Raw genomic sequence first — 72,089 nt, 5'->3', positions numbered from 1 at the left:
GGTTTAGGCAAAAAGGCTTTGCAGTATTGTGAGGTGATAAAAGCAGCTATGAATACATTCAAAAAATAATTTATTTTCCGACTGCAAGGACTGTACAACCTAAGACTGTAGCTGTGCATGTTGCAGTGATCCTTACATGTGTAACCTTACAGATGACTAACAAAATGTTCTAGTAACAGCAATTCAGATATTACATTGCAGTATTTAGTATAAGATGATAAAAGCTACACAGAGAAAGAATGGATGCATTAATCTAGAAGTGAGTGTACAGTTATGCTAATAAAATGGAAAACATCAGTTGTTCTTCTATGACTATAAGTGCCAGTAACAGAAAATCATCTTTTATTTATTTATTTTTGTTAACTGGGAAAGTCCGACTTAGAACTAAACCAATTTTCAGTGGAAGCCTGGGGTGAAATGTTCCAGACACGTCTTTTTAACATGAAATGACAAGAGCCATAGCTGCAAAACTGATACTGATTTTTTAAAGTTTAAGTGTTCATTTATTTAGGATAGGAAAAGGTAGACTCATACTACCTTGGCCAGGATTTGTAGAGAGGTACTGTGAAGCAGAGCAAGGCTTATGTTATTTAGCATAAATACTCAGGTAGGCAAGTCACATGACTATCCTGTAACACCTCAAACACAGTGGGAAAACATGGAGGAAGGCGGCTACATATGTGGATCCACAACATTACTCAAAATGTAAAAGCATAGAATGTGCTCAAGCATTTTGAAATCCCAAACCACCAAAAAAAAAAAAAAAGTTTGCAAAAGGAAACAAAATCTTTTCTCCTGAGTTGATGAAACCAAAATCACACCAATCCATGTAGATAACATTTGTTTAAAAAGTTGTAGTGTTATAGAAACTTTTTTTCAAGGTAGGGTGTTGGGTTAGCGGCAGGGTAAGTCTTATGGTTATCATTCATTGGTAAGGTGGTGCAGGGGTGGCTTATAGTGACATAAAACTTCCTGTGTGCCTAATGCACCAAAAGACTATGAATCACACCCTTCTTTCAGAGGAGCACATTTGCATGTCATTACCAGCTCCTTGCACTAAGAACCTTCATTTGCATGTGATTATACTGTCATTTGCAGATACCATTTACCAAGCTGTTTTCTCAGTATTATGTAGGAACAGCCGGTACAATGAATTTAGCTCACCTATGAGAGGTCATTTCTCACTCAGCAGCAAGCTGCATACTATATAAGCTGACTGCAAGTCCCAGCAATGATGTCATCAGCGGTGAACTGTTGTTAAATGAAAATCTAAAGCCATCAGAATGATATAGACTTTTGAAAGCAACTTGGCTATAAATGACAATACTTTTGACTTTTTAAAACCAAAATTAAAAATGTCAAACATCTTCCCAAATATGAATGTGCATGCAACATCCAGAGTGCAAGCTTATTTTTTTCCAAACAGTATTGTAAACTGCAACCTCTGACAGAATAATAAACCATGGATGAATCATCTGTGCAGTGCATTGAAGTGCAGGAAAGGTCAGCTGTTAAACAAATTGCATTCTCTGTAGTGATACAAAAGAGATCAATATTTCAATTTTCAAAAGGCATTTAAAGTAAAAAATTTGCATTTCATTGATAAACTGTTCTGCATTACAATCACATAAAGTCACAGGTGTACTGAAATGGGTTGTCTTACAGGCTTGTGTGAGGAGCAGGTTGATAATATGTTGAAGAGCAGCTCTTTTCAGTGCAGATATGCCTGTATCTTCTATTGTTAAAATATACATTTATTCCACTGAATAATTATTTAGAGCTTGTGGGATTAAGCTGGTCTCGGGGTATGGTAATACAACAGATATGGACTTTCAGTGTTGAAGCATTATGTACAGTTCCAAGTTTTTTCAAAGCATCTTTTGTAGTTATGGGCCCAACATCTCCTGCACAGGAAAGCATTTTCAGCCAAAGACATGGGGCCAAGTGCTTCAAGATGATGTGAAATATAATCAAAACCATGGATTGTGTTAAACAAACCCACAAACTAATTCATGTTGTTTTCAGTTTTATTTTTAGTGAATGAGCAGTAAGGCCATCTACTTGTCTTGCCATGATGGGATTCATTTTTTTGCCTCATGAATAAAATGAATTTTTCATTTGATTAAAGTTAACATGAAGTTGGTGGAACTTCCTTGAAGATAGAAAATCTCATGTGTCAGATCACCTCACTACTCACATATGGCTTCCTTGGCGTATTTATCTCTCAGATGTATTTGATTTGATGCACAATACGAATCCATTCTTTACAGGATCAGTGAGCACAAATAATATGAACAGAGCAAAAGCATTGCTGATTCAAAAAGAAAAAGAAAATGCTTATTGCATGAACCATGCTTATTCATAGGACGGAATGGCCATGTTTTGTGATAGGATTCAAGAAATAAAATAAGGAAATATTATTTTTGTCTTAAAGCATTGTTAAACAATTATTAGCTCATTTAAACAAATGTCATGCATGATTTTGTGATAACTTTCAAGATGCCAGATGAATAAATAAAAGGTGAAAACTCAGAAGGGGATCCGTCTAAACTCTCAGTGGAAAATATGAAGCCACCTCTACTTATCAGGGAAGAATGTTTGCTGTTTTACTTATCTTGTAGTCCCAGTCCACAGGTAAAAAAATAAATAAGTACATAAATAAATAAATAAATAGAATGGTGCTAGAGGATTTATCTCTATCACCTGCCCTGCTGTCAGTGTCATTTCATTGTTAAGTGCCACATACATGTGTGAAACTGGATTTTCTGCCTTGACTGTACTTAAAAATATGAACAGAGACAGACTGGATTTTGAAGATAACCTTCTGACATAGTGATAACATTTACAGCATAATCTTAATAATCTGATATGCTTGTCAAACTGAAGGAGACTCAGATTTCACAATAAATAACAATAAGGTGTCAAAAACTATATTGTAATTACCCACAAATTTACTTGCCTGAAGGCTGTGGCACTGAAATAGCAGTGTGTGTTTTTTTCCACAGTACCTGAAAAGTTCTGCATGTAGCTGCAATGAGTTCATATTTATACAATACTTTACTGTTATTTTAAGTATTTTCAAGTAAGTGGCTGTTTTGATGTTTAAGTTCTTATTAAACTGGAAATTAGGGTGTGCCAATAAATACTATGTATATATTATTTATCTTTTCTTGCATAGCAGTTTTTTATCCTCAGCTGGTATATGAGATAAACAATACTCACTGTCATTCTTGGGAGTAACATAAGACTGTTTGCTGACACTGTAAAAGTATTTGCAATGATCTTAGCTTCTGTCTTCAGACATTGAACTGCTTGCCAGCTTTGTTGGCCTATAGGGATAAAAGCCTGACTACCAGCCAGCGGAAAGGGAATGTGATGATGTGCTGGTGGGAACAGAACACTTCTGCATCTATTGTTGAGACCAGGGCATGCAGCAGTGTGCAGGCTGGACAAATAGGCAGGTCCATGTGAATAGATGCCATAGGGGTCAGGACAGGAATGTACCTACCACCACACCTCATGATCTGCCTAGCCTAAAGAAGGCAGCTGTCACATATTGAGAGGATAAGGCCAAAAACGAGCACACTTCCATGAGCAGCAATGGTAGCTTTCCGGTCTCTCATCTCTTACAGACTCACTTAATCATCTAAGCCATGGGCTAGTGACCTTAGCTGGTGGAGGCTTAATGCAATAAATGTACAATAATCAGTCAAATTTGACATTATTTAGGAGCTTATGAGAAGAACTGCACAGATGAGGAAGAACAACTAGAACCACCGCAACTTGCGAATGACAAGGAATTAAAAAATTGTGAACTGCTTTGAAATACTAAAATGTATGAACTATAAGTGTTAGGTGCCAATGTAATCTTGGCTTACTAATTAATCTCTAAATGGCTGTTGACTAGCAAGAGTTTTTACAAACAGGCCCTGGTAAAAAAAAAGGTAGAAAATCACTGATATGAGAGTTGGATGTATGCTATCATGCTATAAATGGATACAGCACATGAAACTGAAAGTTCACTTAGACTGAAAATCTTCGTGTTAAATTTGTTTGACTGAGACTCACTAATTTAAAACTCATGCAGTCAGTAGAAAAAGCCCTCTGGGCCATTCAGTTTAGACAACAACACCAAGGTCAGGCCGTCTGCAGTTAACTTCAATACGCATAAGAGAAAATAACTAGCATTGAAAATTCTGTCTCCCCTTTCTCTGCCCTAACTACATGTGAAAATCATCAAAGTGCACTTCCAGTCTGATGAATTCAATGAACTGTAATGTATCCAGTGAAACTGGTCCTTTTGTAAAGAGTGAAAAAAAGTAGGAAAGGAATTTAAGTCCTGACATGGGATTAAGTCCATCTCAAAATTTTCTAAAAATAGTTTATATGCATAGTAAGGAAGAAATGGGAGAAAAGAAAGAAACTCCAGCACAAACAGTTTCAAGAGAGTATTACACAAATGCATGGGAAGATGTAGTATAAAGGATGCTAGACGTGTATCCATAATGGTGTTGATTTGGAACAATGGACTTGACCAGTGCATTTGAGTAGCTTTCAGAATGTTCATAGGTTCATAGTTTTATAGGAGGTTACTAGGCTAATGGCTATAGAGCCCTTACAAGCCTAACCATATTTATTCTGAGCTGCCCTAATTGTCGATGGTCAGATGAGTGAAGTTCACAGAAGTAAGGGTCTGTGGTACTTAATACTGACGTCTTCTGTCTAGGAGGAACATGGGCGCTACCTCAGGAGTGAATTTGATGTCACCCAGCCATTGATCTAGGTTGCTTTTAAGGGGGTCAAGGAGGTGCTTTGTTTCACATGAATTAGAAGCTTGTTACAGAGAAGTGGCAGTCTCTGGGAGACGGATATACCTCTCCAGCATGACCTGTCCATGTCAGAGGCTAGTTTAAGATCCCTGGAGTGAGTGACCCTCTTGTAGTTTGATTTACGAATGCACAGCATTTCAATCATGGCTGGGTCAGAGGCTGCCCTGTAAAGTCACCCCTTAGCAACCTGTAGAAAACAGAATGCAGTGACAAGGATTTCGGTCTTTCCACATAAGACTTGCTTTGTGTATCCTGTAATTTCTTAATGAGAAACCTCTGTGGTCTCTCCAGTTGTTGCAGATGTCTGGTGAGGTGCGTGTAAATGGGAGCATTGTACCCAATTATTGGTCTGATGAGGGGTGAGTATAATGGAATTATAACATCCTCAGATCTAGATGCAATGCCTTTACTTATAAGATGTGCCATATAAATGGATTTCCTTACTGCTGTGGATATGTTGTGGTCAAAGTTCAGACTGCTGTCAACCTGAGTACCCAGATCACATACCAGTGGGTCTACACTTGGGGGTGCTGTCTATAATGTAATTAGCAAGGATGTCAACTTTCCCAAAGGGAATAATAATGCATTTTTTGCATTTAGCTTTAATCGGTGGCTTTGGCACCAACCATTTGTCTGCGTTAACCCTGTTTGCAGTATATTAACATCGTTGTGGGACTCAATGATTTCTCTCAATTTGCAATTGCCAGTGAACTTGGTCAGCCACAGGCCATTCAAGTTTTCCTGGACTTCTAAGAAATAAATTCCAAACAGTAAGGGGCCCAGCACAGAACCCTGTGGTATGCCACTGGTGACTGGTCTTTTGTTAGAGGTGAAGTCACCCATTTTGACAGTATGCATCCCATTGGTGAGACAGTTGGCTACCCATCTGGTAATGTAGGGGTTAATTCCCAATTGTGAGAATTCTGTATAATACCTGACTGGAGGATTGTGTCAAATGTCTTGGCTAGGTCAAGATAGGTGGTATGCACTGTCTTTCCTCCATCCAAGGTGTTGGTGATTTTCTCAAAGAAGTCAACCATGTTTAACAGGCATGTTCTACCTTTAATGAATCTAAACTGGGTTGGGTCCAAAGTTTGGAAATTACCTATGCCCTTGTTAATAAAGTCCATGATGCTTCTTTCCATGGCCTTGCAGATGAGGCTAGTCAAGCTTATGGGCCTATAATTCTCAGGGTTGGTTGGTGGTCCCCATTTGTGCAGAGGGACTACTGTTGCTATCCTCCATTCTGCCAGAACACAGCCAGTTTGCAGGCTGTGGTTAAATAGGGATCCAAGTGGGTCTGCTAGGTCATGTTTTAAGCCATATAAAATGCAATCTGGGATGTTGTCTGGTTTTGCTGATGCTGTGTTTTTGGCCTTGGAGACCACCAAGATGACCTGCTGTCTTGAGATAATAGTCTGAGGAAAGGTGGCAGGTATACTTTGGGGGATGACTGGAGGAGACGGGGGGTAAAGTTTGCTCCAAATCTGTCAGCTAGTAGGCTGTCTATTATCAACAGTTGAGTATGGGTGGTGCCATCCACAACAAGTTCAGCGCGTAGTTGGGTATTCCCTTCTAGATTTTGGACATATTTAAAGAATGCATTGTGATTATGCTTAGCTAAGGAGACTATTTTTACTTCATAATTAACTTTGGAGGACTTGACAAGATGTCTAATTTGTTTGTTTAAGCTAGCGAGATATTTCTTCCTCTGCTGAGGCAGTTCCTTCTTGTTCTTGGACATTGGTATCTTTCTCTTGTTGTATAACTGTTGTTATACTAGGAGTCCACCAGGGTGGCTTGCTTTTTTTTGGCAAGACCTGGTTTTAATCCAGTCAGGTACAGCCAATTCTATACAACTGCTTAAGTGGTTATACAGGGCATTGGTGTACTCCTCTGCATAGGAGTCCATGTTTTCTGCAATTGAGGGGGCTTTGAAACTTCTTATACCATCACTTAGGAGGAGGTAATTCGTCTTTGAAAAAATTCTTAAGCATTTTTGAGCTTGAAGGGGTATCTGACCTTATTGTCAGATCGAATGAGACTGATTTATGCCCTGATTTTATCAGGGAGGACATCACATGGGGGGGGGTGCAATGCTCTCCCATGTTAGTATGTACTGTGTCCAGGACATTTGAGATTTTTGTGGATGTGCTGGCTAGCTGTTCCAGAGCATTTGCACTGGCAAAGTCCAACAACCTCTGAGCCAGGATTCTTGTGGTCATGTATGTTTCTGAGTCAATGGTAGAATAATTAAACTCATCTATAAGTAAGATGGTGGGCTATATGGCAAGTGAATCCAGTTCGTCCAGGTGCATGATATGCTTTTCCTGTTTCACAGTGGAGGATCTATAGTTAGCTATGATGTGGTAGGGGGCTTTGCCTATGGTTAATTGGAGATAGAGTGACTTAAGAGAGTCATACTGTTTGACCAGTCTCAAGGTGTATTTATTCTTAACTAATTTACTCCAACGGAGCTCAGGACATTTGCACTTTAACTTCCAATGGGCGGAGCCTAAGCCTTTTGACAGAATCAAATTATGTCATTACATTTCAAATAAATGTTCGTATCTCTGGAACCATAGGGGTTATGAAAGAAGTATAAATGGCAAACCCTTCAGCATAAACTATTTCTATTATGATAGTATTCTTTAGGTTCTAGGTCTTAAACTGAATTTTATAAGTCACACTAAACACAGTAAGTATTACATTTGTAAAACATTGTAAACAACTTACAATATCTCAGCACTCAGGTTACACACATACTGCCAACAGCATTTTATTCATCTAGCTGAGAGCTTTCATATGAGACTAAGGAGTCCTGTCTGTGTTATTTGATTGTGGATATATTTAGAAAAATGTGAAAATGATATATATAAATATAATAAAAACAGCAGTCAATATCTCTTTATCTTCATTACACAGAGGTCAAGTATAAATGCAGATGAGTTTGCCATTGAGTGCAGAAAAATACCTTCTTAATGTAGAATAGCTGGTTTGGAGCCCAAGTGTAACAAGACCACACAAACTACCTACAACAGCCCTACAACTACCAGATACAATGTAATATACTGGAATTAACTGCTTAAAACAGCAGACAGCACAGTTTTTTTCAAAACTGCTAAAGTACAATCACAGTATATAAGAGAAGTGCAAAAAGTACTTAGAGCCCTTTTGTGTGCTTCCCAGCTCAGACAGACCAGGTAAATACCTACTGCCACTAGATGAATAATCCCAGTCCTCCTAATGTAAAGCACAGTAAAGGAGTGTCCAGAGTGAAATGCTACCACAAACAAACTTAAATATATGAATACAGCAGTGTACTTTAAACAACTTATACAAGTGTAATTATTCAATACTTCATTTTGTATAAATGAGCCAAGAGCCACTCAATTGTACAGAATTTATAAATGCATTAAAAACAAGATAAGCTGATTAATAAGCCCCCCAGCCAATAAAACTACATGTATAATTTTCAAGTGTTTCCCTAACCTAAACAAACCAGGTTACCTTCCAGTGCACTAGATGGAAAACCACTGACCTCTTGATGTAAAAACAAGTGCTTGCTAGAGTGTGAAAATACACTGCTTTATCTGACAGCTAGCTGGATAATGTATTTAGAGCAAGTAAATCTGTAGGACAGACAAGGAGATGCAAAATGCACATTTTCAATTTAAGTACAAGGAAAGGCAAATAATTCAAGATAGCAACAGCAGCATAGAAAGGGAGGAGCTTATAAAGCAAAATTTACAGTAAGGATGTCAGCTTAAAATCACCAGGTTTAAAAAGCAGATCAACAAAGGAGGGGTGAGTGAGGAGAGACTACCAGGGAATCGCCAGCAGCGCTTTTAGTTTATGTAGGCTTGAAATCTTTTCAGAAAAATATAAAGACACATACATTCTCTGTGTATTTAAGTATCACTCAAGAAACAATTTAACCAGAAAAAAAAAAAAAAAACCATGTGAGATGTGCAGCCTAGATAATTTAATTGTCTATCTCTCACATAGAACAAAAACACCAGGCCAAGCAGATTTTTTTAAAATAGAAAACAAAATGGAGTAGGCAAAACAGAAAGCAGTTCTATCACTGACAGACAAAATAATATGTTTACTTCCTCACCCAGCAGGGAAATACCAACTGTGCTTTCGTTTATGCAGACATGAAATCATTTCAAAGACCCAGAAATTCACTATGTACTTAAGTATCACTAAAGAAACACTTTAACTAATGTTATGTCAGTAACAGTTTGATAACCATTGCCATGTTAACATTCTGAGAATTTCTAACAGGTTTTTGGTTATATCCATTTGTGAGGATGGTTGTCATCCTCCTTAATCTCTACTGTCCATCTCAATAAAATATATAATTTTTTTTTTGGGGGGGGGGTTAAGAGGGCAGCAGTTTTTCTTACAGTTAGAACCAACAAAATGATTCATTACTTTCCCTTTAAAGAAAAAGAATGTAAATACCAAAATAGTTACTTTTTTATCATGGAGCTGTCCAAAACTCCAGTTCCAGCAGCAGTACATTAAAGGAATTAGTGATTACAGTGAATATTAGTTCTGCTGTAATTACATTACTTTGTATACTGATCCTATAGTAAGACAAGTTCCAAAGATCTAAATAGTCACCTCCATTGGGTACTGTCATTTGCGTGATTTGCAACATATTTCCTCACAATGGGAAAAGGCTAATAGCTATACGGTAGTGACTGTGAAATACCTCCATGAGCAGTACATTATCTTATTTTCCGTAAGCTTCAATAAGAGTGTTGTCCTTTGAAATTACAGACAAATTTGCTTATTTTAGCTGCTGATTTTAATATCTAAAAGCAACAAAATGCCCCCAACGCTGTGGTGAACTGCCTCAAAAATAGGAAAACAAGCAAAAACAAAGACAGTATGTTCACCAAAGATAGTGGCTCCAGATATAACAAATCCACGAGCTGTTAAAATCCAAAATCAAACTTCCTTTAATGAACTGATACCAAAATAAAAACAAGAAACAAAATAAAAAGTCCCTTAAAATCCACAGGATAAGCGCTTTCGACAAGTGTCTTCCTCAGATCATAATGCAGAAGATGGGACCAGCACTGATCTTTAAAATGAAGGCTTTTAATTTTCTAACCAATCCAAACACAGGTTGAAAAGCTATCAGCCAATCCATGTGGGTATTTCACCTCCTTATTTGCATACAAGAGCACAATCACTTCCGTTTCCCACCTTTTTTAAGACACAGCCCAATATGCAAATTAAGCTGTGTAATCAACCAATCAGATGTATATGCACTAGTGATTGGTGGAAGATCGTACTTTTTGTTTAATCACAACCCTTGTTTAGTAGCTTGCCTTTGCATGACATAACCTGATAGTAAGCCAGCGATCTTTAAAATAAGCTGTATATAAAAAACAGCTTAGAAACAGTCATTATATAACTAATCAACAAAATACGTGAAACCAAGCATTCCAGTGTGCATAACACAACCCTCTGCTGACAATTCATGAACTGTGCTTTGTTTATAAATCTCAAAAATTTATTTCATGAAATCTTAGAATTAGCTGTGTGGACGAACAGCCAACGACTCATCCATTAAACCTCTCTGTCAAATCATTTTACAACATTCAGACAGCTTTCACTATCATAGGAACTTATAAACCTATGTTCGCTAGTGCACACTAATATTTTATGCTTGCTTGTGGTGGTCTTCAGTATGTTTCTATAAGAATTGGGAGGCATCAGTAGTGGTTAACAACATTGGCCACGTAGACTTGAGTAAATGCATTCATGTTTACTTTAAGCAGCTTCCTTACACCCAGTAACTTTGAAAACCTTTGAAAAACTTTGAATGCTGAACAAAGCCCCTCTGGTATGGTAGCCAAGAGTCATTTGTTATCATAATTAAAAATGTCTTTAAATTTCAAAGTGTCCTTGTTTTCTGTTATTATTCATCAATAATAGTCTATCTGATGCATACTTTTCTTACAGCAAGGTGCGCAAGCTTGAACGCACAACTACGGGACTTCAATAAAAATCCTTTCAACATGAGTTTGAATAATTTAGGTACTGACTCCCTTAACATCAGTTGTTATATAAATCTAATAAATGTGCTTTAACACACAATTAGAGAACATCACGAAATGGTCATTTGTTTATGGATTTGATAAAGAAGGGTGGTTCCTCCTTTAATATCAATTGCTTCATGTGCATAGATGTAACACATTCACCAAGGATGTTCATAACTATTTTAACTTGGGTCTCTTAATTTTCAGAACTGGTTTCAGAGGGACCACGCTATTTAGACCTGGGAGTTGATCGGCCCTCAAGTTAATTATCCATTTAATCTCCTTTAATTCGGTTAAATTATCAATGTCACCTCTCCTTGGTCCAACAAAAACATTTTCAATAACTTTGTACATAAATGTGTGACCACTGTTTGAATCAACATGACAGGCTAATGCATTGTGCAAATCCTTGTTGATGATGTCCCTCTGATGTCTTTGTATTCTTTTTTTGAACAACTGGTTGTTTTTTCCTATATAAAATGACGCACAGTTCTTACAAGTTGCCAAGTAAACAACATTAGGTGTTTTACAAGTCGTCTTGACATTAAAAATGTATTCCTTACCAGTAAGGGGATGCACAAACCGATTGCTATTATCTATCAGTGAGCAAATATTACAATTGCCACACATATAGGTGCCTTTCCGTCCCTTTATTGGGTTTTGGTTCTGTGAATTGGTGCATAAAAGCCTTTATATATTCTTTCTATTCTTATAACAGAACTGCGGTCTTTCTCCAATGATGTCTTTTAGCTGCGGGTCCTGGATCAAAACAGGCCAAAATTGATTGATCACTCTTATAATCTGAGTATTATCAGAACTATAGGTCAAAGCAAATCTAGTGTTCGTGTTTGGCTGTTTGATTGTACTTTGTTGTAGACTAACCTGAGGATGCAAATCCTGCTCTTTATACCCTCTAGCTCTGAGGTTATCCTGTAGAAATTTTACTTCTCAGCTTCTTGCTGTTTCTCAGCTGAGAATCAAACTGAAGAACCTGTTGCTGTGAGGCAACAATGCTAGCCGCTGCACTACCGTGGCTATCCTCAAGTATGCTAGATAAACAAATTCAGTTCCTTCTAATACCATTAAATGTATAGCAGCTAAAAGATTTGCCAAATTGTTCCAGTCATTTCTATCACAACTTGGTTTGAGGGATACCTGATAGCACTTCTATGCACCAGACCCTGGCTATACTCGTTAGGATATGAGGACAGAAATTCTCCAAGGTTGAGTATGTTTTTTTTTCCTGTTCTCCTCAAATCTTACCTAAAAAATTAGCATACAGTGTTATGTCCATATCTTTTTGGATCACATTATGGTTATATTTTACATATCTGAGACTAGAGCTATGCATTTTAAGCCATATATAAATATCAGGAATTAAATTTTTGAGGAATAGTTTGATTTAATGAAATCTAAAATTATAGAATTTGTAGACATTAGATAACAGCATCTGTTTCACTATTTTTTCTAAATGGGGTATTTTTTATCCAGTCACTATTTTTTAGTCTTTGACTTCTATGTTTCACAACAGTCAGCAGCATCATTTGGAGAGGTTATTGGAGAAACCAACAATTATATATACTCTTTTAACTGTGTTTTTTTTTCATAAAATTTTCTTAGGAATACCCTAACTACTCAAATAATTGATCTGATTACTTTTGTGAAAAAACTTCTTTGCTTTATAGGCAACTTTTACTTATGATTACAGATCAGGATGGGATTTTTTTCTTCCCTTCTTTTAAAACAAAGGAAAAAAAGTCTGATTAATGTGATTAGTGGGAACTGATGTAGATGGTCAACTAATTATAAAAATCTCTTTTTAAAATATCCTAGCTTTCCAAGAATTTAACATCTTGACAACTGTTTTTTTTCATAACTTATTTTAGCATTGCTAACAAATAAAACTCTTGACTCCGACATACTGGTTACTGAATTCTATCTTAAATGCCATTCTGACAGCATATTTATACTTAATATGCTATCTCAGTTAATAGAAGTTCTGTGAATTATTCCTGATAATCATTTTTTCTCTTGCTAAGACTATCTTATTAGTAATAACTTACAAAAGCCCATCTCAGTGGGGTAAAGTGAGAAAACCCTGATTTCAACTCAGATTACCTCTATTTGAATAGTAGCTCAGGTGCTGAAAGAGATGGGCATGGGAGAATAGGAATTAATTGTTTACACTGGCTCCCCCATCCTGGTCAGGCCAACATGCTATCATGCAAGTGAATGCATCCATGCATGATACCGGTGTTCACTTGATTTAGGATTATAATTTTGTTGGTCCAAAACCAGTGACAAAGCCTCATAGGTATCTGTGAGTAAGAGTAAATGCATGTAGTGTGGGGAATAGGATATCCTTATGCTGATACAGGTGTGTAAATCAGCCACCAGGAGCAGGGTTATGGTGAGATACTCTGTCATTGGTGAGATGCTGGCAGTGGCACAGAAAACACTGTGGCTGCCTTTAAGATGGCCTCCAGCTTGCTTTCACTGAGGAATGCCTAGGATGGAGGGATGGAGTGAGTTCAGCTCACAAGGGGCTTGATGGTCATAAGGCAGATGGAAATGCCTAGGGAAAAAAAAAGGACAAAACTCCATGGATAGAAACAATTAATGGCAAACAACTCTTTTCAATACAGATTGGCAGATTTGTGGACAATTTAATAAAGTATCTTCCCTCTTTTATATACGCCTGCCAATCTGGCTTTGTTTCTAGCAAAGACATGTCTTTTATGCACAACTTAATTCAATCCATAATACTTCAGTCTCACATTGGAACAGATATAGCTTTAATATCAGCTGATTACAAGGTTTTAAACAAAACAGACCCTGTACAGGCAACATACACATTTTTCATCTCAGTTACTAAATTTAACCAGCACTTTATTTTCAGCTGTATTGATAAGGCTCCTGGGATCAGATGAGGATGTACATTGTCCCCATACTTTTTATTTTGGCCTTTCTTACAGAATTAGAAAGTAAGACTGATATAGCACTTACCAACAATACATATATAGTATCAAGACCTACACAAAGTTATCAGTGTAAAGATTGTGTTTACACAAATGACATCTTGTTGACAATTTGTGCTGAAAACTCTTTGTCATCTTTCATCTTGTGGCACCTGCAGTAGACAAATCACTGAACATATTTTAATAAAAACAAATGTTATGCTGTTATGTTAATTGTTAATACAGTTTGATTACTTTTGTATAAATATAAATTTGCCTGTGTCACAAGTGATAATTCAATAAAGATGTTTAAAAAAACAAACAAATAGACTATTCTAGTGAATACTGTTAGAGTTCCTTTAGAATTTTGTGGTGGGCTTGCAACTAAAGATGATCTCAGAAACAACAGACCCATTAGTCTGACTCTTATTTGCAAAGCCATGGAAAGAATTATCATATAAATTTTAAAGGACATAGGAGATACCCATATGCTGGATTTATCCCAGTTTGGCTTTGTCAGAGGAGGACCATGCTTACTGAACCTAGTGGACATCTTTTCAAAAGGTCACTAAAGCAATGGATGAAGAGAAAATGATGCATATTGTCTACCTATTTGATGCAATACTTGACTCAGGCACTGTCAGAAAGCTTACAGAACTAGGTGCAAACCACTTTATAACATCCGAGATAGCTAGCTGGCTCACTGATAAGACCCAGGAGGTTAGAATTAGTGAGGCCACCTCCACAAAGAGGCCAGCTCCCCAGGGCTATGTGCTAGGCCCACTCCTCTTTGGCATCTAATTCTCAGATGTCAAAGCCAATGTCAGAGGCCTCTGGCTAACAAAGTTTGCAGATGATTGTAAACTGGGAGCAATCATTGAATCCCCCAAGATGAGAACACCCTTCAGGAAGGTCTAATACAGACAAACATTTGATGCCAAACCCATGGCTTAAAAGCCAATACAAAGAAATGCATTATAATACCTCTTGAAAGCCTTCCACCCCGGGTAACACTGTCATCAAAAAATCACTGTTAAAACTTGATTCACTAGTCAGGGATCTGGGAACTCGTGTAGATAGCAGCCTAGCCTTCAATGAACATATGTCCAATGTAGTAAGAAAATCCTTCTTTGTTGCTCAACTTATAAACAAGAGCATGGCATCTAGGTCCAGAGAGGTCATCAAACCACTGTACACCATCCTCATCAGGCCCATCATAGAGTATAATGCCCCCTTTCAGTATACACCTGACCAGACACATACAGCATCTGGAACATTCACAAAGGTTCCTTACAAAAAGAATGCAGGAAGTAAACACAATGTCTTACACTGATTGTCTCAAAGCCCTGTCCCTTTGCTATCATACAGACTAAAAGACCTATTTTTTTCTTTTGCAACATAAATAGGACATGTTAGAGAGACAGATATGTTTCTCAGAGAATTCTCATTCTCTACTACAGACTCCCCGTCCACGAGAAGCAGACTTCTGCTCTATCCCTTTTCAAGCCAGCTTATCTCAATGGAAGGGTAATTGGAAACTGACCCCCAGTCTGGCTCTTGTATCTCTGATGGACAGAGGCAGTCAGTAAATTACTCCATTATATCAAATATAAAGCAAATTTGTGGGTCATATTTGGGTTGCATGGCTAGGCTTTTTAAATGCTTTAGTGGTCAGTAGCCTAGTATATACCTATGAACCTATATTCTACAGTACTGAAAGACAGTTAAGTAAAACTGATGAAAACATACTTTGTAGCATAAAAAAAAATGTTCATTAAATACATTACTTGGGATTCATTAACCATGTAGGTGCTGTGCTAAGCCTGCACATTGTAAGTGTGTTAGTGTGATGCATACCTATGCTGCTCTTCACGCCTACTCATTTGTAAGCACCTTTTTTGTGGCCAGCAATAGTGTTCACTGCTACGGAAAGTTGCTTGCAAGTACAAGCAAGAATGCAAACAAAACAGCAGAATGTAAACAGATTGGCAAAGCACAGATATGAAGATGCACTGCAGCCCAGAAATATTTAGCACAAGTGCAGTGAAAGAATACTGAAGAAGGAGAAGTGAAATAGGGGAATTGTACATAAATAGTAAGTTTTATATTGCATAATTAAATGGGAAATGGATAAAGTGTACTCATATACTGCAGACAAATGTACTGAAGTGTTGAAGAAGCATTTCTGACATAAATCCTGCAATACTGATGTAATGATAGTTAATATCAATGACAATACCGCAGTTATGCACATAAATAAAAATGGGCATGCTCACAAAGGCTGTGATAGGGACATCAAACTGCAGTGCAACAAAGGGGAGTGAAAATGTGATATACATATTAATTAAATGCTAAGTTGAGATAACAGTTAGCAAGGACATAAGATACATTATGGGATGAATGCATAATGTACGCAAGCTGGCCCCACTACTGTATTCTCCACCTCAGCATGTATGCACAAGTACAAATGGATCTTACAGCTGTAATATCATATACATCAGAAATGGACATATTTTTGCAAAGAAATGACAGTGGCACTCATAGGAAAGAGGTTTATCACCTACAAATGTGCAGTAAACAGGCAAGTGTTGTATAGTTATGTAAATGCTAAATGGTAATATAATAAAACACAGCATACATAAGTGACAAAATGATAACTCAGATCTGATGACATGTCATGAGTTCAAGTTTTCCCTTGTTGATTTGCAAACATCTCAGACATCATTATACTAGGCATGTTAACATGGAATTACAGGGAAAAGTAATGTAACAGAAATTCAACAGCAGCAACACACAGGAAAGTGTAGTAACAGAGGACCAATCACAGTTTCTGATGATCTGGCAGCATGCCATACAGAAAAGAAACTTTTACCAAATCTCTCATCTGCTATTAAGTTGTATAGTGTGATGAAAACAATTGCAGTAGTAAGGAAATGTCTGGATGAAGACATGCAATAAAGAGCAAAATTAATTTGGGAGTAGATGATACCAGTGAGCAATGAATGACATAATAATCATTTGCATCATGTTTATTTATTTATTTTATTATTTATTTGTCATTTGTTGACCAGGTTAGTCCAGCTGAGCCAGAGGCCTGTTTGCAGTGGAGACCTGGGGAAGAAAGCTCCAGTAGATAACAAAAATATATATACAGAAAACTGACAAGCATACACTCAAAGTACAAGAATATTACAAGGAGTATATCATGCATTAATAAGCAAGAACAAATAACATCAAAAGCAAAAGGTATTACATAGTTATATCATTGCAAATATTTACAGAAACAACTGTTGATATGAAACAAAAAAGATATATAAATAAATCACCTGAGTGATATACAGAAATTAGGTCTATGCATACCTCCTAACCATACTGAATTACTTGGTTTTTATTGAGTTTGGGGTCAAAATAATGGGGTGCCACAATTTCTGAGTAGCACCCCTTAATTTCTGATTTCCCGGCTTTTTATTTTACGTTTTTTTTTCCTCGGCTGTTTGGGCTGATGTCATCACGTGCGCGATGATGTCAGCTCCATGAAACAGCCTGCCAGCCTGTCGGAATTGAGCTCAAGGGCTCACATACATGCATTGCCAGCTGCTCCAGACAGGCAGGAATGAAAAATGGTGTGTGGTCGCAGAAACAGAATTGCAGAGGAATAATGGTCACAGACATAGAGATGTTATTATGCACTGAGACGTTCTGGGGACTGCAGCCATTGTAGCAGAGGTATTTTGGACAGGTTATTATGCAGCCATTGTATTTTATTATTGCGCTGAGATGTTCTTTCTGGAGACTGCTCTGGGAACTGCAGCCATTGTAGCAGAGGTATTTTGGAGAGGTTATTATGCAGCCTTTGTATTTTATTATTGCCGTGAGACATTCTTTCTGGAGACTGCAGCCATTATATTTTATGTTCTATTATGCCGTGCGTGTCAGCTGTTGTATTTTATTTTATGCAGCCATTGTATTTTATTATTGCACTGAGATGTTCTTTCTGGAGACTGCAGCCATTAGATGGCTTGAAAACTACCTTAAAAACATGTTATAGTTTACAAGATGTTTATAAGCAGTCCTTTACTTTTTTAAAGTAGCATACACCAGTTGTTGCCCCCATAGAGATTGGTACCTGGTGCAACTGAACGCTTTTCCACACCCTTCCTACAGGTCTTTTCATTTCATTACTACTACCACTGTAAAAAAATTAAAAAAAATAGTATGACAATATTGTGAGCATGGCAGTTGTTCTAAACTTAATACTGAGTCAAAATATTTCTGAAATGTCCTATGAAACACTGGATTTCTCTGCAGATGACGAGAACAGCTGTCACATAAAAAAACTTATGTTTGTTGTTACGTGTGTACTTCACACTGTGGCTTTGGTTATTGGTGATGAGAGAATGAAATGTCTGACACTGAAACACCTTCAAGAAGAAAATAAGATATGTTATTAGAAACTGTGTGGATCTAACTTGAGGAAGAATACAAAAGTTTTACACCTCAGGAGAAATGTCTTGTGCAAGACAACTGTATAGTCAAACAGCTATTGAACTGATTTTAATCAAATCACAATTTCTTAAGAAATTTAAGATTGAATGGTATGATTAACAGACATTTTTAATGATTTGTAAAATGCTTTTGAGCTTAAAGATGTTAGGATTCCCATGTTTAAAGATCCTAGGCAAACTGTTTATTTAACTTCATTTAATATCAAAAGAGTGTTCACATGCAAGAAATATTAATGCTTCAGAAGTGTTCATAGGTTCATAGGTTAGTACTAGGCTATCTAGCCATAACAATTCCCTGGCTGTTTCTTCTCACAATAGTTACTTCCCTAACATTTCTGTAATCAAATTCAGATGTCGTTATTTGCCTGGGGAGAAACATGGAAGGAATAATGGCACTGCAGACGTGATGACGGTCTTATTACACAAGTCTTACCTTCTCTGCATTGGTATTCTGCTCTGTCTCTCTTCTCTCAATGTACCACAGGTATCCAACAGCTCTGTGCCATAAGCAGGCATGAATGCTGAAATTGTACTTGAGACGGTGGATGGAGTTGCATCCTGGAGTCTGATAGCAGGTAGAATACCAGCACTTACACTTAAGTACCAGATGCAGTAATTTCTAAGGCAGGTGGCATCTCAGATTATAGCTTCTGTCCTGGAATGGCACTAGAATTGATCCATTAAATGTGGTAAACAGATTTGGCAGTCACAGCCTCAGCTTTCTGCTATCACCTTTATTGGTGGTTTTCATCTTCCTGATGAAACAGACCTCTAAACAAGTGCCTTACTTGTCTACAACCCATCTGCAATGTCTTTGATTTCTTTAAAACCCTATTCTCATGTATTACTGGGTAGAAACTATTTCAGCTAATTACAAGTACTGCCCTGGAGTATATGTTGCAGGCTTTCATTCCTAGGCAAATATGCACAGAACCTGTGACATTCTCCAGTTCTGTTGACCAAATTGTGCAAAATTATTTTGTTGTAAAGTTAGTTTGGAAAAGTGCAGATGTTGAGAAGTGAGAACTGAATTCACTAAATGATAGCCATTTAAGTTTCAGTCTTCCTATCTTTCAAGAAACTGCTGATTTGGCATAGTGGTATGTTGCTCTGCCTCTAGTGCACAGGGTCTTGGGTTCAAGACTTGGTAGTGAAATGCATGGTGGTAACACAACATTTTATTCTAGCAATGTTCCAAAATTATACAAGCAATGTTTAAAATGTGCTCTTGGTTTGTCCCCCCCCCCCAATAAATTGTGTTTTCTTCCAGATTTATTGTGCTGCAAAGTTGAGAGATACAGTTGAGTGTTGAGTGGAGTTTACAAGGAGCTGAAAGCTTCAGGGGAAGAGGAGTTTAGTGTTGCTTATGGTAAATCCACTTGCATTGTTAATAGCATAAAATGTTAAATACTTGCTTTTGATGCAGAAGGCTGTGGATTCTACTCCCACAAGTATGTAGATGCATTGCTGGTGCTGTACTGTGTTGTACTTTTAAAGGGGGTGGATGTAACAAGTCAAGGGTGTAGCTACAGATACAACAGAAGTGAGTAAATGTCATGCACAAGGGCATTTGTGCCTCAGTGAAAAGATCAACAAATATCATTAACCCAAATTCAGGAACAAAAAAAATCAGAATTATTATGTTCTGTGCCACATTATAAGACAACTATTTTTAAACATGTACAGTACATTTTCCAGCATTCAAGATAAAACACATATTTTTCCACTGCAGACAGTGGAGAAGCAAGAGTGGCCAGTTAACAGCACCTGGATTACAATGATGGTTTTGATGCTTCAGGATGAATGTAGGAGAGGGTCTGTCAGTACCTGGACTAAAAATTGGAATTCTTAAAACATGCAGTTCACCTAGTTTATTTTGTATGCATCTACAGCTATTGAGTTGGCCTGATAACACAAATCAGAGTAAGTCAAGCAAAAAACTGAAATTGAAAATAAGTTTGAGAAGCTGTGCAAGTTGCCCATGACTTACACTACTGTCATTCTATTTTTTATATATCTATATCTATATTTATATGTGTGTGTGTGTGTGTGTGTGTGTGTGTGTGTGTGTGTGTGTGTGTGTGTGTGTGTGTGTGTGTGTGTGTGTGTGTGTGCATGTGTGTGTAAGTAGACTTTTATGATGGAAATATTCTGAACTGGGCAGTTTTGTCATTATTGGTTCATGCATTTTGTTTCATTGCCTACTGGAAAAATGTCCAAACAATAAATTTAAAATGCGTTCTAAAGCTAAAAAGTGTGCTGTATTATACAAGGAATATAATTTAATAAAGTCAGGAAGGTGTATCAAAAAAGCACATGCATGTTTCTTGTTTTGTGTACAAGGGACCTATGAGTTGAAAACAGCCCAAAGGTAATCTTGATCCACCACTGGCCAGATACATTTTCTTTGGATATGGTGTGGGTTTCAATACTGTTTCAATGAATGTGAGTTTCAAGGGTAGAGAAGTTTTAATGCTAAGTCTATTTTCATTGTGAGATAGTATTGCTTTGTTTAGCAGATGTCTATTAGTGTTTGTGCATTGTGCTATAAAATGTAAAAATAAAGTCCAAATAATTATTGTAATAGTAAAGCAGTATGCACATTACTGTTTATGGTAAATGGGGCAAAATAGCCAGGTAATGGGGCATTGGAATGGCTGCAGGGGGAATCTGGTGCCATATTTTGGCTGTCTGTTCTTCAGTTTGCATTTGAATGTTGGCATCCCGCAATTCCATTGGAGTGAGCAGGGTTATGTAATTATGTATGTAAATTTTATATTAATCAGCGTACAAATTTGTACCTATTTTTCATGGGTATTGTCCAGATTTTTGATTTTTCCAGGTTGAGAGGTATGGGTCTATGCTAGTAAATTCTAGAATTACATCAGTCAGAGCTAGATGGGTAATAAATGCATGAATAGTGTTTCAGTTAGTTAGAGTAAAGTCTTGCAAGGCAGAGTAATGAGTGGTATACAGAGGTCGCGCCATTAGCAGGAACTAGAATAAAGAAGGCATTTTTTTAAATTCAGTTCTGAAATGGATTGAATAGTTGATGTTACAAATATTTGGTGGGAGTTTTTTTCAGGCTTGGGACACTGTGCTTTTATAAAGAAGTTTACTATTGTTTATGTTGATTTTATAAATATTAAGGAGGTGTTGATCTGAGCTGTACAGAGTTTGAGAGGGGGAGAAGAGGGATATGAGAGAGGAGAGATCAGGACATGCTGAGGGTTAGTTTAGTATGGTGTGAGTGAACTGGGTAATAAGAACAAGTTGGGGGAACTCAAGCCATTGCAGCTGTTTTACGGCAAGACTGTGATGGGATTTATATGGTTGATTACTGGCAAATCGGGCAATGTTGTTATAAGTTTGCTTGAGATTGGATATTATGGTAGATTGTAGAAATGTGAGTATAGGAGAGCCGTATAAAAGACAGGGTAGGAGGAAAGTCTGAGCAAGTGTGGGTTTGGAGTTAGTAGCAAGGATTTTTTTGTTTCTGTAGAGACGACCTATTTTTGATTTGTCTTTTTGATACAGTGTTGGACGTGGAGGTCAAATTTTAATTGGTCATCAATTATGATACCCAGAAATTTAGAGTGTGAATCTGCTTTAAGTGTTGTCATGTGATGAGATGGAATAGGTAGTTTTATAGTGAGAGAGAGATTTAGGGAGGAAAAGTAGGATTTTGTTTTTTTAGAGTTTAGGATGAGCTGGTTATAAGTTAGCCATTATTCGACTTTGTAAAAAGTGTTTTGAGCATACCTCTCAACCATACAGATTTTTGCAGAATGTCCAGATTTTTGCCTTATATTTTTGGTCTGTTTTTCAAAAAAATTGTGGATTTCTGGCAAATTACTGGAAAATATTTAAATATTAAAGTTAAAAAAAATGACAGATATTTGAGTTTCAGACTTCATATCAGTCAGAAAATCCATGCTAATATGAAATCTATTATTCCATTACCTTTCGAAGTTTGCAAGAGCAATATTTAAAAAGTCTCACTACTTTTTGGCCTTTGTCCTGCTTTTATTTATGACTTTGGCCAGATTTCTTGCTCTAAGAGATTGAGAGGTATGGTTTTGAGTGATTGAGTGAAGGTAAGAGAAGTCATCAGAGCAGGAGATAAGGGGAGATATGTCATTTTCAAACTCATACCAGGACAAATATCAGAGAGATGCATAACAATCATGGTCACTACAGAAATATGCATATCAGTCATCTGGAAGAACATCCTTGAAGGGCTTACAACACTTTCCTATCTTAAGGGGCGTGGATGCCCTAACTTGTGGGGCAAAGCCTGGAAAAGTTGGCCCTATGACTGTGCCATAAGTATTGTCTGTGTGTAAGCCACTGTTATCTGACAGACAGACGTTACCAGATTCAAACCATTGCCTATTACATGAGGCTCTATCCAGACCTTGGTATTGACAGCATGTGCCACATCACTTATTTATTTATTTGTCTTTGTTGACTGGGAAAAGTCTGACTGGGTAAAACCCATTTTCAGCAGAGGCCTGAGGGGAAAAGCTCAACGTACAAGTTACACATGATGCACATTTATAATTGCAGGTAAAACATCTGTGCATGAGCTTATTTACATAATTTTTAAATTGCAGGGTAAAACATCTGTGCATGAGCTTATTTACATCATTTTTAAATATTTCTTACATGAACATAGCACAAAAAAATACAATAATAATGAATGTACTTATAGCATGATGGCTGCAGAGAGAAGATCAAACGGGGGTGTTTTTGAGGTTAGTAATAATTTACAGACAGACAAGTAGTAATGTAGCTTAATAATTGATAATAAAGATATGAAAGGAGAAATTGTGGAAATGAGCAGGAAGATAAATGGACAGAGGTGGAATTGTAGTTAGTGGTGGGCGTGAGAGGAGGAGGAAGAGTTTAGGAAATTAGTGCAGTATGAGGAGCAGTGATAATGTACAAAAGATTGGGAAGCAAAGTGTCCATAAGAGTTGGAGAAAAGTAATGTGAGTAAGGCTAGCCAGGTGAATGGGAAGAACAGAGCCATCTTTTGCATGCGTGCTGCTTAATCAAAGTTTTGAAACTATTCAAGTTTTCTGTTATAACTGTGTGGGGATTTTATTCCAAAGTTTTGACACATAATGGGAATAGATAGAGTCTCCAGCAGTGCTGACTGTCTTACTGATACATAATAAAAGTGTATTATTAGAGCGAAGGTCTGTAGTGCTTGAATAGTACAGTACCATATTTTGTAATCCTAGGCATTTGTCTGGAGAGTGCAATAGGTTGTGGACAATGATCAGCTGTTACTATGTTAAATGGTTTGGGAGTTCAAGTCAGTTTAATTGTTTTAATTCAAAGCAAAGTTAGTCGGTTGCAAATTTAGCTATTCTGTAGAAGCAGGAGGCTAGCTTAGTTTTACATTTAGTGTCGATATTTGTAAAAATAGGGGAAGCATACAATAGAGAAGGGAAGAGGTATGTTGCTGCTAAGGTATGTGTTTGGCCCTATAGAGGGAGTCAAGTTTTTGTTGAGTTTTCTTACTGGAATGAAGTATGTGGTGATCATATTTGAGGTTGCCATCTATTATCAGTTTGAGTGGTTTAGTCTGACTTATGGTTTCCATTTTTGTATAATTACCTGAGATAATATGAAATGTGTATTTCTGGTTAAGATGTTGTTTTGGAGTAAATAGCATACACTTGTCTTTTTAAAAGCAACAAATTAGAATTTTTTAGCCATTTGTCCTGTTCCACTTCAATAAACACATCACACCGAATGACATTTGACGACCTTTATTAAACTTCCATAAACATGATTGTTAACCAAAAATGATTAATTTCAGCCAAAACATGACAAAAGTGTTAATAACATCCATGAAAAGAAAACATAAAATAACCATAAGGGCAGCGTGACCTCTCACCCTTGGAATAAGCAGCATCCCTCACTTGCTCATTTATCCTCACACTTACAAGGCAGCATTATACCATTCACCTTCAATTTATTCAATTACCTCCAACCAAATAAGCAGCTCTGCTTGCTTATATACTTATCAAGCAGTGCAACCATTCACTTTCCTTCCCAACTTATTGAATTGAAGATCCAACAGCAGAGGGGGAACAGAAGAGGGCAAGCCTGCCCGTCTTCTCAACCCAGCAGCCTAACCAGGCTGTTCCCCCCTCACTACGATGAAACTTCCAGCAATCGAACCACCAGTAAGGCAGTGGGCCAAACATCATTTGGTGTACCCATCCCCCTAACCAAGCTGGATCAAAATCATTACCTCCTAACCCTATACATAACTAGCAAAAAACAGCCAGTTACCTAACAGCTGAAAACAAACCATCGACCCCTCTCCTATGCTAAGGTAGCAAACCATAACCTCATAACCTATCATGACTACTGAGCATAAACTAATCCATACCACCCAACCAATGGAATCCTCGCAATGATTCCAAGAGTATTACCAGCCACTGGACCACCAATACTAAGCCCACTGCCACTGAAACCATGCCAAGGCATTGGCATACCACCATGCCACATGGCAATCCCATTTTACCGCCAAATAGAAAAATGTGTTTTGTTTTGTTTTTGCTGTCCAATGCATGTAGTAACCCTCTTAAATCTCTTTTTAAATTCCATTTAATAAAATGTAGCCATTGCACCAACTACCCTTTATAAACAATAAAACACTTAACCACCATCATGGCCTGTAGCAGTGCAACCCCAAATACACCACCAACAATAAACCAAGCCAGGCAAAACTAACCAAATACAATATACCAACAAACTAGAGAATACCTGATGCCACCAGCTCACACAAGGTCCGTGACACACTATTACCATCCAGAATGTAGTGAATAAACCCAACCCAGTCTCTCCTGAAACTGCAGTAACTCAAAGCAGAATCCTCACATCAAGCCCCCCCCCCCCATCTAGATCACAAGCCTAACTTATGCATTGCAACCCGGAAATTTCCTACCCCTGATGTCTGCAACACTATCTGATCCATTCCAAAGAAGACCCCCGTTACCCATAAAACAGTGTTTTCTTTAATCCCCCAAGTAATATCAACTCTGCATGTCCCCATCTGCACTCAGTGATCTGTAAAAGAAAAGACTGTAAGTGCTCCACACACACATAATCCAATTTCTTAATGACCATTAAGCACCAACAAGGGCATATATCATTCATCAACTGGCTAAAATGCAGACACTACCAGATGCAAAAACACCCCTGCAAATGAAGATGTCCTAGCAAAGAGTGCCATAAAAATAACCTCCCAACTCGCATAGTAACAGTACAACAGATACCCATGCGAAATAAACAAAACATTGCATAAAAGGTATTATTCAATAAATAAAATTATCACTCTTCTAGCAACAAAGAAGTTCTCAACAAAATTAACAATTAAACAAAGAAAATTAAAACCATCCACACTCCTGCTATACAGCCGATTACAAAAAGCAGAGATACAAATTCCCCTTACGGCTCACCCTATGTGCCCTTTGGACAAGGGCAACATTCACCCACGTCCGTCTTAACTAAGAGTAACCTGTACTGCACTCTGGATTGTGGAATCTCACTTACCTGAACATGGCTAGGTTATGAAAAACCTTAGAACCATTAGCCTTGAAACCACTCCAAGTACAGAATAAATTAAACTTGTTACCATGCTGTTTACTCCACCACAACCCAGCCTCCCCCTGCAGCATACCCTATGTAAAATTGTGCAATATCCATAACTATAAAACATTGATAGATAAATGACTTAAGGGCCCTAAAACCACTAACCTAGTAATTTCCTATGCATATGAGAGCTGTGTGTCCACCCCACCAGTGAGAACCCCCAGACCCCTCATAAAATTCCCCAACCCTGCTTAACCCAGCCCCAAGATACACCCTCTTCACTTGCCAACACATTACCCAAACTGCACCAAATACAACATACCTTAAAGAACCGTGAGTAAAACAAGATTCCCTGTGACCTCATTGGGTACACTTCAACTACCGGAACATCCAGCCCATCAGAATCACTTCCATCTAACAACTTCCAGCAGGTAAGCAACTGTTACTTACTTCGTGCTCCCCCACTTGAGCACCTTTGTCCACCATTCTATCAATAGAGACAGCAACCCATACCAGCACTTCCAACTCTGACCCACTTCTTTCAGATCACTGACTGTTGTCCACTCGGTTCTTCTCCACCCAAATTAAGCACCTTGCTGTCACGAAATTATACAGTTTCTAGGTATAGATCTCAAACCACCCAATTAAGGAGCTATTGGTCAGATGCTCAGCCCCAAAATAAGAAAATGATTCACATCTCCGCGTACATTTGGTCAGACAAGCTGCAACACAACTGCCTTTCAAACCCCCCACATTATCAAAATATTCACCTTTCAGTTTATGCCTACCAAATCTCGTATGCTTAGTTTTTGATGTATTTATCAACATATTATTCTCCTGTGCCCAAATGGTCAATTTAGTCAAGTTATTTTGCAGACATGCCTTATATGTAACACATGTAAATCAGTTTACCCAATTTCAGATCGTAAACAACTCAGATGAAAAAGTTAGGTCTGAAAGATACAATCTAAACAAGTAAGGGCCTAGGACAGAGCCCTGTGGGACACCCTGACTGTAACCAAGGATTTTGCCTGTCCAGTTGCTGTAGGATACTTGCCATGTCCTATTTGTCAGCCACAATAGTACATCAATACCTGGCTGTACTAATTTGCTGATCAATGTTACATGTCTGACCCTGTCAAATGCTGAAGTTATATCTATATAAATTACATCACAGCACAATTTTTCATTCATAGCTGTTATTAAATTGTTATAGAACCTCATTTTACAGGTGGTACTAGATCTGTTTTCAACATAATGCATGCTAATATATGGTTTCAAGTGCAGACATTCTACAAAAATCTGTACAGTTAGGAGTTATGCTGAGAAGCCACCCCCCCCCCCCGCAACAGCACCAACAACCAACAGTCACCCCCCCCCCCAATGGCAGCAACTGCACATGAACAGTAATGCAAGCCCTTCCAAGCCTGTGAACAACATCCATACCACTGTTTTTCTTTGTTAAAGAAAACTACACCAAGTATTGAACAGGACCCTCTGAACTACCATCAGAGAAACACACCACTAGGCCAACTCAGCCTCTCTGAATAAAATTAGGAGAACGGAGACACTACAGAATTAACTTACCATCGAATGATTCACAGAGGCTGATAATAGAGACACATTTGATGCACCACTCCTACCAACCCAAAGAGCTGCTAGCGTACCAGAGTTTGTTTCAACCATACCATTCTGCAGATTGAAACACTCCCTCCAACTAGTAGTTAAAGTTAGCACTGCACCCCACCCCGCAGACAGAGAGAAGTGCACCTCACCTGAATGGAAGAAAAGATCCCGCTCCCTCACGCTCTCTCTCTGAAGGACACAAAAACAAAGTCAAATAACTGTCATCTCCCATTGAAATGTATTCATCACTGTACCCCCCCCCCCCCGTACCACAAAATTGTAGAAAACTCAACAAAGTGGGTGAAGAAAAGAGCAGAGACATGACTGAAAAAACTGCCAGCCTAAAGCATACTGAACACTTGGTACAAAGGGGCTGATCCCTCATTCAAGGTTCTGCCACATTCACCCATTTCAGTGAACAATTTACTACTTTTAGATGCCAGTGAGAGCTCTTAACTTTCTTGGAAGTGAAACAGTAATGTTTTCCATCGGCTCATTACCAGATAACACAATAAGCTAGTGATGTCAACTAGTGTTAACCATAAAAGTATCACACAGTAAATCTGTAGCTTGACTCTTCACTACTGTGCTAATGTGTTTAATGCTCAGTTTTGCATACCGTTCAGCTTTATTATAAAATTAGACCCCTTAGTGTAAATTGACCCCCAACCCCAGAAGACATGCACCGACTATGGCATTACCTCAGGAGCTAAAGCCCGTAAAAATATATTTGCAGGGTTATACCTCTTCTAAGAAGCTGGGGTTGGCAGAAGTCAGAAGTTCAATGATTCTGCCCTCAGTGATTATGAGCACTGCTGTAAGGACAACTGCTTTCAAGTAAACTGCCAGCACAGATGCTATTAAGAGTAAAAGAAGAAAGTTAATAAAATAGGATTTGCATTCGCATGACGGGTATGAAATCTGAATGTCAATTGCCGGAAAACCACAATTTTATGAAAAATGGACCAAACATGAGGCACAAATCTGTACATTCTGTGAAAATATGCACAATAAGACTGCCCAGAACCTGATTTAAGCAAGTAATACTGTCTACCCATTCACAATCCGAGTTGCCAAATGGAAAGCTCTCCACTAACTCTCTTCCTCAAAGATGGTGTATGCTGCCACTAAGCATGTCCAGTGAGCAACCAATACTCGTGAGTGCTTCATGTTCCCCTACTGACTCACTAGCTGCTGTCCCATTTTTTTTTTCTATAATTTAAACACCAGAGCAAATGATCGGTAAATGAAAGGACACTGTAAATAGCACTGTACTGGGCTTGCAAGACCCCGACAAGTAAAAAAAAAAACCCAGTGCCATTAATGGCTATAGCAGCCTGAACCAAGTATGTAAATGTACTCATAAGACAAGACCCGTTCCTATCTGACAACTCTGGGCAATGTTACCCAAAAACCAACAGCATAATTGTTCAACCACTGTTCATTCTCGATTACAAGAAAACCATACCTACTAACCTCATGGTGCAAGAAATCATGCAAATCCTGACTAGGCCTGATGAAAAGGGCCATGAGTGATCTACTTCACTTATGGTAGTGGTTTGGTGGCAACCATATATAAAGCAACGTTACGGTAGCATGCTTTATGAATAACACACTTAAACACTAAAATATACCCCCAGCCATTAAAAGACATAAATGCTTACATCCTTACTTTTAATTTTAACGGTATACCAAATCATCAACGTATGTACCCCTGTCACTAGTAACTACTCATGAAGCCATCGGAAAATGATTGGCCGACTACTGCAAAGTTGTCAAGTAACCAGAGACAACGGCAGAAAATTAGGAAAATTGTAACCATAGCTCTTATAAACTTAGAAAGCCTCTTTTTTTTTGTCTTGGGAATTAGGTGTGAATTCAAATGTACCTCCTTATGCGACCCGCACACTTCAGATGGGACCTGCATTATCAATTGTCAGATCATCCCAGTGATGCCAGAGAAACGCACATTTTATGGAATAGGCAAGGCAAAATCTGAACATTCCTAGCAAATCCGGACATGAAAACCAGTCACTATCTTTACCAGTCACGCCCTACTCAATGTAAAATGTAATCAGTCCAGCATAACCCACAAGGAAAAAAAATGCCTGTATGAAACACCTACCTCCCATACTCAGCCAGTAACCAGTAATCCAAGACCTACCTGTTCTCCCACAATACCTAAAGGTCGTCTCGGATGTGCATGCCAAAAACGTGACTACTACCCCAGTTATACTTCCATAAAACTTTTAAGCCTCTCCCTACCCTTACCTCATTTTCTCCCAAACATCCCTCCATCCAATTTAACCCTATCCTTCCCTTATCCTCTTAATTCCTGCTACTCTATTTATCTAGCCTCACTTGAAGATGTCCCAGAACAAATCGGTCTGTTCCAAACCTCCTATTTCAATGTCAGTGAAAGATTTTTGAGTGATTTCCTGTAATTTTTTTTTTTTTTTTTTTTTTTTTTTTTTTTTTTTTTTTATGGATGGGTCAGAGAAGCTATGGGATGAATCATCAATGTGTTGTATGAAAGTGGCAAGTGTTGTAGTGGTATGAAGGTTATTTATGAAAATATTTAATAGAAGGGGCCAAGTATTGAGCCATGGAGAACAATAACAGAGATGGGTTGAAATGCTGAAAGGTTTTGCTGCCATTTAGTTGCCTGCTGAAGAGTGCATAAATAACTATGAAACCAGGACAGGGAGGGGTAAATGAAACCTAGTGTTGTAAGTTCAGAGAGGAACTTTTGGTGGGACACTGTGTCAAATGCTTTGGAAAGGTGAAGGAAAAGTGAAGAAACAAGGTTACCCTCATTTTTGTATTGGTTTACTATGTTGGTGAAGTCAAAAAGGGCACTAAGTAGCACTGTAGTTGGGCCTGAAACTGTACTGGGTGCTGAAGATGAGGTTGTGTTTGGTTATATATTTCATGAGCTGAAAGTGAATATATTTCTTGAGGATTTTTGAGAGGGGTGATAGTAAAGCAATAGGTCTATAGTTTGTTAACTCTGTCAAAGTACCTGTTTTGTGAAGAGGTATAATAATGGATTTTTCTGAGATGTATGGGACATAGTTTTCAGCTACTGACCAATTGACCATAATGGAGACAAGGGAAGGTCAGTGCTTCTGCACATATTTTGAAGATTTCATCAGGAAGGTTATTGGGAGATGAGGTTGTTGCTTTTAATTTGGTTAGTATTTATTATGGTTGATGTTGGAACAGGCTGAAAACTAAAAGACAGAGTGTTGTTTTCAAGAATAGATGAACGTTGGAAGGGTGAAGTGAGATGGTTATTGATTAGTGATAGAACTGACTGGATAAAGTGGTGAACTATGATGAAATGAATTCTTTGCTGATTTGAAGTAGGCCAGGGTGTAGCGATATGGCCAGGATGTAATAGTTCATTTAGAGAGGACCAAAAATAGTTGGGGTTGTTTTGGTGCTTTTATTGGAGACTGGTGTAGTATGATTTTTTGTCAGATTTAACAAGGATCTTGGTATGATTTCTGAGATATCTAAACTTTTGGTAGGCATGTTGTGTTTTATTCTTATACCATTGTTTCCATGCTTTATCTCTTTGAGCATGAACTGCTTGGTGTCTTTTGTCAGCCATGGTGCTGTGCTAGTTTTTACCCTTCTTGTCCTAACTGGTGCCAAACCATTTAGTATTTTTAGGAAGGTGTAATTGAAGTGAGTACCTGCTTCATTTAGTGGCATTACTCTTAATACATTCCAGTTATAGTGTGACAGGGCTGTAATAAATGTGTCTTTGGCAAACTTAGTTAAATTGCATACTTGTTTAGAGATCATTTGTTTGGGTGAACCATGTTGTTGTCTTATTATATAGGTTGGGAGGTGGTCACTTATAGTACCTGGTAAGCAACCAGAGAATTTTCTGTTATGGAGTATGTTTGTTAAATATCCAGTTCAGTGTGGACTGCCTGTTAGTGCTTTTGTTGACTTGGATGGTGCAGCTTATTAGTTGCGTGATGCCAAATAGGGGAAGAGAGTCCTTGGGGTTGCCAGTCTATATTTGGGTCACCTATGATGAAGCATTCCTGGGGGATGTTGTCAGATATCCAGTGTAGGACATTTTTGTCTGTGGTAATGTTGTTGCCTGGTGGGTTGTATACTGCTGAGCCTGAGATACACATAGATTTATTTTGGTTGATTTGAAGGTATGCAATCAGAAGTTCAGCATTGTTAAATGTGGGGATATTTAAAGAGACTAGGTTTATTTCTAAGTTGTTTTTATAAATAATAGCAATACCACCAGCTATTTCAAACTTTCTGTCCATACTGAGTATGTTGAAATGTGGGTGAATAATTTCATTGTCATATATTTTTTGCTTTAGCCAGTTTTCATTAGCAATTAGAATGTCTGGGGAGTAAAAATCTAGACATGCATGGATGTCATGAATTTTGTTGCAGATACTTCTGAAGTTAATGTTGAAAAGAATGAGTTTAGAATCATTAACGCATAGGAAAATTGTGTTGGGAGGATGGGAAAGTAATGGATTGGCCATGTGGGTAGTTGATGTGTTGGTCCAGAGTTAGGGTGAATATCTCCACTAAGATTCAAGATGGAGGTGGGATGAGTAGGGGTGTGGATCCATTTGTATTTGTATCCGACTTTCAGACCTGTTGAAGAAGTGTTATTCTTAACGTTTTCACTGCGCACTTTTCACTGAAAGCACAAGTCACCGAAAACACATCTCACCAAAACAAATTTCACTGAAAGTGTTATATGGCCTTTTCCCCACTGTAGTGTGACTGTGTGGGGGGCACAGCCCACCACATTTGGGGGGATTTTGAATATTTTCAGTTATATACATGGATATATGTAATTGCAATATATTACTGTTCTCTGACAATAATACATACATAAAATATGTGGGGGGGCTATGCCCCCCACACCCCCCAATGTGGGGGGTGGTGCCTCCCACACCCCCCCTTACTATATATACTAACTCCAGGGTTGCACTACAGTGGAGAAAAGGCCATATATCACTTTCGGTGAAATGTGTTTCGGTGAAATGCGTTTTCGCTGAATTGTGCTTTCAATGAAAAGTGCACACTAATTTGGTTTTCAGTGAAATGTGCTTTCGGTGAAAAGTAGTAGATCCAGATATATATACATATATATATATATATATATATATATATATATATATATATATATATATATATATATATGTACATGTATATATACATGTGTGTGTGTGGGTATATATATATATATATATATATATATATATATATATATATATATATATGGGTCTACTTTCATAGACCGAAGCGCCACGTCACCGACACCCGGAAGACCGAGATGGAACGACCGAACAGGTAGGTTACCGAAAACGCGATATCCCGACAGCTGAGAGATCGACAACGGCAGCGTGAGCGATACGGTAAGTGTGCGAAAATGAAAGATTTAGGATTGGGGAGCGGACAGGTAAGTGTACGATAGTGAGGGATTTTAGGTTAGGGTGTGGAAAAGGTGAGTGTGCGGTGGTGTCGGACTAAGGGTACCGGTGAGGTAAGTGTGTGGAAGTGACGTAGAGCAGTGTAGGGAAGTGTTAAGTGTGTCAGGGTTAGAATGCGGGTGGAGTGAATGTGCGATAGTAACGGGCTGAATGTTTTAGGGTGGGTTAAGTGAGTTAGGGTTAGGGTGCAGGTAGGGTAAGTGTGCGATAGTGACGGTGTTGAGGTTTAGGGGTGTGTTAAGTGAGTTAGGGTTAGGCGGGTTGGGTAAGTGTGCGTAGTGTCGGACGTTAGGGTTAGGGTTTAGGTTAAGGTTAGTGGATATGTTGTTGTGTGTAATGTGTAGTTGACGTTTTTTGTGTCGGTGTTGTGGTGTTCGGTATTATGAGTTGTTGGTGTGGTGTGTTTTCGGTTGTTTGGGGTCGGTAACTTGTGTGTCGGCGATTCGTACATTCGGTCTATGAAAGTAGACCCATATATATATATATATATATATATATATATATATATATATATATATATATATATATATATATATATATATATATATATGTGAGAACAGACATGAGCATCTATACTGGTACAAAAAAGGAGAAACAGGTGGAGAGAAAGAGGGTTTTGTGATGTAATGCATGTGTGTTTGTGATGTAGTTGGGATATGATGTGAGAATATTATGGTGGTTAGTGACGTGAACTAGTGTTGTGAGTGTCTGATGTAGAAGCAATTGATTTACTGTCATTGTGAGTTGAGATACTGTAAGTTTTGATGGTGGGTAGAAGAACGTGGATGTTTGGTAAGATGTTGGCCATGTGGTATATTAATGAATGGAGTGTTATTAGAAATGGAGAGAAAGAAGTTTGGTAAAGGGTGGGAGATGTTTGCAGGATGGTATATAAATAGTTAAGTTAGTGGAGAGTAGTTATGTTGTGTGCAGAAAGCTGTATGGTATGAGTTTGTTGGTAGGGGAGGTGAAGAAGTGAGTAGTGTATAGATGAGGGAGGAGACAAAACATGTGTATTGATGAGAAGGACAGTAGTCTAAAGTAGTAGCTATAAGTAGTTATATGAGTGTCTAAAAAAGTTCTTTTGTGGTATTAATACATATTTGTGTGTGTGTGGGTGTGTGTATGCATGCGTATGTGTGCTGATATAATTATATATATATATATATATATATATATATATGTATATATATATAGTGTGTGTGTGAATAGACGGATAAAGGTGTTGCTATGTGTTAATAGATACATATATATATATATATATATATATATATATATATATATATATATATATATATCTTCTTCTTCTTTGGCTTTTCCGGTTAGGTACATATATATATATATATATATATATATATATATATATATCTATATATATATATATATATATCTATGTATATATATATATATATATATATATATATATATATATATATATATATATATATATATATATTATAATTTACTCATGCATGTGTGTGTGATTGGATGCATGAAGGTGTTGATAAGTAGGAATGTGGATGGAGAAAAGTGGGTGGAAAATGTCTGGAAAGAAAGTTTTAAGTCCATGGAATGGGCTGCAGCAGGAATTGACAGAAGATTGAAACTGGAAGAGGGTTTTTTGATATATTTGCCTTTAAGCAGTGGGTAATATGTATTAAATTGTGGGAGGAGTTAGGGAATGAATTTAAGGGTCCAGGGTGGCTGGGTAATTGAGGGTGAAAGTGGAGCATAGTGGACAGAGATGAACAATCACAGTAGCAGGATAGAATCATTTTATAAAGGTAACTTTAGTACAAGTAATGCTATAGGGACTCATGTAAAGTCATGTACTTTGCTAATTATGGACTGTAAATGTTTGCTTATTAGTTGGTGACATGCAAACTCATTCCTAATCCAAATTAAACCAGCTAAAAATAGATGTGCCCCAGGATTCATGAAGCTTGCACCAGGCCCAGGCATAGCGTATGCAGTATAACACCAAATATGGCCGTCGAGCGATTCAGGTACGATTCAATTCCACATGCACTACCAGCGTACACCAGAACTGCGCAGCCCTCAGCTTAGGTATGCTAATCACCCCGTGTGCAGTGCCGCACCATGCAAATGAAGGTACATAGTGATTCATGAAGTGGTGAAGACATAGCGTAAGCCCACGGAAATGTAAACCAAAAAACACGGTTTACATTTTCTCAAACAGAACATCGGAGCTATGGAAGCGGACCAGACTCATGTATTACAAAGTTAACATATGCCAATGGCTAAATACACAGCCAATGGCATAAGAACAGATGCACAACACCTAAGAAACAACATTTAATGTCATGTCCACAGTAACGCAAAGTACAACCGCAGGGCATGTGTGTGCAAACTGGAACACAAAGAAAATATACACAAATGTCATAAAATCGCAATGTAATACAAATCAGGATTTCAGCATAATACTCATTGCTATGCATGGTACACCACAACCAAGCTGCAAGGGTTGCTAAGGGTCTGTGACAGTGTTCGGTGCGGTAACTATGAATTAGTAGTCAATGCCATGCAAATGAGGTAGGTTATACTGAATCACAAACATCCCGCCGGATTAAGGATGTACCATACGGCGCAGAGCTGTAACACCAAGGAGTGGCTCAGAGGTATACATGACATCAGCAGTGGGGTGTGCCACCATAGCTGTAAGCACATTGGAGCAATGCAAATCTGGCCTGGCTATTGCTAAGCAAAGCTGCAGGACAGGGGTGGAGAGGTAGATATAACATTGTTTAGCTGAGAGCACATATGGTGCTCGAAAGCGCATGTGTACGGGGATTGAAACATGCCCAAAACCCGGTAAGCGGATGCACGCGCCGCGAACCATAGCACAAACTGGAAGGTCAGGGGAAGAAAAGAAGGAAATGCCGCAGCAGGGTAATTGGAGTACAACTGAGCAATTAACACCTATTTACTCACAGCGGGCAATCGACGGCAGCTGACAAATCTGCTCGCAGAAACCTGCAAAACAGGATAGGGGAGGCGTTGGATTGCAAAGAAAGGAGAGCTGTCATAGAAGAGCAAAGCAAACCTACAGTAGACCAGCAATAGAACACATTACGCAAGATAAGCCAGGTCTAGGAAAGTACAAATGAAAGCAGGCTGCTGGATGCATGCCAGAAAATGGTAGGTGAAACATGAAGAAATGTAAAGGGAAGGGCAAGAGGTAATCCACGGCAGCCAAATGTAATTTAACACCAAAGGCACCACAATAGTAGCTCCTGTAGTAAAACACATAAGATACCCTGTAGCTACGATCGTACATACACACCCTATGAAATCATCGGTGTTCAGAGCACAATAGTATAAAGTGTGAAAGCACCCTACATACACCTGTGTATTCCCAAATATTGCACCATAGGTGTAAACACACAGGGAACTTTTAAAATGTACATGTTGGGAGCTGCCATAGCTGTGATTCATCACCATGTGTTAGAGACTGACGGTGTCGTGGAGGATGATGCTGACAACCACCGCAGGCCCCGGAGGAGGAGAACAGTGTTCAGACCAAGGGTAACCTACCAGGGGCTACATGATCTGGAAATAGTAGAGTGTTACAGGGTGGACAGGGACATCTTACAGCAAATAGTTGAGCTGTGCCGGCCACACCTGAGAACCAGAAACAACAGAGGGGAACCCATCCCAGTGGACATGAAGGTATGTGTAAGCTTGTGAATACTAGCCACACGTACCTTTCAAAGGCCAACTGGAGATATAATGGGGATCTCACAGGCATCAGCATCCGGGGTACTACACCAGTTCCTGGATGCCATGTTACTACATGCCAATGAGCATATATACTTCCCCTGAACTCAGGAGGAGTTGGCCAGCAATATGCATCACTTCCACCATGTGGAACACTACCCGGAGGTACTGGGTGTGATAGACTGCATGCACATACATATCAAGTCACCACCCGGTGAGCATGGTAGGAGCTACATAAACCACAAGGGATTCCACTCCATCAACTGCCAGGTCATGTGCAATGCTCAGGGCATTATCATGGATGTGTGTGCTGGCAGCCCTGGAAGCTACCATGACTCCCATATCTGGCATGCCTCACAGCTGTATCAGGTATTTGTCAGGGGGGACATCCCACATGGCCACCTTGTGGGAGATGCTGGCTATGCACTGGAGCCATGGATAATGACTCCCATCAGAAATGCACACACACCCATGCAAGAATGCATAATGAGGCACACGCACAAACCAGAATCATCATAGAGCATGTGTTCGGGATGCTGAAATCACGGTTCCATTGCTTGGACACATCTGGTGGAGCCTTGCAGTACTCTCCAGGCATGTGTGCCCACATCTTCATAGTATTTGCCATGCTACATAATATGATCCTGCAGAAACAGCTGCAGCTGGGACAAAATGGTGAAGGCCCTCATAGCCCACCACAATTGCCAAGGCCATCACAGGCACAGAGGGATTCAGACCACGAACATCCTGTGCCAGCCCCAGAAGGCAGATGGAGGCATGCCTAATATGCCTACGCCTTGGCAAAGAGGGAACATATAGCACACACTCTGACAGTGTAGGCTCCTATGGACTGACACACCTCTCCACCTGCACACACAGTAAAATGGATGGCACACACACACAACCACCTATAAATTGTAATGTATAGGTGGCCTACTGTGTGAATCCTACATAGGCAGCCCTCAAACATTGTACACATAACAGCTATTGGAACAAGGAATGTCAACACTTGAACAGTACATTCACCTATCAGCATATGTTGGTGCTGTGTGTATAGGTTCCTAGGTACATCGGTAGGTACACGCCTGATTGTCAGAGGCCATACACCAAATGAGGCAAACAGTGTCTGCTGTCACCACAACATTGAGTAACCAACTGTCGCTCAGTGGAGCAGAGGCAATCGCGGGATCACATGTGTGTAAGCACTGTTCTCCACACACTCTGCACGGATTCCCTGCTGAGTTAATGAGGGGCTCCACATAATGTAATCATGGATGTCGTGTCAAGGCATGGGGTGTACCCATGACAGGTATTCATCACCCCAGCATGCTCCACCTACGGTCGTTTGAAGGTGTTGCACATTATCGTGTGTGGCTCACTGTGATATACATACCCAATGCCGGAGCACATCCAGTAAACATTACATGGACATACCATTAATTCGACTCATCCATATGTAAACTAACTGAGTTACCCATGTGATTGCAGCATGGAGTTACAGCCGTAGTATACTCCACATACAAAACACCATAACACGTGTACAAATCCCAGATGCCCAAGTGGTAAATGCAGTGACCGTCATGCATGTTCCCGGTCCCACATCCTGCAAGGGATGTAAAGTAATCCTGAAGGCACGGATAATGCATGTCAGATGCAGGTCATCAGATCATGTTTAGCACACGTTAGCAGGAATATGCATTGCCCAGTGCTGGTAAGCGTCATTTAAATATGACTATACGCGAAACAGGGCTAAGCTTCCCTAAATATCGCGCAGATTATGGTCAATGATGTCCAGAACAGGTGAAACCAGCATTATTCACCCCTGTACTAATAACGCCTGCTCTGAAGGATAAAACGACCACTGCCAGGAGTAGAACACACAATCATGTATACAATCACCTAACACTATGGTAGCCAAGATGTACCTACGGCAGGTGTGTAATGTGACAGGTTCAGACACAAATGTGCGGAGTCCAGGAAACAGTATACACTGACAAGTACACAATGAAAGGTGTATTCTGCCTGTCACTCTCTCTGCCAGATATATATATATATATATATATATATATATATATATATATATATATATATATATATATATAATACATATATACAATACAGATAGAAAGAGTGATAGAGAGATATATGTTGATATATACGGATTCACCAATATCTGCAAATATATAGATAGGTCAACGACATTTATAAAACCTTGGAGGTACAAATAAATAGGATACCGCCAACTATGGAATGTGTCACATACCGACACACGTAACCACGAGGCTGAAAGACCGAAAGAACACAGTACCGGAACACTAGAACCACGAGTAATATTATCACAATATGAAGGGACATTTAGTTACCGCTGCCGGTATTGCGGTCCATGTAGGTACTGTGTTCAACTGTGTTTGTGATTGCGGTAGTCTGTGTATGTGTGTGTTGAGGGTGCCCTATGCATTTCCGTGTGACTGTAATGTGTGTGTCTGCATCATGTGTCTGTTAATGCCAACTCAGAGGTAGATCATTACGGTAGGTGTGGTTATAGCTAGCCGTAGGCATATGGTTATCACCTGTCCCACATTAGGGGGGACAGCCCCTCCCTGGTCAGTTGTGTCCTGATATAAAACATTACAAAGGGCAAATGTCCGAGATTGTAGGACATTATTATGTCCCATTTATTATGTAATAGTTGCATTAAATAGTTATGCCTGTATGTAAGAAACGTAAATGTTACATGCAATATGATAAGTAGCCAAAGTCCTACAACAATAAGTATGTATTGAGGATAAAAGTATGTGCTATCCTGTGTACTGACCATGGGTATGTGTCAGCCTGTAAACACCGATGTGTGTCCCACAAGTGTCCCACAATGGCCATTTGAAAAGGTGGCAACCCATGCCAAAGAGGTTCAGTTACCAACACAACTGCAATGACTGCAAATATCTGGGACAGAAATACACGGGACAGCTGTCATTTAGTAACATTCCTTTACATATCGCTGTAATTCCAGAGGTATGGAAGTATCAACCTCACCTGCATACTATATAGAAACCAATTAACAACGGCCCAATGTATATGCCCATAACAAAAGTCTACTAACTGATAGGTCTTAATTAGGGAAGGAGCCCACACACATATATGGAATATGTAGAAATGCAAGCCCCACAAACCTGTATATGCTATGTACACCCACCTACATCCCCCACACACAAAACTATAGCAATACAGATTGTAATTACAGCCCAAACATCCAGTCAGTCAATTACATCTGCAGAAGCATTAACATACCTTGTGAGAGACACATTTAAAGGTGCCATGTGAAATCATAGCCATTGTATAATGGAACAAACGGTGATGTTACAGGTTTTGTTTGCAATAGTCCCTTATCAGATGGTTGGGATGACAGGTACACTCACATGTAGAACCATATACTCTAGCCGTCACACACAATCCACGGGGGACATGAATCCAAACTATCAGTGTCTCTACACATAGCAGTTGCAATTACACACAACAAAACACAATACAGGCCGTCTCCCTGAAGGTAGGGCAAGTGGGCAATGCCCAAGTGGAGAATTCAATTATACCCCACTGTTGCCGCATAATTGGCAAATGTAGTAGCTGCACAGCTGATATGCAAGTAATAAGTCACTCAGGAACACCAATTGGCAGCAGGAAACCACATGTTACAGGTATCGACGTATATAAGGATGACTTGCCAGATATTCAAACCATATGCTCATACCATAGAACTGTTTAAACAGTGTAAGAGAGATAGTTACGAAAGTCCGGAACGACAACAAGGTATGTAGAACACTCGGTATGTATGTGTATGTATAGCCTGTTTTGTATTAATTATGTTAGTGTATGTATAGCCTGTTTTGTATTAATTAAAAGTGTCCGCAATGCATAAGTGGGAAAAGGTATTATGCAGTGATGTCTTGCTGAGCATAGTAACGCTTGTAGAAATTGTGTGTCCTGCAGTGGGCCACAAAGTAAACATCACAGACACCACAAGGGATGCTACATGAGGGCTTTAAACAGAACAATTCCATACCACCCGCCGTCAGTGGTAGGGTATGTCCAACAAGTACGTGCCATAGCAGGGGATATTATATGTTGATATACTGTCACAGTAGGCATGTGTATGGGCATATAACGACAATGACATGTCTAAGGTGGTCCTGCTGTGCAAGTATGCTTTGCATTATGGGATACTATGTAAAATATGTGTAATGTACAATATTGTAGGTAGATATGTCAGATATTCTACACAGCATAACAGGCATATCATGCATACCAAAGGTATCATCTATTGGCATGTACAATATACAATAACAGGATACATATGGCTTGTAGTCACGGGACACTGTAATAGCATGATAGCTAATCTAAATAGAAGAGCTACTCAATTAACCATACACAAAGGGCATGTAATAGCTTCACAGGTTCATAGTGGGGTACTATGCAGTCTGGCAAGTCTATGTGTAAGCCCAACTACAGTGTTCACACCAGCGGCACATCTCTAGGGTAGTGTCCTGTCTGTGAACAGCAGAGCCATGTGTTACCTGCATCTCTGCACAGTACAGCCACTGCAGTGATCCCTGGCATATATGTGTGTCTCCCATCCACCAAGTGAGGTATGACATGAACAGTGCTACTGAGTGTCCCTGCGTGATGTACGTAGGAATCATGTTCCAAAGCATGGTGAGTGGCTGGTTTGGGAATGTAACCCTCAAGCACATCCCACTCATCGTTGCATGTGTGCACATATCCATGAGCATGTTGCTCACAGTGGCTTTTGCTTATGTCGCTTATGTGGAGTATATCCATGAATATTGTTGTGGATATGGGCCCTGTCTGTTCAGCAGAGGTCACCCCTGAGTATGTAGTATGCAAATGTGTACAGAAGTGGTGTCTGTAGTTCTGCCACATACGTCAACCGTCGGAGCTCAATAAACATCATGGCGTGTTAATGTTGTGGTATGTAAATCTGTAGCTGTTCTGTAAGGTGCACCCTAAATGGGGTGTTGTACCCTTGAACATGTGTATACGTCTGGAGTTCAGAGGTACAATGGATGCCTATGTTCCACCTACAAACCCAGTACAGATAAGTGTGGCCACGTAGAAGGATATCCACGCTACAGTGGCAATATGGTTATCAAAGAAGTGGGTGCAACATACGTGTGTACTATGATCATGTGCAATGTGACATGTATGTATGGGACTACCACCTATGTGATAGTCAGTGGGTGAATGGTGTAATGCAAAGGGGATGTTCATGCACCTTGTATCATGCAGCTTGAGGCCATGATATTGATATCAGGTATCCGTCACAGTGACACCCTTATGGAGGGAGTCAGTATCAGCTGGTGGATCAATCATGGCACTTTGTATGCAGTTGTCTGGAAAGCTAGGCAGGGAAAGTCCCTCTGTGCTAGCCTGTACCTCAGGGAAGCATATACCGAACATGAGGGGCCCTATGACTGAGGACTGTGGTATGCCAAGTGTAACTGAAATACAGTAGATACTATGGTATGCTACCCTCATTGTGTGTGTCCTGTCCGTGAGCCACTTTGCATAACATCCTGAGACATAGGGGTCGATGTGCAGGTGGATGTGTATGTTGTCAATACCAGAATGGAGAATGGTGCTGAAAGCCAATGAGAGGACAATGTAGGCTGTGTGGAAACCCTTACCATCATCAACTACCCTGGTAACTGTATCAAAGGAGTCCACCAGGTGTAGGAGCCATGCTCTGGCTCTAACAAGTCCAGCCTGGGTGGCATCAAAGGACCAGAGCCCACCAATGTCTCTGTGAATGATTTCCAAGATGATGTGCCCCATAACCTTGCAGAACAGTCCAGTCAGGTGTATAGGCCAATAGTCCCTCTTGTGCATTGTGGCGCCACCTGTGTGGAGTGTGATAACTGTTGCTGTGTGTCATTCAGGGGCCACAATGTCTGATAAAAGGCTATTACTGAATATGGTGGCCAAGTGGGGAGACATGTTCAGAGGTTTATGTAAATCACAGCCTGGGATGTTGGACGGTCACATGGGGTCAGTGTTCTAGGCCGTATAGAGTGCAGGTTAGTACTGTGTAGTTGTAACCGCAGAAACAGCGCAATGCTCCTGCATGGATTGTGGCCCTGTAGGGAGTGAGACGGTGTAATGCTAGCATTGAACCCATCCGCCAGCATGTTGCCAACATCACTTGGTTCTGTAATGTTCCTGAGTAACTGTTGTATGTCAGAGCAGATGTGGGTATTGCCATTGACTACAGATATACCTCCATAATGCCTTGTGGTACACCCTGGAATGTGTCGCAATAATGTTTACATAGCTAGGTTCGGAGTATGTGATGAGGGATCCTGTAGCCCTACTGAGGCTGACTAGTGAGCTACCCCACCCATGGGATTGTACTCCACTTTGCAACAGCCTCCACCTGTTGTTGTAAATTATGTCCATGGAACTGGACCCCCAGAGTGGCGTCCATTATCTGGTGGGTACCATCATGGCTCTGTGTGGAATAGCATGATCCATACAGTCGTGTAAGTGCTAATGAAGTGCACTGGGGTATGTTTCAGCATTTGTATGTGCATTGTCCATCTGCACAGGTGTCATGACGTTAAATACTGCTGTCATAAGACATCTGTAGTAGGCGTTGTAGTACTCTTGTACTGTGTATGCTGTGAAGGGTGTGGTGCCGGGATGTGGATAACAAGGGTGATTAACATATGTTCGGAATTCACCAACGAGGGGATAACCCCAGGTGTGGAACACCAGTCACATGTTGGTAGTGTCCATGTCAAGGATATTGTTGGTCTTGGAGGTGGTGTGTATTGGTTGATCCAGCCGAGTGGAGGTTATAAATCCCGGACAGCATTGGCCTAATGTGTTGGTACATGAGTGGCTATCCCAGTTAAGTGTGGGGTAGGGTCAGTCTCACATCAGTAGTACCTGTTTGAACCCTACTGTCCAGTACACCAAGAAATGAGGTCTGGTAACTGTGGGGTATGTTGTTGAATCCGTAGCATGTTAGAATGTGTATAGCAGTTCTGGCCACAGTAGTTGCACGTGGAGCACCTCTGATGCATTGTGCTAAGTAACTAGCCAGGATGTGTGTACAACATAGTGGAATATGGGAACACCTCAGCCGTGGGTGTGCTGGTCCAGGTTACATGACTGAAAGGTGTGGTCTGTGTATAACCTGTCATTGCAGGTGTGCTCTGCAGAGCCTAGAGGCAGGTCCCAGTCACTGCGGAGATATTGAAGTGGTCCATTATAAGGAGTGCCTTGCCTGCGTGCGTCAGAGATGAAGATGTCAAGCATTGCGTCACATGACCCCATGTTTTGCTTGCCTGTTCCCGTTCTGGTGGTGAATGTTATTGGAAACTGTGCAAGACAGGCAGTATAGAAGCAGCAAGAGCCTTACATGTTATCTGTACTCCCAGGGCTGACTGGTGCAGGTCATCTGTACCAAAGCATCGTGTTTTGTTGACCATGTCAGTCAAAGCGGACAGATACCAGATGCCTGTGGAATGACAGCAGAAGCATAGGCAACTGTTGAAGTGACACAGTCAGTCATTGTACAGTGGTATCAGGTCCGGATGAATGCATAATGCTTCCTAGGGCTTGGCCCATACCTTCAGGGCTACAAGACCGGTGAGCTATTGCATGTCCCTGCACGCGTAGTCTGTGAAGTTGCATCTCAGGGCAGTCACACTAACATGGAGAATGACAGTCAAATTGTACCTGGTGAGGTGTGGCATGGGTGCATAGGTTATGTTGCAGAACCAGTTACCCAACAGCAAGATGTAAGTGACTATCGCCTTGTGTAGCCTGCTGAGTGGGACATCAGTGTGACCGCCTACAGAGTCACCTATGACAGGTGTGTTGTGTATGTTATAACACCCTATTGGCTGTATGTGATGGGCACACATGAGTCTGTGGGCTATACGTTATTGTTGTTGTGTTTGGTGATGGGGGCTGCCTTTGGTGCCTATACAGAGTATGGAGAGGTACTGCACAAGTTGTACTCATATGTGTGGCCTGTGGTGGTGGAGATCTTGTGAGACTATGTGATGAGTGGGGTGTCTTGCAAATGTTACACATCCCCACATGATTGTCATGTTCAGTCAGGGTTGGTGACAGCATTACCCCCAGCATGGCTGCATATGTGCATCTCCCACAGGCTGCAGTGTCGTATGTTGGGAGTTGAGCATTGACTGTATACATGAAGCAATTGCTCTATTGCCACATGTATGCCATATTAATCATATAGACAGGCAATAGCACTGGTACGTGACAGTTGGACATGCCTGTATATACAACCATGTCTCATAAGATATGTGAGTTACGTGTGTACAACAGCTATTGTACTGTAAGCAAGCTGGAAATGTAAGGACAGACAGTGTACTTGTGAGAAATGGTGTGGAATGGGTGCTATATTAATCAGTAGCTCATGAAGTGCTCACAAGTTCTGAACAAGTGTTGAGTATGAAAATACAATACAGATAGGTTGCTGGATAATATCAACCCACAAGTGGTGACGACAGTCATAATTGGTGGCACCGCACTATTACCCTGCTGTGTATGGTCTGCAAGTCCATGAACCATTATCAATGTAAATGTTAGCAGTACAGATGTAGATGACAGTACGGATGTTTGACTACATATACCTTCGTATGTCACAGGAGTGTTCTACCAGTGGCCTGTTGACAGAATCAACACTACAAAAGGTGCCAGAGTGACATGTGCATATCACACCAGTGCCAGCTACAGTAAAACAGGGTTAATGTGTTGTACTCCACCGTCATTGTAGCCCATACCACACAGACAAATGTGAGGCATCTGTGTATGTAAGGATGTGAATGGCCATGACCTATGAGCAATAGCTGTCTCAGTGTTGTGAACAACATACAGAATGGGCTTTGTGGGTGAGGTGTGTGACATATGTGCACATTCTGACAGATGATATCAGCATTGACACCGCTAGGTGAATATCCCTGTACCCATTAACTACCACCTAGGCTGCGGTCAACATTATTGACACTGTGTAAGGGATGGTGCTGTGCAGTTCACCTCCCTGAGTTGGTGACATCTCCAGGCCCCTTAGGTAGTCATACGAGGTACCCATGTCATGACAGGGTGCCATCCATGAGCATGGAGATCACTGGACAGGCATACTCAGCACTCGGGTGACCAATATTGGATCACATATCACCTTTAAGGGGTATTGGCCATGCGTGGATGGGCGATACCAGCCTTCACAATCCTCACCTTCACTATGCAGCATGCTGGCTACCTTGCATAAAGACATGTGCTACACTATGATGTTGGACATGCTACATGTCCATATCCTGATCTGAAAGACATACGTCATGGACAGCCACCATCCTACTACTAGGATCGCCACATACTGGACAGATCCCTGTGCCATACATGTGACATACTCCCACCATACCATGCAACCCTGTCCATCAAAGCTGCACATGTCATCTCTGTCATACATGGTGTGATGACTGCATGGTAGATGTATTATCAACTGTCTGGATCAGTAATGTGGCACTGATGCACCTTGCGGTGGCAAAATGGCTGTTGGATACAGCTAGGAAACCTTGCCCGTACATGCTATAGTTGATAACCATCCCTGCGAATGACGTCTGACCAGCCATTGTCCCATGTCTGTCACATGTGCAACACAGGCAATCCTTGGCAGGATGTTGAACAGCTGTACAGTGCCGTGTAGATGTATATGGCAAAACACATGCATGTAAAGGTTTCCATGCGTATGTGTGCATTGTCACTGCTCAAGTCCATTAAGGTAGTGTATGTGTTGATATGTGACATATACACAGCATCAAGGTCAACAGCATTACCGTGGACACATCCAGGCATGTGCCGATAGGTAATAACACCAGTGCAGGCAAACAGACATGCCCACATCAAGACAGCATCCACATGGAGTATGAACAATGTAATGAGGTGACACACATATATGGTGATGATATCCAATGCATAACGGGTGTTGCATGTGTGTGACACAAACATGTCAGTCATGTCAGTGTCATGATGATTTGCAAAGATAACTGTGCAGATGTACTAGATTTACTAGAAATGTATGTGCAGCAATATTTCTGTACATCTCTGATACTGTGACCTGTCACCATCATTATGTCTTACAGATAATGCCTCGTTCATGCCGGCCAGCATACAGCCGCCAGGAGGATGATGTCCTCATCCCGTACCTCCATAAGAACTACGAGGTGTTATTCAGCCATGTGCCACAGCATGCCCAGCAGTGTGACGACCTGTGGCAGGATGTTCGCAGGAGGTTGAATGATGTGGGTGGCCATAACCGCACCTACCAGCAGGTGCACAGACACTGCACAGACTTGATATGACATGCAAAACAGCGTGCCACTGCAATCTCCAGGGAACAAGATGGAACAGGTGGTGGGCCACCAACCCAGCCCCCACTCACACACACTGAGGAGCTACTGGCCAGTCTGGGGACACCCTCAGAACAGCATACACAACCACTAGCTGCCATCGTTGAGGTGTCTCCCAACCAATGAGCCTGGAGTTGCCTGGTAAGTCAGTACTGCACATATGACTATTATATCCCATTTAGTTGCATGTGTCACTGTACATTATGTAATGTAACATCATATGCAAGGTATGTTAACACACATGCTGCATACTACAGTATGCTACCCTGTGTATGCACACATGTGCATACTATATGCTATTGTACAGGCGAATGTGTTAACATGCACAGTGCACCCTGTGACTGTCATACATTCATGGGTAATGTTCAAACTGCTGTGTCACCCCTATACAGGTACCTCTGGTGTGCCACACAGACATCAGTCCATTGCAGGTGACACTGTCATCAGTGTCAGGCATGTTAAAGCATAGATCTATTCACCATGTGGCCAGTTAACACTTGTACACTTGATGTTCGGTCCATTCACTCTATACAGGTCGCATCACACATTATTCACACTGGCTATCCATGTGCAATATATACAAAAAAAATGATACACCGACATGAAACCACAGTATTTGTCATTGCTACATGTGTGGACAGCTGTGCATACAATGGTGGAGGTGCTGTACAATGTTGGCATATGTACTATACATTGGAACAACACGTGTGGTACGCAAACAGTACCACACAGTGAGCTGTGATATGGGCAGCCCACAGGAGTCACCATTGTGTTATATGCCCCTGCAATGGGTGCACACATTGTGATGTGCCATCTGACATGTCTGGCTGCAATATTGTCACACTATCCCATAACACATACCTCACATACCAAACATACAACCTGTTGTCTGCATAGCCCTGTGGATGGTGACATATCTGACATCTATGGCTGTATGTCATATGGGACAACACAGACAAGTGAGATAGATGGCCATCACAAACATTTGGCCAACACATGTTCACACATGGCCATGGGATATGGCCAGAGACACATAGCCACACAGTAGATGTGATGTGTATACACCCTGTTGCACATTGTCCACACATGGTCCAATTATAGCCTTAGTTGACTGATTATACAGTTGATGTGGTACACTGGACATCCTAAAAGCCTGTGCACAGCTAGTGGAGGTGTCACTTAAGTCTACCATATAAGATGTATTGAACATTACAACTGTCTCATATCATGACAGTAGTCACCTGTACAGCTTCCACAGACATTGACACCACATCAGGCCACAGATACTGTACATTTCCCTTGCTGCTGTAGGACATCACCGTTAGCTGTGCACCTCGTGTGTGTGGTACATCAATGTCATGTGGGACATGGTGAATTGACAAGTCTACTATGTGTGGACATGGTTGCCAGGCAGTTAAGACTCTGTAGTAGTTGTGCAGGGGTGTCATCTGTAGGTCCTCCAGTGACCTGTCGCATGACACAGCATGGTTTGGTGTGTATACACCTCAGCATCGTGGGTCACAATCCACAGTTATGTCATGGGTATGCATGCAGTTATGGCTATGCAATGTGTGCATATTATGCACTGTATAGCAATATAGATGCCTCATGATGCCATGCAATGGCACAGTGTCTGTACTTCACACTGTATAGCAATGTAGACGGCTCACACTACCCTTCCATGCTCATGCACATTTGCTAAACATGCATTCTATCTGTAGGGCATACAGACAACACTACAATGTGATGCCCATTACGACGCTGTACATGTGTCAGGACACCATTGTGTCAGACATGTATGCATGTTAATGCACACGTTAGCAGATTACATGTCAAGGTCACGTCAGCCATGTGTACTGTTAACCTGTTCTGGTCCACATGGTGTATCACGGGGATGCATGCATACTACCATGATTGTGTGAACTGCATGGCTACTGATATGACACCTGCTTGCTGTAGTGTGCACCCCAGGGAGGTATGCTAACTAACACTATTAATGTCTGAGCTGCATGCCATCTGCTGTATCACATGCATGCTGCATGCTGTCTGTCAAATCACATGCATGGTGTGTCTGTGTGTGTCTGTGTGTGTCTGTGTGTTTGTCTGTGTGTCTATTGTAATTTAGAGTCTTTCTTTGCATTCACAGGTGATGTAGGTGCGTTACCCTCCTGCGGTCCATCTGATGTTAGTGTCCCCACAGATAATAGCAGTGATGAACATATGCATGAGGTACAGGCAGGGTTGTCAGGGGCTGAATCTGTGCCAATGGTTGCCATCCCAGCTATGTCCCCCTCTTCCCCGCATACAGTTCTGCTGCCAACACATACCACATCACCAGTGGCCATAGAGGAAGGACAGTCAGCGTCTGTTAGTGTGGAACAGGAATGTGTGGTGGCTAGAGAAGGTGTGGCTCCACACCATGGTATCAGTGTAATGACTGCAGATGTGCCACACAGGCATGTGGCCGGTGCTGCTCGTAGGAGGACCTCTGGCAGACATGCACCTGCAGGACAGAGTGCAGCAGCTGGTATCACCAGACGCATGTTCTAGACTGTAATGGTGGCACAGGCACGTGCTGAATGGCAGAACAGAGAAGGGCAGAGGCTGCAGACAGCTGCTATCCATACCCTAAATGACAACATCCAGGCATTGGCAAATGCTCAACAGCAGATTGCTGATGTTCTGGACAGGTGATTGGGTGACATGGTCGGAATCCTTGACCGTGGCATGGCAATCCATGAGCGTGAGCTGTCTATGCTGGAACGTCTGGTAGGAGTGAAGCATAGGCCATGTGGACATAGGCCAGCTACACCACCTATTGCAGGTCAATGTGAGCATGCCACCTCACATGCCTGCTCCCATAGTGCCGGTAGCAGTAGCAGTGCAGCTGGTGCTGCGCTGTCCACACCAGGACACAGCAGGCCACGTTGACATGGCCCTGGATGTTCCCAGCAGGGACAGTGTTCCAGTGGACATTTGTCATCAGACAGTAGCCAATCTGTACCCCCACCTGGTAGTGCCCGTGCAACCCCTGGCAGGCACAGGTCACGTGGTCGTGGCCGGACACAGTGAGCTGTACAACCTGGTCTGTACAATCTGGAGCTGTCAATAATACCCCTGTATAGGCCTTACAAAAGGCAGAACTGTGTGCACACATACACGCACACAGCAAACACATCTGTAGGGCACCACAACACCCACATGCATACTGAACAGACATGTCCAATTATATTACCGGCCCTTACCCACACACATGATGTCATCCATTGGTGCAGTCTATGCCCCTGGCAAACATTATCACCATGTGCATATGATGAAGCCTGTGCCGCATCCCTGTCATCCACACCATTGGTGCAGGGACATGCTCAAATGGTCTGATGCACACGGTGAACAGAATAGTGAGGGAAGTGTATATTACATTAGTTGTGTAAGAATAGTGAGAGAAGTGTATATTACATTAGTTGTGTACTGTTGAGACACACCAGACATACCATGTAGTACAGGTTTAACATGCATTGTTATATGTTCACAGTATGTGTCTCGGTAACAACAGTAACAGCATGTTGGTAATGATGCCCTGGTTCCCTCCTTATGGTCTACTTGCATGTGCCTACAGGTAGCAGTGTTTGCAGTCTCCCATGTGTAACTGTGGAGTACTCACAGGCATGTATGGCAATATCAGCATGCTATACGTAGCCTCAACCTGACTGTTGGAAAGGCTAACATACCACAGATGTCCACACATATACTGATCCAGAAGCATGTGGGCAGTTTAATAGGCTACAGTGGCTAGAGACGTGACATCCATATCAGGTCACATGACAGGTATGTTGACATGGTGCAGGGGTTGTATACAGCGGTCCGGCCGATGATAACGTTAGAGGCCACATGATAGCATGAGGCCTCACTGTGTAACAGTAATACCCTGTCACATTACAGGAATATGCCCACACTCATGGGCTCAACAACACTATAATGCACACCCCATAGTGTTGAGGTGAGGACCCCTGCCTATGAGGTAATCACCCTCACAGTACTGTGCACCCACACAACGTGACACAGAGAAAGAACATGTACAGGTAGCCTGTACGGCTGAGACCGATGGCATCAACAGGGTAGTAGACTGCATCACAATGAGGGTTTAGGGATCTTCAGTGTTCTGTGTGGTAGCATACACCCTCACTCCATGCACCAGACAGCCATACATACACACACACACACACACACACACACACACACACACACACACACACACACACACACACACACACACACACACACACACACACACACACACTGTGGAGACCACAAATGTCATTCACATATGGATAGCTGATATGTGTGTGATACACACACCACCTCTGCCTACGTCATGCTTTCCACACTGTAGTATGTACAGATCTCTACAACAGTGTACAGGGGTGTGTAACAATTGGGATGTATTCCCCACCATATGTGGCATATATGGTCACACAAGCAAACACACATGGCAGTACTGTGAATGATACACTTGCTATATGATGATACGTCTGACAGACATGCAGCAGTATTGGCCGCATTATGTGTACCAATGCTACCTCTGGCAATTGTGCTGCTATATGCACATGGAAGGATGTAAGTGTTACAGGTGTCAAGTGACTTACAGTCAGTAACACCTGACCGCTGTGTAGGTTTTATGTCTTCACCGTCAAGTAACAGTAACATAGTGTACTGTTTGCACATGTAATGGTAGGATGGAGTGTGACACACCTATGAGCCATCCCCGGCAAACATCCATCTGCACAGGTGGATCACCACTTTATGTACACACATCCATCCATACCTGATGTACATCCTACCGTACTGTCAGTATGTCACCATATACAGGTGTCAATGATGGGGCTGCATTGCAACTGCATGTTGTAGTTAGGCACAGATGAGTTACATACATCAGCTACTGCACATGCATGGTAGCTGCATGCACGCTACAAATTGTACATGTGTGTTGGTCCTACATGCCTGTCATGTAGCCATGTTTGTATGCATTGCAATTGGTGGACATGTGTGATGACATACATAACACATGGACTGTTGTATGATATGATAGGTGTCATGGGTAACTAGTACAGAGGGAATGTGTCCTTGGTCAACATTGCTACCTCATGTACTGTTAGCATTCAACAGCCATGGACCCACCTTCCATTTGCGTGTGTGTGATTGCTGTAGCCACTTGTCTGCATGGAGGACAGCAAAAGCTATGCTATGTATATATGTGTTGTGTGTGTGGTCCATGCACATATCCACTGCGATTACATATATGTCATATCCAAACATGTGTGTTCTTTGGTGTACAGCGACAGTCATCTGTCACAGTTGTGTAAGACCCAGGGCCCTTGGTATGTGTAGAGCCGACCTGGTTATGTACAGTGGTATCATTGCAATGCATAACACATGATGGAACCCTGTCAGTACATGTGTAGTCTGCACAGTTGCTGTAGACCTATGTACAGTCCACTCCTCATGAGTCACATGGTGTTGTGGTAATGTATGGCTGGGTATTGCTGGTCCAATGACATGGTGATGTCTGAGGGCTACATAGTAGACTGCAGTGTGTACCTCTGTGATCTGCAACTAAGACATCTGTAATGGCTCCTGAGTGTGTACTGGTCAGTACATGTGAGTGGCCTTCATGTACATGGGGACAGTAACTCCATACTGTGCCCTTCCATGTTTAGAATCCGTGTGCATGCAAGACAGCCCTTTGCAACTGCTAAGTGTGTGAGCATGCCCAGTATGCCGTTGTGTACATGGACACACAGTACATTCCACACTGTGCCCTTCCGTGTTTAAAATCCGTGTGCATGCAAGACAGCCCTTTGCAACTGCTAAGTGTGTGAGCATGCCCAGTACGCCGTTGTGTAGATGGACACACAGTACATTCCAAACTGCGCCCTTCTGTGTTTGAATCCGTTTGCATGCAAGATGGCACTTTGCAACTGCTAAGTGTGTGAGCATGCCCAGTACGCCGTTGTGTAGATGGACACACAGTACATTCCAAACTGCGCCCTTCCATGTTTAGAATCCGTGTGCATGCAAGACGGCACTTTGCAACTGCTAAGTGTGTGAGCATGCCCAGTACACCATTGTGTAGATGGACACACAGTACATTGCAAACTGCACCCTTCTGTGTTTAGAATCCGTGTGCATGCAAGATGGCCCTTTGCATGTGTGAGCATGCCCAGTACGCCATTGTGTAGATGGACACACAGTACCCAAACGGATGTGTGATACTAAGTGTGTGGGCATGCCCAGTGACACCTTGTGTCAGTGATGTGCCTCTGTGTATTGGCATGGCCATTGACATCCTGTATAGCGATGGTGGTCATCCAGGCAACAGATGTCCATTTACCATGTCACGATGGATGCCTACATTGAACACACTGGTTGACTGTCTTGAAGGGTGTACTGTCTGTGCACGTCCCATATCTATGTAGTGTTATTGTAGTGCTCCGTAGATAGGCAGTTGCCCTGATCACATCACTGCCGTGTGTTTGTCTAAGCCTACCTTGGGACAGTAATATGCTTTCAGACTGCTCACTCTCTATACATTCCCTATCGACGTCCTTGCCTTTGCGGATGATGTCATCCACCTAGAAGTATGCCTCTGGGAGTGCTGTGTTCAGTAATCTCGGTAGCGCATTCTGTAACTGCGTAATGCTGTAGTGTGATAAGGTAGTTAGGTGTATGTTTGACTCCCAGCCCTGCCAAGTGTGTGCTTCTGTGTGTGTGTGTGTGTGTTTCCTGGGGACCGAGTAATGCTTTTAGATGGCTCACACCACATACATTCCCTATCGGCGTCTTTGCCTTTGCGGATGATGTCATCCACCTAGAAGTATGCCTCTGGGAGTGCTGTATTCAGTAATCTCAGTAGCGCGTTCTGTAACTGCATAATGCTGTAGTGTGATAAAGTAGTTAGGTGTATGTTTGACTCCCAGCCCTGCCAAGTGTGTGTCTCTGTTTGTGTGTGTGTGTTTCCAGCTGCCTGGGGACAGAGTAATGCTTTTAGATGGCTCACAGCACATACATTCCCTATCGGCATCTTTGCCTTTGCGGATGATGTCATCCACCTAGAAGTATGCCTGTAGGAGTGCGGTGATGCCAGAACTCGGTAGCACATTCTGTTACTGCATAATGCTGTAGTGTGGTAGACTAGACAGGTAGATGCTTGATTCCAGGGCATGGCAGGTGTGTGTTTGGCAGTTATACTGTATGTGTTGGTATCTGTGGGTGGCTAGCTGCAGGATGTGTTCAGTTTGTTTTGTTGCTGACCTATTTAGTGCCCACAGCCCGCATATTCTGCCAAGACACTGGGTTGTCAACACATACATTCGCCAGTAGGTCTGGTGAGTAACTGTCAGCAGCCTTACTCTTACCCTTGCTACGGTCTGACCCATGTGACGCAACATAACACACGTGCCTTGATATTAACAACACTACATGATGCAGGTGGCACATGTAGTTTCCTTTCCATTCCTGTCTAATGCTTTGCTGTCATGTGGTTCGCTGTTGTGATATATATGCCCTATCTACATATGTGTGTACATGTATATGTGTGCATGTATATATACATATATATATGTCCATGTATATATGTCTATAAATAATATATGTGATATATGTAGATGTAGAGGTGGACATAGATGTGAACTTATGTCTGGGGACATCAGCGCTATTGACTATTTGTGCCGGATGATCTGTACGTGATAAACTGGGATCTATGTATATCTGCCATGGCGTGGTGTTAATGCACATCGTCTGTGGTGTGCAGAGCCACGGGTTGTAGTCATGTAGACACCGGTTATTTTGTTGCTGGGAAGACCATGAGACATCGAATATGGTGATGGTAAGGCACCTGTTGTCAGTTGTGTGTGGATCTGAGCGACACTGAGCAGTGGTTAATATGTTGGAGGTTCGGTATGGGTCATATAACTATTCATTAGAAGACTATACTATGCAGATGAGGTTGACTATGGTGTATCACATTTATCACCAGGGTGTGCTGCTGGTCCCTGGAGTGTATGTGTGTAGTCAGCCAGGTGCAGGTCTCGCATATAGTTGACAGTATGGGAGGGGGGACAGGCATACTGTACGTACATTGCAGAACTGTGCCTCAGGAGTGCTCCTGCCTTAGCACACCTAAGTTAGGGGTGTGTCTATACCTGCCTGGTGATGTTGGGAGGGATGACAGCAGTGGTGGGGTAGTCAGGGTGTACAGGCTACACAAACAGGTGTTGATCAGCACAATCAGCTGATGACATGGCAAGCGCACACATGAACAGTACATTAATGCGAGCAAGCAGCATACACACAGGTTTCGTCCACACTCTACACCACCAGTGTATACCTGCAGGGACATTTCACAACACAGTCCAACCAAATGGCATGGGCTGCAGCAGGCAACATATACCAACATGTGCAGGAGGCTGGGGCAGTGCGGATGTGTATGCTGCTGAACAACCCTTACTGGGGTGACATAAGACTTTATAGACCGAGGGTGACTTACCAGGGTCTACATGGGCTGGGGATGTTGGAGCACTATGGGGTGGACAGAGACCTCCTACAACAGCTTGCTGACCTGTGCCTAACACATCAAACAGGACAAGGGAAACGCATCACAGTGGATACCATGGGATGTGTTGGCCTAGGTGTACTAGCCACAGGTACCTCACACAGCACAACTGGGGGTATCATGGGTATCTCACAGGCATCTGCATCCAGAGTATTGCACCAGTTCACAGATGCCATGTCAACACATGCTAGTGAGCACGTACAGGTCCTCCGCACACGTGATTAGTGGACCAGCAATATGCATCTGTTCAACCACATGGATGAGTACCCTGGGGTACTGGGTGCTATAGCCTGCACAGGTAGCACCACCCAGGGAGCAGGGTAGGGCCTACAGTCAGTGCAGGGGCATACCCTCCAACAGCTAGGCCCTATGCAATGGCCAGGGCATGAGATTGAATGTGTGTGCTGTCTGCCCTGGAAGCTGTGATGTGTCCAATATATGGCATCTGACACAGTTGTAGCACACCAATGTCTATGTGGACATCCCCTACAGTCTCCTAGTGGGGGATGATAGGTAAACACTGGTGTAGTGGCTTATAACACCCATCAGCAATGCACACACAACTGAACACTCACACCATACTGAGGTGGATGCACAGGCAAGACATATACATGTGCATGTGTTTGGGATGCTCGGTTCACAGTTCTGGTATCCGGACGCTTCTGTTGGGGCTCTGCAGTATTCACAAGCTACATGCATACAGGTTGTTATGTTATTTGCTATGCTACACAATGTTATCCTGCAGTAACAGTTGCAGCAGGAACAGCATGGGGCAGGGCCACACAGCCCAACACCACTGCCAAGGCCTGTACAGGCACAGTGTGACTTGGTGAAGGAACTACCTGAGTAGGGCACAGTCGGCGAAAGCCCATGCACAGTATGACCTGCCCTTGGCAAAGAGGCAACACAAGGCATATGCACTGACACAGTAGGTACCCACAGATTTCCCCTCTCTGACCTGCACACAGTACAATGGATGCCAAACATGACAGTACCTGTGCTCGGCCATGTATGGAAGGTGCACTGTGTGCATCCAACATAGGCAGCACTCCAGCACCATCCTCAAATCTGTAACACAACCAGGGTATGTCTATTGACCTAACAAGTGGCAGCTGTATTAGAATGTGCACTTACCCATTGCTGTGGTATGTATGTGAGCATACAAGTGACTGTGGTGGCCAAATGTTAGGGCAGCAGACAGTACACATCCATAGTGGCACCATGACCTCTGTAGCACATACAGGGGTAACAATGGTAGCCTGTAGTACACAGGGTGTCCTAACCCACTGCAGATTATGGGCTGACCATCATGTGTGTCCGTACAGCCTACACATATTCCATGCAGCTGGACAGATGTGGACCAATACAGACAAATGATATACGATGGCCTATGGATATGCCCAATGACTGACCCCAACCCCCTATGACACACACAGATGACAGCAGGCCAGGCTGTTTGACGTAGGATGTGTAATAGGAGGTCCAACACCACTGTGCTGGTAATTAATGCTGGGAACTGACGTACCCTGGTATCCCTCCAACGAGCAATTTAGGTAGGTCCACACACTGACATGGAGTACCAGGCAGACCAGTACAGTAACGGCAGATGTGTACAACTGTTGGCTGTGCCCCCCGTCACACCTACACATGTGAGAGTCATGTGCACCACCCACGGTGCTGTGTAGGACTGTGGTTGTGGTTGCATGTCCCCCCATGCTATACAGACATGTAGAAACTGTCAATGCCACATGACCATTAGCTACCCTGTAGACACAGCATGTCACCTGTCCATGTAGAACGGAGGGCTCAGCAACACAGTACTAACTATCTGGACATGTGACACATGCAATACAGTTGACCATACTTTGCATGCTCACACAAATGACGGTATTGTCAGTCTACAACATGAGTAACAGTCATACTGGGCATGCTCACACACTGAAACACAGGACAGGCAGGCATGCACACACCAGTGGTCCGGACATATCTGCCAGTACATTGCTATACTGTTGGATGTTTGTGTTTTATGGTGTTTGTGGTCTATTGTCTGTACATATGCCATGGTCTATTGTTAAGTCACATGAGCTATGTGCGCAGGGTACTTCTACCATCATGTGTATAGGGCGGTTCTTTGTTTGCGGACAGGCCAACGCCTTTGGATACAAACCAGGTAAGGCCCAGTCCAGCAGGTGGGAGCTGTTGTGCGTGGGTTTGCACAGTGTTAAGCACTGCTGACCTCTGGTCACAGCACCTTATACACGTTTAGACTCCACATTTCTTTGACAGGGCACTACTGGCATACTGGTAGACAAACACGCTTACAGCCGCTCACTCTCCGACATTTCCGCTTACATTTGTCACTCACGCTGGGTGTGTGCGATCCCTTGTGATGCATATTACATCAGACTACATGACTACAGTATCGAGTATGTGTAACCATTTTGCGACGGCAGCCGTTTGACTGTACGGACTCGATGGCCTGTCCAGTGACATAATCATATTATATGTGTGTTCCTCATACGATCTGCTCCCATCTGCCTGATACATGGGAACCGATACTCTGCAATGCTGACATGTGACTTGAGTTTGTTAATGCAGCTGTCTGCTGAGTCATGCTACTGCATACCTACTGCACGTTGACCACCTTTCAGATTGCACCTCGGCAGGACACTGTAGGAGTGACACCTTTCCCACTTTGCATGGGACAGTCCCTCATCACACATCACATGTGACAATACCAGAACTCTCCACCAATCGGGGACACATTTCTGCAGAATCAGGGACAGGTCATGAAAAACAGGGACACTTTTGCAAAAGTAGTGCTATTAACTTGACACATTGACAGAATCAGAGCATATGACTTAATACACATATTCTGAAGTAACAGTTGTTTATAACTCTTACTTATTGTCATTAGTCAGTAAGTGTAATTCACCACCTTTCCTTCAACAGCCACTACATTTAGGAGGGATTAAGAAGGACACAGTTAGACTTTCAGTCAAACTCAGGGACGTACCTGACATTCAGGGACAGTTGAGTGGTATGGACAATACTCTAGCCATTGCAACTGTCCTGATTAGGGGATCTTCTCATGTTGTAGGTGTCTGTACTGGTTGCTTGTTACAGGTCTTGTATACCTGACACGTCGATATGTCATATGTAGTAGCATAAGCAACTATACTGCTGCTAGACTACGCTTTAATTTGCTTGGATATGTATATTTCTGTACTATGCATGGCTGTAAGTATGTTCTGCCCTGGTACATCTGACAGTTCTACAGAGCAGGTTCCACTTTGGCAGTTCAGACTGGTGGCGGCCCTATAGACCCTATATGTAGAGCTATCACATGTGTCGAGGCAACACATACCCACAGCATACCTCTCAACTGTCCCTGATTTTCAGGGCCGTCCCTGATTTTGACTCAGATTTTAACTCTGTCCCTCTTAATCCCTCCTAAAACTAGTGACATTTGGAGGAAAGGTGGTGAATTACACTTCATGAATAATGACAATAATTAAGAGTTACAAACTTCTTTTACTTCAGAAAATGTGTATTAATTCATATGCTCTGATTCCGTCAATGTTTCCAGTTAATAGCTCTAATATTTTAAATGTGTCCCTGATTGCCCTTGTGTTTGTCTGTGATTCTGTTGAAATTTGTCCCCAATTGGTTGAGAGGTCTGACCCACAGCCAGTAGTACATGGACGACCTCCACGGTTTGCATACATTAAGGTTATTCATGTAGCATTATAACTGATAATACTGTTTCCTATTACATGTAGCTGTTACTGATACAACAAATTGATGTCTGACACCACTACACACACTATATAGCCTCCATTCCCGAACTCACAGGCCATGTGCCATAACTGTCGTTTTGCAAGACACAACTGCCCAGACGGGTGTGTCCCTCGCAGGTGTACGGGTGTTTAACCTCTTCTATTATGCTGTCATCTACTTGAGGTGGTCAGCAACTTATGCACTTTCCGTCAGAAGCAGAACTCACATACCAATGGGTGTGAATGAATACTGTATCAGGAACAATGCATAACACCCTGCGGGACACATTTAGATGATTGGTTCTATTAACCAGACACATTCACAGTCACAGAACATATGTATTCATTCAAGTTTGTCGAGGTACATGCCGCTTATGACTCATACATGTTGTCATCTGTCATTACCTGTATTCCGCCACCTATACACCTAATATCAGTAGTTCTGGCAGTGTTTAGTTGGACTTTGTTACATTCTGATACATAACTATGGACGTCCATGCTAATCGGGTACACAGCACTGTGTAGGTCTCTATGTATTCCCCGATGGTTTACAAACTATCCAGTAGATGTGCTCTTCAGGTTTGGGAGGTGTAGGCATATGTATGCTCACATAGGAATATTAATGACTTCCACTGGGTGGGCCTACTACATCTCTGCCAACCAGCACCTGCACACTTAAGCCCATTAATGCATACCCATGGTCCACCTACCTGGCACCCCTCTACAGCAGTCATGACAAATACTTACTGCGAGCCCAGCTGGGGTATGAGCACATCCCTACACATTGCCCACTCTCCCCATCCCGGGACACATGTCATACATTTTGTCAACCCATGTATTATCACACTTGCACAACCTACTGTTCCATGTACACCTACATCCTGCTCGTATTAGTGTCAGCAGATTCTTTCATACCCTGAATTTTTGGGGTCCCGTAAGGGACACCGTTATCCATGTTTAAAGTGTAGAAATTACAAAACTCTCCCACTGGTCCTTTCCTACCGGTATTTTGGACAGCGGCAGTGTATTGATCTGTATTGCCTGTCTGTATGTCTGTCCGGCCTAGCTGGGCGATGTGGGGGGGTACAATGTTTCTTTATTGGACCTCCCAGTCACAAATGCCCGGGCTGTAAATATGTTACCTCTAATTGCTGTGAAGTAACCTATTTATGTGAATGTGTATATCTACACTGACATATAGCTTGTTTTGTGTTTATGTGTATATATCACTACCTGTTGTTTGTGTATATATATCTATCTATATATATAGCCATAGTATATCCTTATGTGTGTGTGTATATATATATATATATATATATATATATATATATATATATATATATATATATATATATATCCGTATGGATATATATGTGTATGTAAATTAATATAGCTATGTGTATATATACGTTTTTATCTATATATACATCTGTGTGTCCGTTAACCTATACATTTCTCGGACATGGACACTTACACATGCATATTGGTTTTATCCCTGCTTCAACGGCATACTATTGCCTTAGTCATTCTGACACCGACACTTCACTCCGGTGAACTTGTGCTCAGTATATTGCACATTATACAGCGGACAGATGTCGCAAGTTTTTTATGTCTGGGGTGCCACTGCTAACTGGGTTGTAATAGTGTCATTCGACCTATTCCTTGTATGCGCAGCCTTTTATTCCTGCTACTGTGTTTGTTTCTGTACACATTCATGTTATTACTGTTGATATGATGTGTGCTTGTGTTACTGTGACTGTACGTCGACAAATTGTTGTCTTCATGTAGTTGTGTCTTTCTGCTTTTCCCGGTTTGGGGTTGTCACAGCAGAACTCCATTCAGCTCATGAGTGGCGTATAGGCTTTACATGCCAGGCTGCCAGACCTGACGCACAATGTCCAACAATGATACACCCATTCACGCATGTCTCCACGCAAATGATGCTCTATCTGGGAATCGCACCTACGTACTAGCTGACCTCCACGGGCCGCTCCATTGCACCCGGCGCAACATACCCTATCACTCCTGTGTCCATACTCGCATATCCATAGTTTCTCCTGCACACCCGTGTTGAGTTTCCCCGCATAACAGCCATTATACACCTAATATCACAGCCATGACACACCTTTACACATTGCCCTCTCATGAGCGTTGGGGCTCTACACACATTTTGTACCACCTCGTGTATTCACAGGCTCACCATCCATTCATATTTGCACATACGTGCCTTTCCTGGTGTTATGGATTACGAACGATTTGCGGGTTACAAGTGTAGGTGGTCGCAACATGTCCTACATTCCATCTGTTTACAATGTTGACGTAGTACTTCATCAATGTTATGGCCACTGGTATAGCCCTGCCTCTGGTGTGGAGAGCGGTGCTCTACTCACACTTGTGCAGCTTTATGTGACATACACTGCGAGCACTTCATAATTCCTAACTTGCTCTGGATTCTCTTCACAACCCTTAGGTTTTCTTTCATCTTTCAGCGTTCCTAATATATATATAGATATGTAGATATATAATTGCATATTTCTGTTATGTCTGTGGATATTTATCTATACACACATCTATCTAACTATATATATATATATATATTTGCTATGCTAATAGCTGCGTACACCCGAGCAGGCCCACTTGCATCTACTTATTCTGAGTTACATATGTTTACAGGCACATCTTTAGGATTACATGTGCCTTATTCTTTATGACAGTACAACTTTGATGGAATCCGGTTAATGGACCCATGCGAACGCGGTCACCTTTACATGTATAAATGTTGGCTTTACAGCACAGAGGCATTCATTACACAATTAATATGTGCTATAGTCGTACTTGCATTGGGAATGCCTTTACGTTGGGCGGATGCTGTAACCACTACACTATTGGTGTTCTGGCTCATTTATATGTATACCCATCATCCATAGCTACTCTGACATATGCCTCACTGCTTCCCTTACACAGCAGGCATCCGTTCTCCTGCTAGGAAAACCACAGTACTACAATTAGGACATTCCCTGTTTCCTACTACTCTGGACCCGTGCTGCAAGTCTACCCCCTCCAAGGATATTCATAACTCCAACACTTATAGTCCTCGCACATACGCGTGTTTGATTGTTAGGGTGTTCATGTGCTGGTCTGGGTTTAGGCTCGGCCAACTGGTGACTAGCACTGCCCTGGTGCTGTTCAAAGTTCAGATGTAGCACATGGACAGAGTTAGTCCAGAGTTTAACATTCTACCTGTGTTTACAGACGCAGGTGTTTGGACACCTCTGACCACATCATTGGTTCGGTGCTACATAATTTAGGGCGGGGAGTGGTTCCACTACATAATGCAGGTTGGGGGGGGGGGTTCCCTTCCCATTTGATTATTTCATTCATTTATACATACAATAAATATTATTCTGGACATCGGTTATGAAATCACTACAGGTATGCAATAGTCCTGTCAACAGATGGGACAGTTGGTTGGTGTACTTCAGTGTAGGGACCTCTGTGATACTCGGGAACTCGTGTCTACAGTGACAGGGACAAGGCTATGACAACTTAGGGACAATCACGGACACGTCTACCATATTAACTTGGAACGTGTTGACAGATTCGTAATACTACTAATTTTCTGCAGTTAAATGCGTCTATTACTCTTCATTGTTGTAAGTAGTCATTCTCATTCAACACCTTTCCCCCAAAGGTCACTGGCTTTGTGAGTTTTTAAGGGTCTGGCCAGTTATTGTGCGAATGCTCTGACCATTGGTATCGTTGACATTGTCATATGTACGGGTTGTGCTGTATTCCGGTGACTAGGGTTGGCACCTTTTCAAATGGCCAAGACGGGACATTTTCGGAACACACGAGATTTTACAAGCTGAAACATACCCACAGTCAGTACAACGGATAGAACTTTACTTATTTGCCTACATAAAAGCCTATTGTTGTAGCAGTTTATTTGCTTATTCTGTTTCTTGTAACATTTAGGTATTGTAGATACTGCAATAATTATTTTCTGCTACCATTACATAACATATGGGACATAATTATGTCCTACAATTCCAGGACATTTGCTATTTGAAATGTCTTTTGTCAGGACACAACTGTCCAATGATGGACTGTCCCTCGCAAAGCTGGACAGATGAGAACCCTACTGCGGACACCAGATTGTTTGGGCCAACACATAGCCACGGTCAGTGCAGGTTTAGAACATTCATTTGTTTCCTAGCTATAAGCCTTATACCTTTGGCACTTTTGTTGTTTGCCTGTTTCTTGCACGAATTACGTTTATTCTATCCTGACGTGACCGCTTTAGGCAACTGTTACATGCAGTATGATGCATAGTTATTTCCTATGGTCACAGGACATTTGGCATTGTACAATTGTTGGTCAGGTCACACCTACACACACATTAATTGTCCCTCACACAGTGGATCAGGGGTATCCTGTTTACGTCAGTGCCTTCATCACCCTTATACCATGTGCCACTATGCAAATGTGTGCAATATATTCTCTCGCTTATTTGTGTCGGGACACGTGCATCACGGGCAGGTGTTTGATCCTGGGTAGTAGGTTATGCATGACCATTTAGGGCTGGACAGTGTAGTGCACCACTAATGCACATTCCAACTTGTGTCCAGATATCTACAGGACTGGACTTCATGTCTTCCATTCTAATGTTTGCACAGGTTACGTATCCCATGAGAGATATCCCAAAAATTGGACAAGACCAAAACCAGACAAATACCGACCATTTTTCTGGCGTTATGAAAATGTGCTGGGGATTTACATGCAAAGGATACATAGTGTGCAATCCTGCAACTGCCTAAGGTGACACTACCTACTACATGTGCGTAGTGGTCACTATGTGTAGATGTGGCTGCACCAAACCAGTAGGCCAAGTATGGCTGGATTTTGTGGACGTTCAGGTAAGGGAGTGGGTTGTGTGATGTGGAGGGGATGCTGGGTAGTCCATTATGCATCCAGGTGTGTTGCATTTGTTATGGCCAGTTCCATCAGGACCAATCTGTGGGTATGTGCCGGTGACATGTCTATACATTTGTATCACACATTTCAATATTCATATGTTTGTGGGATTGTGTTCTACAGTATGGCCTGTCTGGTTGTATTGCAGCTGTTTATACATGTTTTTGTGTTTCTTTCAGCTTCACCCGCTGCTCCGTCATACACCTCCGGTTCACCTATTCTGCATACGACACAGTATCACCTTGAAGGATTGTACCATTACCCATCCCCCACACACACATATTCCTCACACCCCATACATCACTGCTTTGGTTGTTGGCCCATGACAAGGCCAGAGTAACACATTGAATACCCTACCTATGTCAGGTACCTGCATGGTTGTGTGGACTACCCTGCCATGTTTGCTTTCCACATGCAATACTTCACGCACATAGGTACACACCCATACTTAACTTTCAATACATGGTTGATATACCCGGGTACTACCCGTTCAACTGTAACACATCCTGACAAGTTCGGCTTGTACCGCTGATTTGCGGATTTTGGCAGACTGTTCTACTCATTGGTAAGATGCCACCTTTTCCTATGTCCAGGATGGGATATATTCCGTACACATATCCGACTGTACTGGACAGCACGTACCCACAGTCGACGGTACGGATAATACTGTTCCTTTCAGCCTACATGTTTCCTTATTGTTGTAGCTGTTTATATGCTCCTTCTGTTTTGTTTACATGCTTATTCTATTTCCTATCACATTTGGTATGTGAAATATGGACATATCTTTTATATGTGACTATTACATGCCTTGTGGGATATGATTCGGACATGCGGTCACTAGATATATACATTTATCATGTATTTTGTTATGGACACATCTGCCCAGCTGTGCACCCTCCCTCACATTATGGGTCAGCTGGTGACCCTAACCATTGGGCTGGACATACTACTGGCGGCTCGCTAACATATGATGTGTTTCACTTCCACTTGGTATAGCTATCTACACTGTATTGGACTACGGCCACACGGTCTTCCATGTCATTTGTTCGCGGGATAGGGATCCTTTATTCCCTACCGTGCATTTGTGTTTGCTTCTTCATTTTGTGTTCGCAGAAACTTTCTTGCATGCTTTGCATACGTTTCAGTATCCACGGCCACTGGTAGATGTGATTACTATCTTGCAACTTGTTATATGCAAGCATTTTAGGTTGCACGTCAACAGCTGGCACTTCCACGCCTCCGTGCGGCACTTCAACATGCCCTATGCACTCGCGCTCCTTTCCTGTGCACGTGGCTGTGGCGGCAGCGCGCCTTCATTAATATGCATTTGGCACTACTGCGCCATCTTTACGACGCACTGTCGGCGCAAGCCTACCGCCTTCCTTGCGCTGAGCTTCATGAATCCCAGGGAAACTATTAAAGTGGGGGGGGGGGCAGTCACAGACATTTCCTTAGACTGAACTGATGCAGTTGCTTTTACAAACATTTAACTGAGAAGAAGATGCAAGCCTTGCTAACAACTAATTTAACTGGGACTGCAAGCTCATTTCCCAATTAATAATAAAAATGTACTGCAGAGTTAACTTGTATTTGCTACTTTACATGCCATTTGCAAGTTGAAAAAGAAAGTATAATGTTATAGTCAGGGGGTTCAGTAGCAAATGTGCAATGCCTTGTTTATTGTAAAATAAGAACCCAAACTGGAGCTTGAAGTTACTGGCCATGAGGAAAAGACACAAATGACTGCAACAGCAATAAAAGATAGAGTGCTCAGATAGCAATGGAGGCTGTCACAATACACTGAATTAAATGTGTGCATTAAGAAAACAGTCACAAATATAATATGAACAATCAGATTTAGCCAGAATACTGGAAAGGAGTTGCACATTGCTGTCCACACAACAGTGGGCAGAGCAAGATCAATGCATCTTTGTCAAGGAAGCTATTTCCATTGTGTATTACAGACACTGTACCAGAACTAAACCACATCCTTTCCCCGTGTAGGTATGCTGTACAAGCCAGTACTCAATGCACGTATACCAGGAGCAATCATAGCATGACATCCCCCAAATAACTATTGCACTGCCATACAATCACTGTATGTGATGATATTTCATTATCCAACTTAAAAATGGATAAGAATAACTAGGCTCAATGGTGTTTATGTAGCATACATACATTCATTCATATAATGTTGCCCTTTCAGGAATTGAACAGCAAGCAAGGTAACTGTACTGCCTAATGAAATGTGAATGAACCACAAACACAATGGTGGCACTCCACCTATGCTAACTTATTTCATCAGATATTTGTGTTGTATAAAAAAGATGGTGGAGGCCTTTTCAACTGAAAATGGACACATTAAATCTGTGGTGGATGCCATTCATGAATTACAGTATAAGGTCACACACCACTAACAGGCATAGTACGTGGATGTTGAACACGTGAGCATTTAACAACTTTAAATACATAATTTGTACAGTATGAATGCACCACGGCAGAGGTATCACTACAGTTGTAAGATCTGAAGACATTACATTGTGTTATTGCTGCAAGGGATATGTGCACCTGTAATTGCTGTACTAAATCAACAACATACAAAATGTCGTCTTAGTCACTTGGGCCATACATACGTTATGTAAGGAAAATTTAATCACATGTCATCATTACGCTGAATAAAAGCATTGCTATATGAGAAATTATCATAGCTTTTTGTAACAGGAATCAGCATCTGTATGAGGTAGTCTCTCTTAAACCCTTTTTTGAAAGCCAGACCTTTGAAACATTGACACTGGCATATAAGTTTGTGTTTTTATGTACTGGCACTTTAACCATTGTATGCTTAATTGATGTGCTGATTGGGACCAAATATTTTTTATTTCCAGATTTTCAGGATTTTCCCATATTTTTAGAAGTACAGTATTGGCATTGTGGACTATCATTATGAATGATGATGGCTTAAAGGATATTATTCCAAGGAAATTGACATTTTCTTTTGGGAGGTTCCAAAATTTAAAAGAACTAATAAGAAGTAAGAAAAATAGGGTTAAGGTAGCAAATGCAGGTGCCCATGCTTGTGGAAGATGTAAGGTATGTAATAAGATTAGGAACATAGATGGGACTAGAATTAATGTTTTTTTATATAATGCCAGGGATTATTTTGATTGTAATTCTTTTGGGGTTGTTTATGTTATCGGGTGTAACTGTCCAGTACCAAAATGGTATGTAGGACAGACAAAACGTAAGGTTAAAACAAGAATTCTAAAACATCTGGGGGATGTTAGAAATTCAAGATTAGATAGCCCGGTAGCTAGTCACTTCCATAAAGAACATGGGGGTGCAGTTAAGGATTTAATTTTTAGTGTTGTAGCTAAACCTTATGGGTCAATGGAGTCTGACAATAATTTTTTAAAAAGATTATTAAATTTGGAGTCTATATATATTATTAATTTTAATACTCTTTTTCCAAATGGAATGAATTTGGAAATTTGAATGTTAAAAATGAAAAATGAATCAAGTTGGAATGTGTATGATTTATTTATTTATTTATTCATTTCTATGTTATTTATTAGGATAAATACTTTATTGATTGATTGATTAATTATATCATTATCTAATTTTTGTAAGTGGTATATAAAGACTTGTATTTCATATTGTCAGTTATTCCATTGAAGGCGAAGGCCGAGGTACCAGAATTGTAATAAAACTCAAAATCTTTCTACAAGTTTGGCTGTTATTTTCGTTGGTGAATTTTGGAACTGTGTGGTATAAGTCTCTCTTAAACCCTTTTTTGAAAGCCAGACCTTTGAAACATTGACACCTGTATATAAGTTTGTGTTTTTATGTACTGGCAGTTTAACCATTGTATGCTTAATTGATGTGCTGATTGTTTTATTGATGTGCTATTTAAATGACTCTGGTGTTCTTTAGTATTCATTCTGAAAAAGTGGTAGGAATATACCGTGAAAGCGCTTACTTTTTTATTTCTTATTTTTATTAAAGTTTTGTGGGCTTTGCCTGCAGCTGTGTTGGACTGGTACTTATATTGTCTCTACTTAGTGTTAGTGACATGTACAGTCACAGTAAGATTGACATAGTATAGTCTGAGCAGATATGGCTGGATTTGATCTAACTAAACAAGCTCACTAAACATTAGTGCTTGAATGTAAAGTGCCACCCAACATGTTGATGTACAACTAGCACAGTATGCATTTCAATGGATGACATCCCACTGTTTATTAGCTGGATATTTATGCTAAAAAGTGATTGAAGTGTACAATAATACTGTTCAACTACACAACATACACACACGGGGTCTATATTACAACGTCGAACTCACAGGAGTTCAAATGTTGTAAAATCGGACCCAAACATTCAAAATACGAAAATAGCGAAGCTACGGCACACCGATTTTTTTCCTAGGGAAAAAAATCAGTGGGGAGTTTTCAGGGATTTGCTATTTTCTCCACTGTGATGCGATCTTGGAGTTGGTATATTTAAGTAGGGGGGTGTGGGGGTTTAAAGTGGGTTTTTTTTGTCACGGGGACAGCAATTTTTTTCCCTGCAAAAAAAATCGCTGTTCTGTGTTTTCGTCATAATCGGATTTTGAACTTTATGGTTCAATATTGCAATGTTCAAACTCCTGTGAGTTTGACGCTGTAATATAGACCCACACACACACACATACACACACACACACACACACACACACACACACACACACACACACGTGTGTGTGTATATATATATATATATATATATATATATATATATATATATATATATATATATATATATTTGAAGAGTACTATTCACAGTATGAGGGTGAAAGACACCCTCACAGCTGGCCTCAAACATCCTATACATGTAGTTAAACATTACATAAAACTCAGTATCAGAGTCATGCACCACAGGAGAATGCACACTCCAACTGTGAGATACTGCAGCTATGGTAGCATTATGTAATCATCGTGTGGCCAAAAAGTGATTTCCCCTGGGGTTGCTAAGATCTACTTTTGTAACAGTATGCCAATGTAACTCCATCTCATAATTGAAGTGTGCATAAAGGTGGTTGTGAGTTGGCCAATAGTATATGACAGTAAAAAGTCACACTATTTAAGCAGTGATAGATTTGAGCCACCTACCTATTCACTTACACCATCTATACAGGACAGTATCAGCAGCCAGTGCCACAGGCGAACACTGTTCAAGTCAGGAATACAGTATCAATGAAGGGAAGACATCAGCAGCATATTGCCAAGGAGATGTGCCTGGTAAAATGACTTTTACAGCCATCTGGGATTGTAAATGTTGGTACTCAAATGTGTGTAAGGCAATCCTGAAAACATTTGCAGACACACTTGTAGAATTTAAGCACTGGTGTATTTACACATTCTAAAGAATAGTATTAAGAAACCAGCACCACAGAAGTCTGACAATTAAAGTGTAATAGCTCACTTTAGAAAGAATGACCTCATCAGGTCATTGAACCAGGGGTCTAGTCAGAGAATATAATTTTGTAATTGTGTTCTCTTATTGCTGCCCCACAAACTACCTGTCATTTGAAAAATGGAAATGTTTCCCCCACTTAACAAATTTTTGCATCACTTTCTGTCTAAAAACATGAAATAGATATATTTTCAAAGTATGAGACTCCTATTGGAAGCATTCATTTACTCAGTTGTGTACATAGACTGGCCTGAAAAAGCCATAGTTTCTTTAAGTAATGGATAGAAAATTGTACTCAGTAGAGTATAAAGAAAACAAACAGTACATCTAGATACACTTTTGTAGTGCAAAGAAGTTCTGGTTGTGAAAGGTAGGACTAGGGGACGGTAGTGTCATCTAGTTGTTTAAAATGCTTATGCAGATTAGAAGTTGATTGAGCACATGCTTAATTAACTGTAAGAACCCCCACTCACACGTGCACAACTGCCATATATTGAGCACTGAACATCCTATCTATCTAGTTACACAATGTAGAAAGCACTGTATTAATTACAATTGCCAAAGAAGTCTGACACTTAAGGAGAGGGAGAGAGAGTGCACTTTTTTCAGAATGACTTCATCAATGTGTCCTAAAGATGTTGTTTTAGTAAAAAGTGGGATAAGGAAACTCTGTGCACATTTAAATGCATTCTCTTTAAGGAAAGTGGATATAGCATAAAGTGTTATAGGCACACACATACACACACACACACACACACACACACACACACACACACACACACACACACACACACACACACACACACACAAACACACACACATATATATCCTGTGTTGGACATCAAACCTCCTACCTATCTAGTTATGCACTCTACAAACAACAATATAAATTACAAGTGCCAGAGAAAAAAGTCTGACACTTTAGAGGAAACAGTGCACTTTTGCCAGGATGACCTAATCAGTGTGTTTCAGAGATAATGTTTCAGTAAAAATGTGGGATAAGGGAGATGTGTGCACATTTAAATGCATTCTCTTCAGGGGAAGTGGATACAGCACCAAGTGTTGCACATACATAAATTCCCAATCATAACCTCTTACCTGTCTAGGTTGCACAGTCTACAGACCACTGTATTATTTGCAAGCATCACAGGAGAAATCTGACACTTAGGGGAGAGATTGCAATTTTCTCAGGATGACCTGATTAGTGTGTGTCAGTAAAAAGTGGAATAATGGAACTGTATGCAGATTTAAATGCATTATCTTTGGGGGAAGTTGATACAGCACCAGTTATTACACACACACACACACACACACACACACACACACACACACACACACACACACACACACACACACACACACTTCCCATATTATGCATCAGACTTACTTATCTAGTTGCACAATCCACAGAGCAGGGTATTAGTCACAATCACCACAGGATAAATCTCACACTTAGGAGAGAGTGCACTTTTGTCAGGATGACCTCTTCAGTGTGTTTGAGAAAAAAGTAGGTAAAAGGAGATGTGTGCACACAAATGCATTCTTCTTTGAAAAAGTGGATATAGTACCAAGTGTTACAATCATGCACAAGTTTCCCATGTTTGGCATCAGATTTCTTGCCTAGCTATATATATTAAACAATCTAGAAGAAGTCTGACTCTTAAGGCGAAAGAGTACACTTTTGTCAGGATGACCTCATCAGTGTGTCTCCTAGAGGATGTTTTAGTAAAATGTGGGATAAAGGAGGTATGTGAAGAGTTAAATGCATTCTTCTCAGGAAAAGTGGATACAGCAACAAGTATTGCACACACACACACACACACACACACACACACACACACACACACACACACACACACACACACACACACACACACACACACACACACACACACACATTTCCCTTGTCAGGCATCAAACCTTCTACCTATCTAGCTACACTATCTAGAGATCACTGTATTAGTCACAAGCACCACAGGAGCAGTCTGACTTTAAAGGGTAGA

The sequence above is a fragment of the Protopterus annectens genome, chromosome 1.part2, assembly GCF_019279795.1.
Source record: "Protopterus annectens isolate FY-2018-M chromosome 1.part2, PAN1.0, whole genome shotgun sequence".
Lineage (NCBI taxonomy): Eukaryota > Metazoa > Chordata > Ceratodontiformes > Protopteridae > Protopterus > Protopterus annectens.
The sequence above is the reverse complement of the archived record's forward strand: the minus strand, read 5'-3'. Positions refer to the sequence as shown.